Genomic DNA, 72,089 nt, shown 5'->3' with positions numbered 1-72,089 from the left:
CTGCAGGATGTTTGTGTTTACGTAGCACTCATCAAAGAGCAGCCAGTTGCAAATCTCCCTTTCTGACTATCACTTGGACTTCCAAATCGTGGATTGCATCAGTGACATAGACTTATTCTGGGCTGGTGCTGCTTAGATGGGCTGACAGAGTGATGTTGACTCCCTTGTCTAGGGAAGCTGCATATACCTTCCTCTAAGACTGGGGAAACGAAGCAGTGGGGACCAGCAGCAGGGAGAAAAATCCCATAATGAATCAGGTGGACAAGGAGAGAGTCTCTGAGCATAACCCAGGAAAGCAGGAAACAGTTGTAGAATGAAGGGCATAGGGAGGTCTCTGATGTATGGAGTGTGTGCGGTTGCACAGGACCGTACCACAGGCCATGCCTTACTGTCATGCATACCTGATTAGTGGCTGCTTTCCTGTCAAGCTGGCCCTCCCACTAGGTTGTTTTTTTGCAGATCTTCTCATAAATCAGAAGCACTGCTCTGATGAAGGGTTGAGCAGTCCTAACACACCCGCACCAAGGAGCAAAACCCAATGTGGAAAAGTGCAGGGGATGTGTGGGGGAGAGACAAATTATGATTGATGAATCCTTTGGCTGAAAGTCAGTCTGCTCATCTCTCCATAGCCAGAACCAAAGTGAGACAGGCTGTCTGGCACCGACCCCTTAAACAGAGAGGGAGCAACATCCATTTTGCTTTATTTGATGCTCTTCTTGGTATCTCATTAGTCTCTGGAGGAAGGCAAAAAGACAGACATCGCTTTCAAATGGGGAGAAAACTCCCTGACGAGCAGAGTCTGGCGGCACTGTCTGGCCTGCATGTCATTCCTTTCCCTGTCAGAGAATGTCCTTCAAATGCTAAATTATTTCATTGATATAGAAAACTGTGATGAGCTCTGTGATGATGAGCCACTCGGGAAACCAGAGGACAGCCTGTTACTACTTGAAAGGGAGATTATGGGGGGAGCCATAAATTCCCCACTCGCCCCCTGGAGCTCAGTGCTGGCACTGCCTTTGTACGTAGAGTGGAGCTACCTTATTACTTATTCATTTATTTTTCTATTTTCCTTTAACAATCTGATTGATTGTAATTGGTGAACTTCTCTCAGCCCCTGGTGGCTTTTGCTTACTAGCTGCTTCGTCAAAGTAAAGTGCCCCCCCTTGTGATAAAATGAGGGGACACCCATAGGCGCCGACTCTGCACCCACAGGCAGCCAAGGTCCCCATCCCACCCCACCTCATCTCACCTCCTCCTCCACCCCCTTCCCTGAGTGCACCATGTCCCTGCTCCTCCCCCTTCCCTCCCTCCCAGCACTTGCCATCTCCAAACAGCGGTAGCAAGATCCGGGAGGGAGGAGCGGGAACATGGTGCACTCAGGGGAGGAGGCGAGGAAGAGGCAGGGCTGTGGCAGGGATTTGGGGAAGGAGTCAAATAGGGGCAGGGAGGGGGTGGAGTTGGGGTGGGGACTTTGAGGAAAGGGTTGGAATGGGGGCGGGAGGGGGCAGGGCAGGGGTGGAATCAGGGTGGGGCCAGGGGCAGAGGGAGTCAAGCACTCACCGGAGGCCATTAGAAGTCAGCGCCTATGGGAACACCTGTTAATGTGCAGTGGGGCAGGATCTACGTGCTGTGAGCCATTCTATTGTCTATAGATACTCTGCATTCGAGAAAGGTGCCACACAGCTCATGCCAGGTAATGACAGCACCAATTTACTATCCTGCATCACTGTACATGGCCTCTCCAGGGGAAAGTGACAAGTAATGGCAGTAGATGGTAAGCCCTGGGATACATCATTCACATCATGCCAACCCCAAAATCACACCAGGCATTGCCACGGATGTAGGCTTGTTTGCCTTCATGTCCTGGTGAACAGTGTGAAACTGATACTTCTTGCCAATCACAGGACAGGTACAGAGCAATCAGCAGCACTCATGCAAGCTTCCCCAACCCACCTGGTCAATGGTCTCTAGACCTTGATTTGGCAGACCCGCTACAGTTTGGTCTCCATGTCCCATTCAATTCTTGGCCTCTCTTCTGAGCCTTCCAATAAGGGTGCAGATTAATGCCAGTTATCATGATGGTTCTGTGAGCTGTCATCCAAGTGTATGTCTATCAGGGAAGACTTTGGTTCCTTTGCTAACAACTGAACAATTGATGTCTCATCACAGAAGATAGTTTCATGGAATGAAGCCAGTCATCTCACAGACTTAAAAAAGCCACACACCTGGAACGTCACTCAAGCTATCTTTACCATTCAGTGCATTACATCCCCCTTCACAACTTGAGAGAGAAAAGGGAGTGAAAATAGATATGAAAGGGAAAAACCAGTTTCTTAGATTGAAGATGGTGGAGATGAAGAGAGAAAACCAGGAATGAAAAAGGCATGAATACAGAGTTCAATGGGTGATTTAATGAGCTATTAATTGAGGAAGCAGATTGCAAGATGACCCTGTGGCCCAAAGGTCAAATTTCTGAAATAGATGTTGGTTTTTCTCTGGCTCACCAGCAGTGAAGCTACAGAAATGAATAGGATCCATCAGTCTGCTTACTTCTGCCTCAGGTGAACTTCCAAGAGAGTTGGAATAAATTGGGTAATCTGGACGCGTAACACAATGATTCTTTCAAAATCTCATTAAGATGATTGAAAGTTCCTTCAAGAGACAGCCCCTCAGCTAACACAATGGCACTTTATGGTCCGGATTCTCTTTTCACCAGTCACAAGATGCAAAAAGGGTGACGAAACGGGACACCATCACTGGCCCAAGAGAACGTGCTGGTGTAGATGTGCTGTTTGTGTGCTCTCTTAGCATGCAGGCCGAGTGCCAGGGCAGACAGAGAGCAAGGAGCTGGCACACTGAGGGTCTGCTCAGCTACACCCTTCCTCCAATGTCATAAGCCCACTAAAGACGCAAAGCCAGTGTTGGAATTTAAAGCTGCCTGTCGTGTTGTGTCTTTCTTTGAAAATTTGGCTTTGAATGTTTAACTAAACGCAACAAAATGCCAGTTTCCCTCCTTCTCTCTCTGAATAGGCCCACCCCCCATTGTGTCAAGGTATTGCAAGGCTCTCCGAACATGGCTGAGACCACACCGTTTACCCAACATGTGGTTATACATAGTCACAGGGGGCTGAGCAGAAGTAGCACTTTCCGCCTTCCATTCGGCAGCCTAATTTTCAGAAACTGAACTTCACTTTTGCATGCACAGTTGTGTGCACCCATTTTATGCACCTGCATGCTCCATTGACAGAGAACCCATTCACTGAAAGAAAGAGAGAGAAAAAAAACAACGATCAAAAGGAAAGGAAAATGGAGAGCGGGAGAGAGAGTAAAAGGAGGGTAAAAAAGGAGAAGTGAATTGAGTTGCAATTTTCTACTGGCACATTCTGCCTGTTTTGAATGCAATTTTCACACACAGCTTAAATGCAGGCATCAATCACATGAATGATGCCTCTGCCAACTTAACTGCAAGCCCAAGTCAGACGGTTATTTTTGTTCACAATCAATTTTGCTAGAATAAAACCCTTAGTCATTTTGCAGATTGTTCCCAGCAGGAGTCTTTGGAAATTATAGCCCTTGAAAACTCCATTATTTCATGAGCTGTTGGCTGAAGGGCTAGAGGGGAAGCTGTGCAGACACTTGTGGTTTCAGTTCACAGGGGGGCTTGCAAACATTTTCCTTGTTTTTGACCTGTGTGGGATTGTACCTGCTAAGTTTGGCATTGAGTTTTGGCTTTGACAGAATCTGAAATTTACAGCACACCACCATCAGACCTAATTCATTTTTCACCCCTTCCGTGGGAAGGAGAAATCAGTTAATCGGTTCCCTCAAAGCTGGGCCGAAGTCCCCTGGGAAAGTTTGCAAACCTCAGCTGACCTTTCAATGATGCTGCACTATGGTTTACATTTGTAATGAAACCCTAACCCTCCCTGGGCACATTTCACAATGCTCTCCAAATCTAAGCTGTCCCAAGGCAGCTGCTGTCACCACCATCTTAACCCTTGTCTCTGCTCTAACGATGTCTGTGTTACTGCCGTGGAACTCAAATCTGGCCATCTGTCTCGGATTCAGACTGTCTCCCAGCCAGCCAGCACTGCAAGCGGAACATTTTGTGTCTGTCTGTCTGGACCACGGCGCTAGATGGGAGTTGATAGCAGACGCCAGGCTTATGGAGGTGATAAAATACAATTGATTTTGGCATCACAACAGCTTTCCCCTTCCTTAAACAAATGCATTTTCTTTCTTAACCTGAATAAAGCCAAGCTGTACTAGTGTGGGTTGCAGGAAGTAAAACCTGGCTCTGACAAAGGATTTTCCATGGATAAAACGTGTTTCAAACCTTTATTTTAACTTGAATCACAATAATAACATGGGGTATTCAAAAGAATGGGTCAGAACAGTTTTAAATAGCTTAAAATCAAAAACAGCCTGTATGTTTTGTTGCACCTGCATCCTTTCTCCTCCTTCACTCTCTTCCCTCACTCACTACACACCTTCCAGCTTCTGCAAACAAGGCCAGGGTCTTATAGACAAAATCTCCTTCACAAGACCCCCCTGATTCATTCCTGGAGCAGGTCCACCCTCTACACTGAATGAGGTCTGTGCTCTGTGGGAAAAAATAATCTGTAGTCATATAATCAGTGTCATAATGCATACACACAAGCGGGCCAAATTAAAGTTGCACAGGATTTAGTCTAGATTTAGATATTCAATTTCAGCAACATCCAATCTGTCTGTATGTCAGTCTCAGCAGAAGGGTAGATAGAGGGCAATGGAAAATGGGTGCATTTAGTTTATATACTTGTTATCAGCTTGGCCATGCATACAGGATAGGCTGGAGGGTTTGCACACCTGTAGAGACCATTTTGCCTCTAGAGAAGTGCCACTCTTGACAATGCTGTCTCAGAACATCAGGGGCAATGAACAACATGTATTGTCCCTATACCTCTCCATGTCACTATACAGCAAATGACTCGTTAGGAAAGAGAGATCTTGTTTTAATGCAGAAGTCTTCAGTGATGGGGCGGAGAAATGCGGAAGGTAAACAGTAAAAGCATCTGCTTCTAAAGTTCTTCTCCACACTGCCTGCCTGTCTTTACAGAAATGCAATGAGAAAGAACAAGTAACCAGCTCACACAGGAAGATTTAGACAGTCCTTATTTGATAAAACAGCAGGGCGTACTACATTTCAGGTGCCTCTTAGGCAGGCTCTTTTCCTCTAGAATGAACACACCAACACCACAGGACACCAATTCAAAATGGCCATGGACAGCTCACACGTACACATTGCCAGGACCCAGTGAACTGGCTACCTGTCAGCCTCCAAACTCTCCTCTAACTTTCAGAAACAGCTAATTGGGATCTCTTCTGCCTTCACTGACAGGGCAAATGTGCTTGGACAGCAGACAGTGATGTGAGCAAAAGCCAGGCTGGAGACGCTTGAATTATTTTCAGACTTTCATTTTGTGCATAGCACACAGAAAATAAAATATCCCCTTTGTACGAACCAGGTCAGAGGACTAATTGCAAGGGCGTGAAGTAAACTTACGATGAGATAGAGAGTTATGTAATTTCTATGAACATGGATGCAAATTCATCCTTGGTGTATTTCCATTTCTGCTGATGAAGGATAAATATAGTCAAATGGATTAATTTTCTAAGTGTGTGAGTCTAAATTGCTGCTGACAAGTCTGTGTGCAAATCAGTTGCACCCACAATCAGGAAGCTGTATGCACAAGTACTGGTATGCATTACTGTTGTCCATTTGCATTAACAGTTGTCCATTTGCATGTGCAAAATTGGGATTTGGAGGTTTATCTTGGTTAGTCACATTTCGTCACTCCTTAGATATGTTTTCCATATGAGACTGATCCTTTGAACAGTAAATTCACTGGTATGTATCTCTGAAATGTGCCTTATACTCCACATCTGTTTCTTTGCATCAGATCTAGAAAGTAGTTTCCAAACACTGCATTTTCATGAAGCAGTGTAAATCACATAATACATTGCTTGAATCCAGGCCCCTGCCTCTAACTGGATCTTAGGTGCAAGCTCTGTTGCCTAAAATGAACACTATTGCAGGTAGTGAATGCTATAGCTAATAGAAATTATTATAATTGTTTAGCAAGTAACTGTTATACATTTTTGTCTGTACTTTAACTGGGGGAGGGGGCAAGTAAGGGGACATGATATAAATGGAAGAAGAGAAGACAGAAGAAGAGGAACACTGATGAGGTGAATGGAATCACACCAGTGTGAAAAGAGTGTGAGTAAGGTCTTGTCTACACAGGAACATCCAGGAAAGTTAACTGGAATGAACCAAAAGTGGGAATTTGAAGTGGATCAGTAAAACTGCATTAAATCCGTGAGTGAACGCTCTCATTCAGAATTAAAGTGACATTAATTCACTTCACTTCCAAAGTGAATTAAGCTAAACCTAATTAAGGCAACTTTATTTCTGAATAACAAGGTCCACAGAGGGATTTAATGTGATCTAACTAATACACTTCAAATACACACCTTTGGTTAATTCATATTATCTTTCCTGGATATCCCTGTGTAGACAAGCCCTGAAAGGAGAATCAGACCTCAAGGCTCCCTTTCTCTTCCTTTTTCTACCACTTGAAAACCCCAAGAAGGTTCAGTTCCTTGTAGGATTGTCAGCCCTCAAGGATAGGCCTGGAGTCTCCAGGAATTAAAGATTAATCTTTAATTAAAGATTATGTCATGTCATGAAATCTTCAGCAATACAGCCAACCAAAATTGGCAACCCTAGTTCCTTGGGGCAAGGATCAATATTGTAGTCTATGTTTGTACCATGCCTAGCACAATGGGGTCCTGGACATGCTATCATAAAAAGTAAATAACCATCTTCTTCTTGCCCACTTCTCAGCTCTTCTCCTCTTCCTCAGGGCTGGGATGGTCAATTTCTTATTATGAAGTTTTTCCAGGGAATTCTGATGATCCTCCTAACGCCAGGAAATTATTTTCTAGGAAGTTTAACTGCCCACTGAATACTCAACCTTGTGACTTATACAGGGCACTCATTTGCTTGTAAACATTTTATGTGGCACCTCCATGCTTGTCTATGCGATGCACTTTTGCACCACTGTAGATAAATCAGTTTAGCCCCATTGGCATAAGCCCCAAATTTCCAAATTAAAGTAACATTGTAAATCTTTGTATCAGGCTAGAGCATCTATATTAGGGGATGGAGAGGTGTAAGAACAGCAAGCAATAGTTACACCAGAGTGTATTTTTAACATAGGCAAAGCCCTTGTTAGTTTTAGTTTTCAGAGATGATGTGGTTCATAAAGCCAGAAGCAAGTGTTGTGAGCCTCTAGTCTGAGTTCCTGCATAACAAAGGCCAAAAGCCTTCCCCAAATTAATTCCTGTTGAACCAGAGCAAATTTTTTAGGGAAAAAAAATTCAACTGACATTCAAAAATTGTGAGTAACGGAGAATCTATTACAGCTCTTGATGAATTGTTCCAATGGTTAATTACACTTACTATTAAAAATTTGTGCTTTTTTTTTTTTCTAGTCTAAAGTTATCTAGCTTCAACTTCCAGCCACTGGATCTTTTTATACTTTTGTTTCCTAGACTGAAGAGCTCTCTGTTATCAAATTTCTGTTCCCCACATAGGCTCTTATAGACTGTGATCCACGCATCCCTTAGCCTTCTCTTCGACAAGCTAAATAGATTGACTTCCTTGAGTCTTTTCCTTGCAGGCCTGTTTTCCAGTCTGTTAATCATTCTTGTGACTCTTCTCTGAACCCTCTCCAATTTAAGTTCAATTTAGTTCCGTCTCAATGGCTGCCTAGATTGCTGCCATGAATGAATCTTCTTTTCCCCCCTGTATACTCTTTATTTGTTTCTTCATGACCTTGATCTTCTGTGTTCAGCAGAGAAATAAAAAGTTACCTTCAGCATTTCTACATGGTGCATGGAACTTCAATATCAGACACAAAGACAATTACTCCAGATGGCCTTAAGGCATTACCTTCGTGTCTACAATATAACAAACATTGCAATGCACATTCGTGACTCCATTCGTGCTCAGTTACTGGAATGAACTTGAACTTTGTCACATCAGAAAAGTACAAATATAAGAAACATGCACAAAAACAGCTGCCCTACTGGGGTTAAACCTGCTCTCTGATATGCGGGGGCAATTCCTGGCTCATGTAAACATGCAAGACATTGGTCTGAGCCCAAGTCTGCAAGAAGTGGTGGCATCATCCCACTGCCCGCAGGTGTTAGCAGACACCTTGCCCTAGAGAATCAAATGATATTTTGATGGGTTGTTAAAATACTTTTTTTACTGGCATCAGACAAAAGAGCAAGCAATTTGGGTCTGGCTGGTCCATTTTTAGTAGACTAGAGACCTTTTTCCCTCACAATGGTGTAAATCAGAGGCAATGCCATGCACATCAATGGTGTTACACCAGAATAAAATCAATTGAAGGAGAATGAGTTATTGCTTTTACACAGACATTTGCAAGTAAAGGGAACGAATATTTTTACATTAAGGGGCAATTATGATGCATTCTACACCCCAGAAGGGATCCTTCTTCCTTTTGCATTGGCTTGCATCTCTCTCTGACGAAGGCTTTTGCTGTGTTTCCATGCTAGGGCCAGATCTCTAGGTGGTGCAAATCAGCTGAGATCCACTGAAGTCAATTTATAGCAGCTGAACATCGGGCAGAGCATCTCACTGAAAGATCTGTAATGTGTCTATTGCCCTCACATCTGGACCCCTTACACCAGTGAGAACCACCGAGTGATTGCTTCTGAGTGAGACAGTTAAAATCTCCCACATTCTAATAGTCAGCCGACAGTTCTGGTGCAGCTTGTGCATTTCAACATCCCCTTCATTCCTAAAAAGAAGTGCCCTGTTGTATCATCTGTTGGGGCTTTCTTGTTTGTTTGTTTGTTTGTTTGTTTGTTTGTTTGTTTGTTTGTTTGTTTGCAGCATCAAGGTTGCTTGTCCTTTAAATAGCCCAGTGTGGATATAACCATTTTTTTCCCAATGTGATAAATTTTATTGATCAAACACTACCGCCAAATAGATCTGATTGCAAGGACTGGTAACGTCAGCATAGCTTAGAGACCCTCCTCCAACTCAGATTAAAGAGAGAAGAGACTCAACAGAGGAAGGTAGCAAGCGCTGGAGAAAATGGCAAAATCCCATGTCTTATGCAGGTAAGAGGAACATTCAGCTTTAGCTTTGTACGTTAAAGATTCTAGCCTGGGCATGCCTTTTATTATGTTTTTGAACTGGCAAAATACAGCTGGTGTCTGACACTTTTTTTGTGTGCAAAGCCTGCAGACTAGTTGGTGAACCTTTGCTCTTAGTGGATTTGTTTCTCGGAAGAGGAATTTTTGAAAGTGCCTAGAACAAATCCTAGCAACGGAGAAAGCACCAGATAGAAAGATGTAAATAGAAGGGACTGTTCCTGCTATGACTATAAACTGTTCATTTGTTGCAGGTGCTTCTTTTTCTTTTTTCTGTATAAATATTGAACTTTTGGGATCAGAAGTTTCATGCAGCTCTGTGTGTGCTGAGTCTCACATATTGTAATCCTGCTATTTTTCATAGGGATGTTCTTGCTATTGAATAAGGTCCTAAATGACTATGGGGCTAAAATTAGCTGCACTTGAGTTCTTTTCCTTTTCAGAAATGCCCATTCAATCACATTGTTTGTTTTTTTCCTTTTTGCAGGGGCTTTAGGAAGTGACGGGGATGCATGCGATGGCGAGACTGCAGCTGGACTGGGCTAGAAAGCAGACTTATTATCAGTGAATTTGCTGGGGGTGAAAAGATTCTGGAAGCCCCTTGACCTGGAAGAACATATTAACTAAAAACTAAAATGCCTCCGCTCTCTGGTGTGGAAAAGTAAGCGGCTGCCTGTGTAAGTAAAGACAGCAGAACTTCCCATGAATCCTCAGCCTGTTGTAAATAGTTTGCTGGGCACGAAGCTTGCCCCATCTGCAGTGTTTTGCTTCCATCTAACCTAAGAGGGATCTTTGCTTCAGCCAATCCATCTGGAGCTGCCTGACTTTTCTAGCACCGCACAGCTCCTACTCAGACTGATGTGCATAAAATTGAAGAGCTCTTGTGTGTTTTATTTCCCTCTCTCATTTGGTTGAGGAACCCCAGGTTTCACCAGCAGCGGGGTGGTTTAATGGCATTTTTTTTTCCACTGCTGAGTTAAAAATTTCAGCTTTTACAAGGGAACTAGACATCCAATTCCTGCCACAGTTCGCATCTCGCTTCGGAAAATAACCAGTGTCCAGCTGAAATGTGAGCCTCTTTTCACCATCGATGTGGTGCTCTCCCTGTAAAGCTGTGAAGATCTGCAATGAAATCTGAATACAGTTCTTTATCCCTGAAAGCAGGCATGGAAAATAATTTCAGGGTAAGCAATCTGAATACCACCTGCAATGATACAAGCTATGGCAGGTACTTGGACAATGGCACAAGGTCCAACCTCACCTTCCATGAACAGTCTCCTGACTTCTACGTGGTCCTCCCAGTGATTTACTCTGTGATCTGTGCAGTGGGGCTTACAGGCAATACCGCTGTCATCTACGTGATCCTCAAGGCTCCTAAGATGAAGACAGTGACCAACATGTTCATCCTGAACCTAGCTATAGCTGATGACTTGTTCACTTTGGTTCTGCCCATTAACATTGCTGAGCATCTCTTGCACTACTGGCCCTTTGGAGCAATCCTCTGCAAGATCATCCTATCTATAGACCACTACAACATCTTCTCTAGCATCTATTTCCTCACGGTGATGAGCATAGACAGGTACCTGGTTGTCCTGGCCACTGTCCGGTCCAAAAGGATGCCCCATCGTACCTATCGAGCAGCCAGAATTGTCAGTCTGTGCATCTGGGCCCTGGTCACCATCATAGTTCTCCCTTTCACCATCTTTGCCAATGTCTATGTAGATGGCCTGGAGATCAAAAGCTGTGGTCTAAATTTCCCCAAACCTGAGAGGTTTTGGTTCAAGGCCAGCAGGATCTATACCCTAATCCTTGGCTTTGCCATTCCTGTATCCACCATCTGCATTCTCTACACCATGATGCTGTATAAACTGAGGAACATGCACTTGAATTCAAATGCTAAAGCCCTGGACAAAGCCAAGAAGAAGGTCACCATTATGGTCTTCATTGTTCTGACTGTGTGCCTCTTCTGCTGGACCCCCTTCCACCTGGCCACCATCGTGGCTTTGACCACTGACTTAGCGCAGACCTCCTTGGTCATAGGTATCTCCTACTTCATCACCAGTTTGAGCTATGCCAATTCATGCCTGAATCCTTTTTTGTATGCTTTCTTGGATGACAGTTTTCGGAAAAGTTTCAGAAAGATGTTGGAATGCAGAGCTGCTTAAAAGATGGACCATGCCTCTCTGTTCCCTTCCCTCTCATGGCTTTGCAGAGACAACCTTACAAACTCTTCAGTGTATGACTGAGGAACAGATGAGTTTATGCTTTCTATTTAACTAGGCTTTTTGTTTAGTTAATTATATATATGTATGTGTGTATGTATGTATGTGTTTGTTTCTTTTGCATTTTTCACAATTCTAATCACAAATCTTTCATTTTCCTTGTATGAATCTCACAATCACTTAAAGTTGCGGGGTTGGTTTGTTGTTTTTGCTTGATTGTGTCTTACTTAGGGGGAAAATCCTGAAACATTAAAGAATGACAACCTTTTTATAAAGTGTATTCTTGTCATCTCATGGTCTTGCATTGCCACCTGCTGTACAATTACAGAACTGGGTCTCTTAAAGGGTTGAAGCTATAATGCTACTGGAAAAGACCAGCCTTTTAAAGATGGATGTAACTTTAAGTTATTAATCTATATGTTGTGTGCAGAATTGTTATAATGGAGCAGGTTGAGCTACCAGATTCAGCTGTGCATTGTAAAAATGGATTTTAATAATGAGATAAAAAGTTGCATTTGAGAAAAAAAATTGCATCCCGGTCTGTGTGAGTATGTGTCTTGGATATAGTTTGATTTCTGAGGGGAGTCTGTTTTCCCCCATATCCAAACAAGACAATATACAAATATTGTGGTGACTGTAGAAAAAGTAATTTGTGTATTATTAATGCCAAGACTTTTCTTTTCATTTTCTAATGTTTAAAAAGACATAGACTTTAAAGCATTTGATGAAATAAATCACATTGAAAAGTGTCTGGCTTTTCTACCAAAAGCAAATTTTATAAGAAACTCTGTGCTATCCTACTCATCCCAATATCACTGCCCTGTAAATTTCATGTCACCTGATCTATAACTCTGAATCATTGCTTATAATATAGCAAAGATGTGCTGCCAACCACAAGAAAAGCCCTAGAAAAGGTGGCACATAGAGACCTTCATTCAGCCCAGCAAATGCTTAACTTGAAACTGGTGAGTAGTCCTATTAATGGGTGATGGTCACATGAAGTACATGCCTAAGCTGGCCCATGTAAGCTGATTGGGCTTGCAGAGCTTGGGCTGTGGGGCTATAAAACTACAGTGTCTATGGGATCTGGTGAGGGTCCCAGAGCTCAGGCTCCAGCCTGAGTCCAAACATCTATACTGCTATTTTATAGCCCTGCAGCTCGAGTCAGCCAACACAGGCCAGCCACAGGTGTTTAAGTGCAGTGCTGACACGTCCTATGTGTCTTCCTGAAGCAGGACCAGAAAGAGAGATTCAGAAGATCTGGAATCTCATGCTGTGTTGAAGAACTACAGTAACTATGGGTAATTGTGCTGACAAGCTGTCCTGAGACCAACACAGCCCTATTACTCACACCTTCTTGTCAACTGTCTGCAATGGGCCACTCCCTTACCACTTCAAAAGTTATTTTCCCTCCCTTGGTATCCTGCTGTTAATTGATTTATCTCATTAAATTGACCTAACACTTGGTAAAGCAACCCCCCTCCTTTCATGTATTTATAACTATTCCTGTATTTTTCACTTCATGCATCTGCTGACGTGGGTTTTAGCCCACAAAAGCTTATGCCCAAATAAATTTGTTAGTCTCTAAGATGCCACAAGGACTCCTCGTTGTTTTGGCTGATACAGACTAACGTGGCTACCCCTCTGAAACATTCAGCAGCGAGTGCTTTATTGTTAGCTCTGGAGAAACTCAAAAGATTCAGAGGTCAAGTTAGGGGCAATATTAAAGAGTTCGCATGCTTTTCTGAATTTCAGTTTCTTTGGGCTGTGCCCAGGGGACAACTCTTGGTGGTAACAAGGACTCCTCTTCTCTCTGTCCTCTCCCTTTTTCTGACAGGTGGGAATAAGGAGCACAAGTCCCATTGACTTTCATGGCTTTGGAAAAATCTCACCTGGATCAGATAACGTTATTGCTCCACATCATTCCAGCCTTAATGCAAAGTTCCAAAGAAGATTTACAACTCAGAGAGAAAGTGAATGATAACTCCACTGTTAAAGAGTCTTTCTTGGGCTTCAGATAAGTTGCTGGACAATTCTCTTTCCTCTAACCAGTGAGTATTTTTATACCAGTTCAGTGCACCTAAGCAATTGCGTGTGTGATTAATTTGTCCACCCAAGTACCAATATAGCACATGCAAATCAGGTACATTTGCACAAAAACAGGTAATCAGATCCATTTTCATACCCAGTTCCCATATTTGTGCAAAAGTTCATGGTGACTATATGGGCAAATTAATAATAGTAATTCCTAGCTCCTACCTAGGACTTTTCATTGGTAGATCTCATGGCACTTTACAAAAGGAGGTCAGTATCATGATCTTTAATTTTAGAGATGAGGAAACTGAGGCAGAGAGAAATGAAAGTGACTTGACCAACATGACCCAGCAGGCCTGTGTCAGAGTTAGGAATAAACTCTGATCTCTAGAATTCCAGTCCAGTGCATTCTACACTAGAAAACACTGCTTCTTATCAGCCACTGACCGATGCCCAAATGAGGCCCTGACCTAATTCTAAGTGGCAGCACTGGGTGGAGATAAGGTTACTATGGCATCATTGCATTTACTTTGAGGATTGGTTGCAGTGCCCAGGTTTGCATGGACATGAAACTTAGAGAGGGGGAATCCCCCCCGAGCAGATCTGCTGACTTTGGCTTGTGGCGGCCATGAGCTGCATGCAGGAAACCGAGTTCCATTATTTATCATCACTTTGTGTCCCCAGACCACATCACTGAACCATAATTGTCAAACTTTGCTAGAATGACCAGATCACAAGTGTGAAAACTCGGGATGGGGTAGGGGGTGTAATAGGTGCCTATGTAAGAAAAAGCGCCAAATATCAGGACTGTCCCTATAAAATTGGGACTTCTGGTCACCAGGGGCGGCTCCAGGCCCCAGCATGCCAAGGGGCGGCAAGCCGCGGGGGCGCTCTGCCAGTGCCGCAAGGGCGGCAGGTCTGCCGAAGCCGAGGGAGCAGCAGACCCTCTGCAGGCAAACCGCCAGAGGCAGCCTGCCTGCCGTGCTTGGGGTAGCAAAATCCCTATAGCTGGCCCTGCTGGTCACTCTACACTTTGCTCAAGACACACCAAGGACTCAACGAGCTGTGGGGCAGGCGTTGCAGGACAGACAGAGGGGCAGGCGTTGCAGCTGCACAGGCAGAGGGGACGTTTGCTCAAGAGTGCTCGACATTATACAGTCTGAGAGCTGCAGTCTTGTACACAAAGAACCCCAGGGTTACTCACCCCTCTCCCAACTGGTGATGAATAATAGTTCCTGTCTTCACTTTTCCTCTAGTCATCGCTTTCTCTCCTTCCCCTTGGTCTCCTTTCTTTCCTTCATCCTGTCTAACAAGCTATTTGCTGAAACTCATCACTTACACATTCTTGTGCCAGGAACTGCATTTCCTGAGAGGCTGAAGCCCCAGCCTGGGATCATAAATAGCCACAATCCAAAGGAAAGTGCCTGGCAGAAAAACACGATCCAAATCCAAGTAAAACAAAATTGTATCTCAAGTGCAAAGGGCCATGAGCCCAGGGTTCAGATAGGTTAAATACACGGGAACTTAGGACTTTCTCTAATGCAATAAACTAATTGTCCCTTAATCCTGGCAGCCCATATTCAACTGTTCTCAGCACCTGCTGCTTCAGAAGAGAGTTGGCGGGGGGGAATGGGGGAGTCCCTAACATATGCTTAGCATATTGTGCAATGGTGCAGATGGGAGGAAATCCATCCAGACCTTGACTGGTGCTGCCCTGAAACAAAACGACTGAGAGCCTGTTAACTGTATTCCACAAGTAGTGCAACAGCAGATGTTCAAGGGATTTGCAGAGGGTGTAAGTCAGGGCAGAATCTGGCCCACTGTTCTCACTGTATTTAGCGTTAGATTCCCGAAATGCACCCAATGCAATGACTTTGGGCAACTGTGTTATTCTCAGCAAAGCTATAACTGTCAGCAAAGTCAAAGTCAAAAGTCTCATGCTCAAAAATTCCCTCAAGCGCTTCCCTGTTCCTTGGGGCTTGGCTACATTTGTGAGTTAGAGCGCATTAAAGCAGCCCCGGGCACCCTAGCACACTACCCATCCACACTGGCAAGGCATGTAGAGCGCTCCGACTCCGTGGTTACAGCACTCCTGGCACTCCACCTTGGCGAGAGGATTAACGCTTGGTGCACATTGGCTGAAATGCCCAGGCGTCACTGTGAACAAAGTGTTGCATTACTGCGCTCTGATCAGCCTCTGGAAACGTCCCATAATCCCCTTAAGTCAAGTGGCCACTCTTGTCATTGTTTTGTAATAGCTGCAGGAATGCGGATATGCCCTTTGAAAGCTCCATTTCTGACAGCTGGTTGCTTATCTGCTGCAAGACAAAGCAACCATTGCTGTGGAATGCTGTGTGTGAGAGAGGTGTGGGGGGACGGAGGTCTGAACTTACAAGACAGCATGCTGACATGCTCTCAGCCCCCCCAAAACCCACTCTCTTCACCCCCACATACACACAACACTCTCCCTGTCACACTCCACCCCACCCACCCCATTTGAAAAGCACATTGCAGTCACTTGCATGCTAGGATAGCTACCACAATGCCCTGCTCTCTGTGGCCATTGCAAGAGCTGTTAATGTGGCCACATCAGTGGGCTTGCAGCTGTCAGTGTGGACAGATTGCAGCGCTTTCCCTGCTGTGCTCTATGAAGGCTGGTTTAACCCAAAGAGCTCTACATCTGCAAGTGTAGTCAAGCCCTTGGACAAAGTCTTGAGAAAAGAGATGGGCCTTGACTGTGCCCTAAACTTCAACAGACTCATTCTATCACTCCAGAGAAGGCACATTCCAGAGTCTATGGCATTACTTTGAGAACACCCAGACATTTCAGTCTGATCCGAAGCCTATTACAGTCAATGGAAAGGTTCCCACTGCTTAAATGGATTGTGTATCAGGTGCTAAATGTCTCAGATGACTGCAGCTGTTCTGGTAGTATATAAGAAGTGAGGCAGTCCCCCAGAGAGCCACAACACTAGCAACAAAGGGCCAAATATATGGATGGATTCTTCTTTTGTATCTCATCAATATATTTCCTGCTACAATATCCTGCAGCAGGAAGTTCTGAAGGTTAACAAAACATTTGTGTAGCCTTGAGTCTCCAGATATTTTTTTTAATCCTTTCTATTAAAGAAACTTTAACTATTGTTATTATTTAAACTATTGTAGCAGTTACCTCTGCTGTGGCAGGCTCTGTGTCATAACTGTCCCATAGACAGGGGAAAACAGACTTCCAGTAATAAAAGAGCTACCAGTTTCCCCAGCTCTACAATCAGGATGATGACATTTAAACCGCCTGCGTAAAGTGCTCTGAGCTCTAGGGATAAATTATTGTTATTATTAGCGCAGGGGAGAAAGATGGCAACCTTGACGTTGTCCTCCCCCTTAAGTGCATGGACACAATCAATGTGGCAACCAAATTCCATTTGACAGCCTCACAGTCTAAAAAGCAACTCAGATGCCAGGATTCAAGGTAGGTGTGACGAGGTGCACGGTGCACCCCTGTGTGCTCAGCCCCTTGGCCCTGCTCCTCACAGCCTCAAGGACACTCCCAGCTGGTCCAACACCCATGCTCTTTATTTGTGTCCCTTTCCCACCACTTGTTTCCTCCTATTTACAGTGGCTTGGCCTAGCGCAGGCCTGGTCAGCAACAGAATAACAGGCTCCTACCTCTCCCTGAGCCTCCCTTCCCTCCTGGTCTCCACCCCCTCTCTCACTTCCTCCCTCCCTTCCAGCCTTATAGCTCCTCCTAATGAGGCTGGCAGGTGCAGCCAGTGATTAGGCAAACCTAGGCTATTTACCCAGCCCCAATCCATTCCCCCTGATTGGCACTGGATTGCCAGGAGCTGACTGAGGCTTCCCCAGCAGTGCCCTGCCACACTAGGCCTATACGTACATTGGCATGTAGAGTGCACACACTGCATGACCAGCTAAGGCGGGTATAAGCAGCAGTGTAGACAGCGAGGCATTGCTTAGACAAGCAGAGTAGAGTGCCCAACATGCCTGACCCTGGTGTATATGCCCTACACACGTCCAAGCAGTGCCTCCCATAAAACAAACTCCAACGAGAGACTGCTGAATTGGAATTAATTGGCAAAGTGGACACCATTAAAATAGTCTGGAGTAAAGACTGGGAGTGGATGGGTCATTACACAAAGTAAAACTATTTCCCCATGTTTATTTCCCTTCCTCCCCCCCCCCCCCGCCCTGTTTCCTCACAACTTCTTGTCAACTGCTGCAAATGGACCATTTTGATTATCACTACAAAGTTTTTTTCTCTCCTGGTGGTAATAGCTCACCTTAACTGATCACTCTCATTAGAGTGTGTATGGTAACACCCATTGTTTCATGTTCTCTGTGAATATATATATCTTCCTACTGTATTTTCCACTTCATGCATCCAATGAAGTGGGCTGTAGCCCATGAAAGCTTATGCTCAAATAAATTTGTTAGTCTCTAAGGTGCCACAAGTACTCCTGTTCTTTTTGCAGATACAGACTAACATGGCTGCTACTCTGAAACCTGCCATAGCTAAACTGCAATTTTTAGCAGTGGTGTCCTGCTGCCAGAGTCTTTTCCCACTGCCTCCCCCTTCCCAGAGCCTGTCCTCGCTACAGTGTAAGCATAAATATAGCTTAAGAAAGCCTAATGAGAAAAATCTGTTGCCATTCAGTTTCACAGAGTTTTCCTTGGCTCAATCGGGATACCTGTTCATTTTCTGTACCTTTCATTATACATCTGTATCATACCTCCCATGGGGAGAAGGCACTATTTCAGTGCAGAGTAGCCGTGGTTACTGTTTGGTGCATGGAAATGCTGAAGTGCACAGCGTGGCTTACTATCACACTCTGCCCCAGCTCTGTCATCAACAGAGGTGGTCAAAAAATGGAATTTTTCTTTTGTGGGAAATTTCCACATTCCAAAATTACATCCCATTTTGAATGGGAATGAGAAGTCGAAATGCTTTAATGCTTTTTTTTTCACACTGCAAAATTCTAAAAAGTTTCAAATCAGAGATACTGAAACAGAAAATGCAGAGATTTCCAGTCAAAACAAAATGATTTGATGTGTCACAATGACAATTGTCATTTCAGTTCTCCCAGCCAGGAAACTGAAAAACAGTGTCAAAACCAACATTTTCCAGGGCCAAATGAAAATTTCAACACTTTTCCAGTGGGAAAATTTTCACTAGCTCTAATTATTAACCTTCACAAAACAAGTGCTGAATCCTCATGCAGAGTTAATTGTGGAAACAGGCCTGAACCTTAATCCCAGATGATTAACTCCCTGAATTTCAGTGTGTAAACTCCAGACCCAATTTTCATGGCTTGGTTCTATTCCTAGTTAGCTGTGATGTGTGACTGGACAAGGAGCTGTCTTGTGTTCCATTTGGACAGAATGCTCTTTATTAGAAACCGAAGGAATCTGTCAAAGCAGAGTTTGCTGAGGTCTTGAGTTAGGTAATTTGTATAGGCATCCCACATTAACTCAGGTGACCCTCAAAGCACCTGCAGGAGTGGGGGAAGATTTGGCAGATGAGAGACTAAGAGTTGCTTTTCAGGAAGTGAATGCCAGAAGTGTTGTGCTAGGAACAAAGAATTAGATAATTAGATAGATAGGTAGATTAGATTAGATGAACATTTGCTAGGAAAGTGAGGAGAGGCTGAGGGAACTGGGGTTATTTAGTCTGCAGAAGAGAAGAGTGAGGGGGGATTTGATAGCAGCCTTCAACTACCTGAAGGGAGGTTCCAAAGAGGATGGAGCTGGGCTGTTCTCAGTGGTGGCAGATGACAGAACAAGGAGCAATGGTCTCAAGTTGCAGAGAGGGAAGTCTAGGTTGGATATTAGGAAACACTATTTCACTAGGAGGGTGATGTAGCACTGGAATGTGTTACCTGGGGAGGTGGTGGAATCTCATTCCTTAGAGGTTTTTAAGGACCAGCTTGACAAAGCCCTGGCTGGGATGATTTAGTTGGAGTTGGTCCTGCTTTCAGCAGGGAGTTGGACTAGATGACCTCCTGAGGTCTCTTCCAACCCTAATCTTCTATGATTCTATGATAACACTGCTTACTTTAGAGGCTGGAAAGGAAGTTTGTCGCTGGAAGTTTGGGGGTCTGTTGACCCCCCAAGGTTAATCTTCCAAGGCGGCAGACATGGGAGCTAAGAGTATTAGCAGCTGTTTGAGGAAGATGCAGGAGCCTTGTGCAAGGAAAGTGCAGGCCCTTGGGTGACTATGATCATTTAGGCCCAGATCTAAATGTCTCAGTTGAAAGGAGATGGCATTTTGGAGGGTTTCCTATTCTTTTGCAAGTATGCCCTCTGGCGGGAACTATATAAATATATTCTGTATGTTCCCACATGAAAAGGATCTTCAGTAAGGAAAAGAAACCTAAACAAAATTTAGCTTCACATGAAGCTGCCATCCTTCAAAAGCTGTTCACATGGGATGTTGGCCTTTCACCTGCGTTAGCCAAATGTACAAGCACTACGGTATTACTGATCCTAGAAGGACATCAGCCTTCAAGAAGTAGGAGCCAAAGTCAATTACAATCAGCGGGTCTAGCCCAAAGAGTTAGCTTTACACATTTGGTAACCTACTGGGTTTTAGCTATTATTGTTGAAAAAAAAATATCGGCAAGTATTTTCAATGTGTGTGTGACACACCATTTATAATGACTTTTCAAATAGATAGAGAAAAAATATTGCAGCTGGGAGCTCTCTCAGTATAACAATGTCCATTTAAGAGGAGAGTGATCAGAAACCATTTAGACTAAGCAAGAAGCTCCAATCTGGGATTCTTGGGCCTGACACAGCTAGAAGATGTTTGCTTGGGATACCTGACTTCATGTCAGATGCAGAAAGGTCTCCTACATGCTGTTCATCCCCTTAGAGCCATTCATAAGTAACAGTACTTCACCTGGGGTAGTCACGGCTAAATCCCATCCTGGGCTTTCTTGACATATCAGGATTCTCCTTAATTCCGTTGTCCTTTAAACATAACTAGAAAGAGCCTGCTCCAGCACTGATCTATTCTATTTTTATGCCAGGGCTGATTTCTCCAGTCAGAATGGCATAAAAACGGAGAAATTTCATGGACAATTGGGCCCACAATATATATAAGTAGAATGAATAAAGGCAATATATTTCCCACTTTAATCAGCACAGACATAGAATAAGCGCCTTTACTTTCAGCTCTTACATAAAACTCAGGTTTACTTCTGCTATTGCACTGACTCTCTGGAATTCCAGAGTGTGTCACTATTAGTCAGGGATTCTGAAAGCCTCATACTCAGTTTCTGCTTTTGGGTTCCAGAAAATGAAGCTCTCTCTGAGCATGTGAGGCCCTTGGTGGCATATTCTATCCCTGTCAAGTGTCATGGGCGATGCAAGGATGCAGAATACTCCTTTTTGTCACTGATTTCACATCTGATCATTTTGCTACCACGCTAGTTTGTTGCACAAGATTGATGCCTTTGCACATCTTTACTGATTTAACCTAGTTTGACTTATGCTACTGCTTTAAAAACCTTTGCACAGATTAGCATCCAGAATCTTTCATTAATGTCTTCATCCACTCATGAATATTATATATCATGAGCTGGATCTTACAAACACTTTTTCTATCCATTGGCTCACTGCAGCTCCACTTCTGTCAAGGTCCCTTCTCTGAAAACATCTTGCCTCCATCTTTATTCTTTTTAAACCTGGGAGGTCCACCTTGGCAGACTAACATAGTTGTTGTGTCACAACTGCAGGCCTAAACAGCATACAGTTACGGTGAGTGCACATTCAAACTGATCAGCTGTGCACACAAATTTAATTACAAAGCAATTACATGATTTGCTTGCACATGCTTTTTGCACAGAATTCTAGTGTGAGCATGTGTGTGACTCCTTTTTTGAAAACCTCTCCCTACATCTTTTTTTCCCCTAAGCCTATCATAATGCAGCAGGTCGCATGTGGCCCAGTAAACATATTCCACTCTAAATCAGTCTTTTGGAAACCACCATAACAGAACATTGTCACAGACTGAGATTCCCATTTCAAATTAAATGGCTCTTTGCTGTCCCATTGTCCTTACCACTGTGCAGTGGTCAACACAGACACAGAATATAATAATCTAAAGGAATGCCTCTGAACTAAGCATGAAATGCCATTGATTAAGCAAAACCCAGACCTACTACTGCTTTAAAATTAATTGCTGAAAAATGATATCAAGAATGCCAGCGCATATCTCTGAAAACAAGCAGTTAATGATATATATATTCAAATGAGCTTCTAATCTGAATAACATGGTCACAGCATCGCCAGCCCCATGTTCAAAAATTACAAGTCAGGACCCCTAAAATCAGCAGATTGCTTTAAAAATCATGACATCTTTAAAAGAGTAACAACTTTGGGGTTCTTTTTATTTGATTTCATTGTTTCCGCACCTTTAGAATACACCTGATTCACATTTCCATGTGTTTCTCTGCAGCCACGAGGCCTGGAATCTGACATTTTTTTAAAAATGGAAGCTGAAATTCTTAATTTAAGGAGCTACTGTCTTAAGAAAAACTATAAATTTTGCAAGACTTAACAGAATTGACAACAGTGTGCTCATTAAAATTCTGAATTTGTGAGGTAATGATCACTATTGTACATTTTTCTAAATATCAGAAAAAATACAAAAACAGACTTTGTTGTCAGTTAGTTTGTTTGTTTATTCTCTGGGTATCACTATGTTCATAGATTCATATATCTTAAGGTCAGAAGGGACCTTTATGATTATATCATCTGACTTCCTGCGTGACAGAAGCCAGAAAATTTCACCCAGTGATTCCTGCATCCTGCCTGCAACTTCTGCTTGAGCTAAGGCATGTAGAAATTACCTGCATTTCACTTTTCATTCCACTAAGGGGCACACTCCTTTTTTTTTTTTGAGCCCTTAAGGCAGTGGCTCTCAACTTTTCCAGACTCCTGTACCCATGTCAGGAGTCTGATTTGTCTTATGTACCCCTAAGTTTCACCTCACTTCAAAACTATTTGCTTCCAAAAACAGACATAAAAATACAAGTCACAACATACTAGTACTCCACAATTGCCTACTTTCTCATTTTTACCATATAATTATAAAATAAATCAACTAGACTAAAAATATTGCACTTACATTTCAGTGTATAGTCTATAGTCTGTATGAAATTTTAGTTGGTACTGACTTCACTAGTTCTTTTTATGTAGTCTGTTGTAAAAGTAGGCAAATGTCTAGATGAGTTGGTGTACCCCCGGAGAGACCTCTGTGTACCCCCAAAGGCACATGTACCTTGGTTGAGAACCACTGCTTTAAGGTTTCGTGTTTCCAAGCTTTTCTCCACAACTGTTAAGGTTTGATACTTACTTTTGAAACATATGAATGCTGTGCATCTCAAATAATCACATGACTGCAGGAGCTCATAGGGGCTGCCATGTAATACTTTGGGCCCTACCAAATTCAAGAGGGTTTTAAAATTGGTCAGTTCATGATTTCAGTTGTTTATCTCTGAAATTACCTGTGTCCCAACCCAAAAGGTACCCAAAAGTGTGTCTGATCTCCCTCCCTGCCCCCTGCCTCAGAGCTGCCGTGCACGAGAAGGACAAGTCCTGTCTCTCTGAAGCCCAGCAGGGACTCACAGCTAGGGGCATTTCCAGGAACACACTTCCAGGAGCAGGGGGATATCGGACCCACCTTCACAAGTCTCTTCCAGCTGCAGGAACCTCCAGGGCTGGAGCTCCCTGCAGCAGGGGAAGACACTCCAAGGTGAGTGTGATATTCCCTGAGAGCGAGAGGGGCCCTGCAGGGGAAGGACAAGTCCTCTCCCTCTCCAGGCCAGCTGGGACTAGGAGCCCCATGCTGGAGTTCTCCCAGCAGCAAGGAGGAGATCAGATTTCACGGGGAAGAGCTTATTTCACAGTCTGTGACACATTTTTTATGGTTGTGAAATTGGTAGGTTGGGGCCCTAGTAATACCGATCTGCAATCATTTCCTGAGTATTTTGTGTGACCTGGGACTCAATGACCAGGATGCATAGTGAGATAATCACTGTATAGTTATATTGGGTTGCTGAGCTATGAATCTATTGATCTACTTAATAGGGAGGCTATTGGAAAAACAATCAGGAAGGCAACACAGTGACTCTACAGAAGCAACCTCTGAAAAAACATTTGGGGGAAAGTATGAGACAATAGCTGAGCTATAAGTCAGGAAGAGGCAACTTCCATAGTTGTTTTGCCAAGGCTAGCAAAGTAGAGATTAAAAGGACTAAATGGTTCCAGAGCCTCTCTAGAGAGAGGGAGGTGGGAATTGTCAAGGAGCTATTCTTTGTGAGAATGAACAGGTAAGATGGGACTGTCTGAAGGAGCTAGGGCCTTTCCCAACTTCTGGAGAATAGAAAGCCTTAAGGAAAGACAGGTATGTGAACGGGCTGCTTATTGTTTTAAGAGCTTTTTCTCTGAAACAATTCTAGATCAGTACTACTTTCCTCTAAAAGGCTGTGTGGGCTCTGGATACCTCTGGTCACTGCTCCTAGAGGGAAATGACTTTGCACCTAAATCGGATGGCCTGAGGTAATCGCAGCTGGTACATGGGGACTACAGCCCAAGGCCCAGGCTGAGAGTATCATGTGATTCCATGCCAGAAAAGGTGACAGCCCAAGACCTGAGAGGAGGTGCACTCAAGGAGAGCAGGAAGAGTCAGAGATGCAGTTCCTCTGGTAACTATGACATTCACAAGATTTGGCATGCATGATAGTCTACAACACTTTACTCGCATCTATACCAGAGTCAGAATCACAGTCTGTTAGCAATTCAATAGTCATTAGCATTTACAGTCTACAAATTTAGGTCTCTGAAACCAGTGAAGCGCGAGAAGATTTTTTTTCTCTATTCAGGAAAAGTTTTCATTCATTTTTCTTTTGTTATATACATTTTAAGCTTGCAAAACCAGTCAAAGTATTTATATCTAATATACACTTGTGTTTTGTTACTGTCAGTTATTCTACTTATTTGAGCATGGCCTTCGTTTTATTTTTAAAAAGAGTGAGAGAGTGAAAATTTAAATAAATGCAATGCCAGAAACATAACAGTGCCGCAATTAAAAAGCCTTAATCCTTGAACCAAACTATCTTTTCATGCAGAGGCAAAACCTTATTATCTGCTTTAACATTGGTTAACACTTGGTTAACACAGAAGGCGATGGCTTTATATTGGTATAAAACCAACACAACAGAATGCAGTTCCAGTCCAAGGAAGCTGACTATGTATTTCAGCAGAAAATATCATTTGCCTTTCACTAATTTATTAACACATGCACAAACTTAGGTGGTGCAAAAGCAGCCATTGTGTGCATAGAGTCAGGAGCAAGCTAACTTTAACCTGCCAGCAAGTTAAAGAAGTATGGGCTGGATGAATGGACTATAAGGTGGATAGAAAGCTGGCTAGATTGTCGGGCTCAATGGGTAGTGATCAATGGCTCCATGTCTAGTTGGTAGCTGGTATCGAGTGGAGTGCCCCAAGGGTCAGTCCTGGGGCCAGTTTTGTTCAATATCTTGATTAATGATCTGGAGGATGGCATGGACTGCACTCTCAGCAAGTTTGCAGATTACACTAACTGGGAGAAGTGGTAGATATGCTGGAGGGTAAGGATGGATACAGAAGGACCTAGACAAATTAGAGGATTGGGCCAAAAGAAACCTGATGAGTTTCAGCAAGGACAAGTGCAAAGTCCTGAACTTAGGACAGAAGAAGCTCATGCACTGCTACAGACAAGGCACCGAATGGCTAGGCAGCAGTTCCACAGAAAAGAACCTAGGGGTTACAGTGGACGAGAAGCTGGATATGAGTCAACGGTGTGCCCTTGTTGCCTAAAAGGCTAATGGCATTTTGGGCTGTATAAGTAGGGGCATTGCCAGCAGATTGAGGGACAAGATCATTCCCTTCTATTCAACATTGGTGAGGCCTCATCTGGAGTACTGTGTCCAGTTTTGGCCCCATACTACAAGAAGGATGTGGAAAAATTGGAAATAGTCCAGTAGAGGGCAATAAAAATGATTAGGTGGCTGGAACACATGACTTATGAGGAGAGGCTGAGGGAACTGGGATTGGTTAGTCTGCAGAAGAGAGGAATGAGGGGGCACTTGATAGCTGCTTTCAACTACCTGAAAGGGGGTTCTGAAGAGGATGGATCAAGGCTGTTCTCAGTGGTAGCAGATGACAGAACAAGGAGTAATGGTCTCAAGTTGCAGCGGGGGAGGTTTCGGCTGGAATTAGGAAAAACTTTTTCACTAGGAGGGTGATGTAGCACTGGAATGTGTTACCTGGGGAGGTGGTGGAATCTCCTTCCTTAGAGGTTTTTAAGGTCAGGCTTGACAAAGCCCTGGCTGGGATGATTTAGTTGGGGATTGGTCCTGCTTCGAGCAGGGGGTTAGACTAGATGACCTCCTGAGGTCCCTTCCAACCCTGATAGTCTATGAGGTTTGAACCAGGGCTCCTACCAGAGAAGACAGCATGGCCCAGTTGATTAGGCTCTGAGAAAACATTGGTGCACTTCCTAACTCTGCCACTTACCTCCTATGCATACATGGTTGGGCAACTTCCCCTCCCTATGCCTCTGTGTCCCTTCCCACTGTTTCTCTGTCTCATTTATTTAAAATGTAAGTTCTTCAGGGCAGGGATTGTCTCCCAATATGTGTGTTAACTCAGTGAGGCTCAGAACCTGACTGGGGATTTTAGCCATCACTGTAACATACAAATACTACAAATGATCACTAATAAGTAACTTTTTACTGCAGCTCCAAAAATGTCCATAACATCTGATGTCCTCCTGGGTTCCTGACAGGGACTTTGAACCAATCAACAAAGACATCACCTACAGCAGATTCAGCCCACATTTGACAATGGGCCAGAGACACTTTGGGACAGGATTCTGGAAGTTAATCAATGTTGTCTGAAGACTCAGGCAGTGCAGATACGATCAGTCTCACTCATAGCTATGCATCAACTCTCAGTGCTATTGTAAGAAGGCGACAGTCTGCATTTCCCAAAGGGTTTGTAAACAAAACTCTCCAAGGAATACATTGAGCAAATCTAATAACTAAAACACAGAAATGGGGATTCAACTGTAGGGCACTTCTTTTTATATATTTTTTTGTGTAATTACCTCTGAAGAGATCAGAGATTGATCATTAATAAAGTCAGATTTCAGTGTAATGAAAATGGTCTCCAAACCTCAGCCCTCTGCTGCTTTATATTTATGTAAATGATTTGGGAAATTAATTATATTTCACTTCTTATCAGTGTAATTCAGACAATACTCTCCTTCTGGCTTCTCTCTGACTGAGCTGCAGATTGTTCTCCCATCTGATTCCATTCAATCTGAACTAGAATTGTGAAAAGAAATTAATACAAAACAGGTGTGGCCAGATAGTACAATGGGTCAGACCTAGAGAGAGAGATTTGTGGGGCTGAAATGATGTGAGCTTTGATCTCATGGTAAGTAAAAAATTCTGGGAGGAGACTGTGGTGTATTGAAAACTGTTAAAATTATATGCTATTACTTTAAATTTCTGTGTTTTTTCTAGTCCAACTTGCAGGGTAGGAGGCTCCGTTGAGAAGCCTGAGATCTGGGCCTACCAGCCGTCAGTCAGCAGCCAGCCAGCCTTGAGTAATGTGGGGTGAGTTGTGCCTCTCAGTTTTTAGGGAGCAGCCTGCTTTGTCTCTCTCTGTTTGGGGGTTTTGGTGTGTCATCATTATGGATTCTAAGAAATAAAGTCATGTTACTTTGCAACCTTCCAGCAAGAGTATTTATGGTTTTATCTAAGTTCATTGTTTGTATACCATGTTTCATATTATTTTGTCCTCATGAATGACTCCAAGAGGCAAAATAATACTTACAAAAATCAAACAAAGATGAAAGCAAAGACATTTTGGACACCAAAGGTTCCTGATTGGATGATTGTATCCCGCTCAAGATTTGCCAGAATAAGCATCCGGAGCATGGAACAAATATCATTTTTATCACTGGCCTCATCCCAAAGCACAGAACAGACAGGACTGGGTCCCCCACCGCCCACAGAAGCAAAAGGTAGCAGAGACACTACCAGCCAGCACATAGCAGGAATCCTGAGGTGGGATGGGACAACTTGCTGTAAAACAAATGCACTTTGCTGCTTATCTGAGCTGGAGTCACATGTTCATCATCCACCCCCTGCCAGCCAATGTTTGCTACTGATGGCAGCATATGTGTTCGCCCTGCATCTCTAATTATCTCATATACTCCTGTGGACTCGGAAGTGTGGATAGCCCTCAGTTCCGACTGATTTCATATAATTTTTTTGACTTCTCTCAGAGACTTCTGTGCACTGTGGGGTGACTACAGTCCCTCCAGGGAAACCTGGCTCCGTGCCGCTCTTGTGCACCAAACAGCAGAAGGTCTTACTATTATTTATTCTTTGTATTAACACATAGCCCCTAGAAGCCCAGACCCAGATCAGGACCACATTGAAGTAGGCACTGGATAAACACAGAACAAGACGACAGTCCCTATTACGGGAGCTTACAAATTAAGCAGCCATTTCATCAGGGTGTATCATGACTCTGCATCCCACCAGACTCTGACTGTCAATCTCAGAGTCAAATCAATGGAGTTGTGCTGCAGATGAAAGCAAGCCTGTCGCCAGTAGAAATCACTGGCCATCACTGGCATGCACCACCCATTAGGGGTCATCTTTTCTTGGAAAAAAAGATGTGTTCTTAACTTGTGTTGCTCACATGAGGTAACTAACCTGAGATAAAATCCAGTCGAGTTCAGGGCTGCCCAGGGAGGGGGCAAGTGGGGCAATTTGCCCCAGGACCCAGGCCCCGCAAGGGCCCTGAGAGCCCTGGCCTGGTGACAGTGGGGGGCCCTTCAGTGCTGCCAAAGATGCGGAGTGCCCCCTGCCACTGAAATGCCCCAGGAGCCCTGGCCTTGCAGCGGTCCGGGTCTTCGGCAGCATTTCGGCGGGGGGGAGGAGGAGGGCTTCAGTCGCTCTGGGTCTTTGGTGGCATTTCAGCGGCAGGGGGCCCTTCAGTGCTGCCGAAGACACAGAGCGACTGAAGGGCCCCCCGCCATCGAAATGCCGCTGAAAACCCAGATCGCCGCTGGGTGAGTACAAGTGCCACAGCTCCCCTACTTTGCCCTAGGCCCCTTGAATCCTCTGGGCGTCCCTGGTCGAGATGAGGCAGTTTGTAGTTTTTACACATATTAGCAGGTCAAGTTTAAAATGATGGGAGAACCTAGGGTTTGCCTTGACCAGCTAAATGATGTGAAAACTAGAACCAGCCTTGTCTTCTGAAGGAGTTTACTTCATGTTAGCTAACACGAGTTAAGAACACGCCTTTTTTCCTCATCAAGAGAAGGCCTTAGAATCCTTGTACAGGGCTTTGTAGTGCATCCATTTCATTCACTCCTGTGAGCCTGAAGTATCAGTTGAGAGCCAGCCCCACCCCACTAGTGCATGCCAGCTTTCTTATTTGCATGCAACCCTTTGAACTGAGGTAAAGCATAGGTGGCATTTATATCGATTCGGCCTCTGTATCCTTAATGTGGGGCTATGAGGAGGGTGTGAGGTGGCCCTGGTTAGATTGCAATGATCGTAGGGAATGAAGGGTTTGATTCTGATCCGAATAATGATACTACAATCACCACAAACCAACCTTGCCAACCACTACAAGCCAAAAGGTCTCAGTTATTTCCCTGATACATTCTAATAAAAATCTAGTGGTGGTTTTGCAGCAAAACACATTCAAGCTAAGCCATACTCTGGCAGCTGATGCAAAATATGGAGGGTATCTCATCGTTACAATTTCCATTCCCAGCTTTCCATCTTCTCCAGGAAGAAATGGGGCACAAAAACAATCTCTCTCTGGGTCAGGCTCATTTTCTGCTTTCTTATGCTCATTCCTTGGAGGAGGGTGATTATCTCTCAGAATCCTCTCAGTGGTGAAACAAAGCCAATACATTGAAACAGCAAGATTAGAACAAATCCAAAATATCATACAAAGGCATGATATTAAAATGCAGTGGGGCATTTTTAATGCTTCATGTAAAACAAACATTCAACAGCAAAATCTGCCAGCTGAGTCACCACCCAGGACTGAGTTTTCACAGGGACGAAAATAAGCCGAAAAGCCACTAAGCATGATTACATATTGACAGCATTGTTCTGCAGAGTTGAGCTAATCAATGCATCTGGTGCAGTTTGGTGCAGTCTCTCCTCAAAACTCTTTGCAGAGGACGGAAAATAGAGCCCCTGGAAAGGAAAATGGTCAAAAGCATGGCATTATAACCTGGGGAGAGTGGGGCAAATTTTTTTGACAGAACAGTTTTTTGGTGGAAAAATGCTGTTTTGATAGATTCACAACATTCCGTGAGCACAGGTCAATTCCATCCCATCCCAGGCTTCCTGGCTTATGGATTGTTGGGATGCCCTGCGGCCACACTCACCAGCTTGTGGCTTGTCTGGCCACCTGGCTTGCAGAACCGATATGCTTTCAGCTGGAAGTTTGGGGGGATTCCATTTATTTTTTTTAATGAAAACACAGAACATTTAAAAGAACAATTGTAATGAAACACAAACTTTTTCAGTTTGCTACAATTTTTTCCAGGAATGAAAAAAAACAATGGGTTCCAGCTCTCATCTGCAGGTGAGCCTTGCAGCGAAGGTTCTCCAGGCTGCTGACTTGTAAGCTCCCTGCTGAGCTTTCGGACTGTGTGCTCTTATCCCCATTGCACAGAGGGGGAACGAAGGCACAGGGAGGCTAAGACTTGCCAAAGGTCACACAAGAAGCCCATGTGGAGCAGGGAATTGGACCCAGCTCCTCAGCCAGAATCCTAATCACTGGACCATCCTTCCCCCAGCAAGGGCTGGAGCATTGTCCAGTACTGACAGGGAGGGCTTATTGCTTATCGGCAGGCTCCCAGTGGGTGTAAACAATCTTCCTCCTGTCTCTAACTGTCTTTAGCTATATTCTTTATAAGGCACATACTGCTGCTTCCTCTACTCTCAGGGAAGGCCCTGCTGCGGTTGTGTGAATAGCCCAAGTACTTTGTGGAATCCAGCTTTAGGAGGGGACTTGAGAGGTGAGGCAAGGGAGAGGGCAGGACCGGGGAGATCATTGGCTACTCAGAGATGCAGCTGTTGGCCCCCCTCACTGTGCAAATGGAGCAGAGGCCCCCGCAGTCCTGTGGCAGTCATGGCTGTGGGTATCTCCTCTCCTTCTCTAAGGCCTGGGAAGGCCCCTGCTGATTCCCACACCAAGTCCTTGTGTTCTTGCTTGTCACAAAGGACAGGATTTCCCCCTATATGCAAGAGATGGTTCTCTGACTGTGGCTTGCAGAGTGATAGCTCCTTTTCCCAGGACACATTAAAAAGCATGTAGCCATGTTGGTCCCGGGATATTAGAGACACAAGGCACGGGAGGTAATATCTTTCAAGCACCACAGAGTTCTTCAGACACCTTCTTCAGCTTGTCTCTCTCACCAGCTGAAGTTGATCCATTAAAAGATATCACCCTTCCACGCCCCGTTCCATGTTGTTGCATTAAAAAGCAAGCAGACTTCAGCAGCCCACTTACCCAGCAGGGCTGTGGGGCAGTCATTACACCAAGGTGTATTGTTCCTGTCAGGGGAAAAACAATCCCTTCCATCCTGAAGTTGCGATTGTAACATCTGCAGAAAGCTATTTGCATCAGGTAGCAATTCCCAGCAGGCCTGTTACTCAAGCCTAGCAAATTGTGGTCGGAGTGGAATTGCGAGCCAGCTCAGAGAGTAATGAAGTCTGCCGGAACGCGTGGGCGGGTGTCTGATGCAGAGGCCTGCAAGAGCTACAGCAAGGTAACTCTCCTGACACTGTGAATATGAAGAACCAATAAGCAAGAAGCAGAATATGAGCGAGGTGAATACGATCTCGGTTTGTTTCTGATATTATGGTGTGCTTGCTACTCCAGGGTGTGTTTAGAGTTTCCATGGTGCTGAAGCAGGAAGCTCAATGTTTTGCCATCAGAGAGAGAATAATTGCTCTGCAGAAGAGCCTGTGAAAAGGCCATTTGCATTCCCCTGCAGGTAGAGACTCACTGCCAGGTTTTAACACGCCAGTATCCAGGAGCTACTATTTTTTAGGTTAAAGATGTGTCACAGCGGATTTATACAATTAATTAATTAATGTTGTTGCCAAGATTTGTAACACTTCTTGATGCTATTTCTGTATTAACTATTTCAGGTATATTATGCAACCTACCCAGGAATCAGGATATTACAAAAAATGACATGGCAACTGTATACCCAATATTAGCCATCATTGATTTCTTTAGCCTCAGAATTGTGCACACCACTGAAAGCTTTTTGGCACATCCCATTTGTATTTGCAATTACTACCCTTGTGTGTACAAGGACCTAACTAGACATCTAACTGCTCATTTGCCTGCCCCCTGCCCACCATCTCTCATGCCATCACAGGAATGTTGAGTGCCAGTTAGGGACACAAATGTGCACACATTGTTATATACACAAGTATGCACATGCAAGTCTGACTGCCTGGCCCTTCAAACGTCAGTGTGAATAGCAACCTTTACATGAAGGGAACCCTTAGAATACATTTTAACAGAGTACATCTATGGTGCACGTTTATAGGAATTTCTTTCTTTGTTTTGCTGGTTCTCATAAATACGTGGTTTGGGATAAGGGTTTCCTCTCTAACAGTTCACCACCTCCCCTTATCATGACACTGACTAGCCTCCCATACCTGTGCATCCTCCTATTATTGACTGATTAGGACAAGTCCTCTAATCTCCCACTGAAGTCCACATCCATGACTTTATCTCCTGTCACTTTGCGCATTCTAGCTCCCTTCTCCAAGGTTTCCCCAGCTTCCAGACTTCACTGTGAGCAGATTGCCACTGCCCCAGTTCTCATGTGCACAGAAGCAGGATCGGATCACTCCAGTCTCCACACCACACCACTGGCTTCTCAGTCATTTCAGGAGCTTGCTTTCTTGATGAAGCTCTCCAGAGACTCACTTCTGCCTATCTCATGGACCTCCACCTGTCACCCCCTTTTCTCCTTTTCTAGCATTTATAATAATACCCAGCTCTTACATAGCACTTTTCAACAGTAGGCTTCAAGGCATTTCCAAATCTTCAATGTATTTATCCTCACAACAGCCCTGTGAGGTAGGAAAGTGCTATTGTCCTCATTTTAGAGATAGGTCACAGAGGAATAGAGAAGCTAAGTGACTTGCACAAGGGCTCACAAGAAGTGTGTGGCAGGGCAAGGAAATAAACGCAGGTCTCCTAACTGCTAGGTTAATGCCCTAACAGCTGAACTTTCATTTCCCTCTCAAACATTCTTCCAGCTGTTGGTGTGAGAACTTTCCCCTCTGCTGCTTTCACCATCTGGAACAAACCTCCATTTCCTATCTTTTCAATGCTACAGACAGCTACATTGTCCTTGCTGAGCACAGTATTCATGCAGTGGTACATAAATAGGGGTAGTGTTTCATGTAGCCTCCAGACAGGGTTTTGAGAATGAGGACTATAATCTTAAATTGCACGTAAGGAATGAGAAATTAATGCAACGTGCAGAATGTGAAAGTTGTGCTGAATCCTGAAAAGTCATAATGATGAATCTATGCAGTCATCAGCACATGCACAGTAACACTGCATGAAGTCGGGAATACACAGTTTGAGTTTCAATTCAAGATGTAGCAAAAGTGAAAGCTTCTTTTTGAAGAACAAGGATCTTTTTTAAACAAATATCTTCAGAAGTATAAGAAGGTGTAAATTTAGAAGATGTATACAGCAGGAACAGGGCAGATGTGGGAACAGACCATGCAGACTAGTGGTAGCTCAATTGGGAATTAAAAAAAGAACAAAGAACAGATGTGAACAACAGAAATGGCCACAATATAATACCACGAAGCCAAAACAGATGACAACACAGCAGGAGTAAATAAGCAAATAAGAACCGAAGAATGGTCATACTGGGCCAGACCAATGGACCATCTAGCCTAATATCCTGTCTTCTGACAGTGGCCAGTGCCAGATGCTTCAAAAGGAATGAATGGAACAGGGCATCATCAAGTGATCGATCTCCTGTCATCTAGTCCCAGCATCTTGAGAATCAACACACAACAAGAAGTGTCTGTAATGCCTTTTTGGAACTGACATAGAAGAAGTCTGATATTTCACATATCTTGGCAGCATTTTAAGCACAACACTCAAAACAAATTAAAGACATTAAAGCCAGAATAGTGACAGCCAGACATGTCGATGTAATTCTAAAGCTGACATGGAGAAACAGAAATCTTTCCTCCAAACTAAACTTTTAAATATTTAACACCATTGTTAAGTCAGTTTTAATATATAATGCTGAAACTTGGAGACTTATTAAGACCTTACTATCTAAACTCCAAATTTTCATAAACAAATCCTCAATATCAGATGGCCAGGAAAAAAATCACAAAGAACTCTGGAGGAGGGCAAAACAGAAACTGATAGGACAGGAGATTACAGAACAAAAATTGAGATGGGTTAGGGCATACATGGAAGAAAGATTTGATTAACATAACAAGACCGACGTTGGACTGAAACTCCTCAGGCAAAAGGTGACATGGAAGACCAAGGATAACATGGAAACGCAGAACAGAAACAGAACTGAAAGCTATCAAAAAATATGGGTAGATAGCTAAGATTGCAGCAAAGAGGGAAGGTCCTATGCTCTGCATAGAATAGAGAGGCATAAATGTGAGAAAGTTCTTCAGAAATCTATAGGGAAATACCGAAAATTAGTGGGAAAGTTAATGGCTTTTGTGATAGCTGAGCTCGCTTTTGTTCCTTTAAAAAAAATCCCTTTCTGTTTAATGTGAAATAAAAGGGATTGTAGCCCTAATCATCTTCTGGAGAAGTCTGTTTCATTAAAATATACAAACAGTAGTGATCAACAGCATTCACTTTAAATGTGCAGCTATAAAGCAGCAGTCGGTGAGAAGACTCACAGAGTCTCTATGCACATATTATCATGTCTAGCAATAATGTATCAGAGACTGGAATGCAGAGGCGGAGGTGCAGTTCTTTGGGGATTTAACAAATCTTCACCAGGAAATCTGAGACATTAATGAGTATTTCTGCATTAACATGAAGATCTTAATAGACTTTGTGCTTTGTCTGCATAAGAGGATGTTTTTACTAAGGGCACATCTTGGGTAGAAATATAAATAATAAGCATTCTTCCAAAGATAAGCTGCAGCTGTAGGTTTTCACAATCAGGTTTTCTTCAAGGTACTATTCCTGTGTCTTTACCTTGGGATTTTGGTTCACTGGAATACTGAGAATTCAGTATAGGGGAGAGGTGATTGTTACCTTTTTCATAGATTCATAGATTTTTAAGACCAGAAGGACCTATTGGGACTATCTAGTTTGACCTCCTGAATAATACAGGCCAGAGAAGCTTACCCAGGAATTTCTTCATCAAGCCCATACATTTCTGGTGGATTTAGAGCATATCTTTTAAAAAGATAACCCATCCTGCTTTAAAGACTTCAAGTAATGGAGAACCTATCAACTTCCCCAGGCAAGTTGTTCCAGTGATTAATTACCCTCACTGTTAAAAATTTCCACCGTATTTCTAGTTTTTAAATTGTGAGTCTAGTGCTAGTGAGAGGTGACAGACTGACAACTTTGTGGGGAAAAATATTCCATTATCCACAGAGCAGAGACCCCCTAAGAAGTGGAAGCTCCCCACCAGCATATCATCTAACCATGCCTTGACCCTGACCTAACGGGAGGGCTATGAGGAATGAAAGTTCAGTATAAGCCTGATTATTCCTTGTCCTTCCCACTCGGATTGCTAGTAAGTGGTCTAATTTGTGCCATCTCTGGCAGGAAGAACTCTTAGAATCCATAGTATCAAATAAGGCAGTTGTCTTTTACGGAAAAGCCAGGAGATCAGATACCTGAGTGCTTAAAATTAAATACATTATAGAGAGAAATACAAGCTTAATTTTTTTATTTTTTTTCACACTGTCTTTCATTCTTCTTTTAGGAAAAAAACCAATCCTGACATTTCCTTGGCTTGAGAAGAACATTGAACAGAGTGATGATAGCAGACACTTTTCTTTATTGCGTGTCTTACCAAATGATCCATCTTTCCCAGTTCCAAAGTATAACATTCTTTCCTACAGCTAAACCTATTATAAATGGCTAATTTTAATGGCACAAGAGCCAGAAGTGGTTGAGTATGACTAAATTTTAGTAGCTGGGATTATCTTGCTTATGGAATGGCCATCTGGTTTTTTCTCTAACGGACAATCAGCAGTTGTGGGCTCTTTCCCCAATTGTACTCTATGGGCCAAATCCTAGTCCATGAGATTCTTTCCATTGGCTTCAACAGGTTTTGGATCAGTCCTGTACTGATTAATTTAATGAACAGATACAGTTGAACTTGGGCTATTAGCATCTAGCTGCACATTTTCTATCATTTCTATTTTAGATGTTTCTAAGTTGCCTTGCTTCAAGTGAGGTCAATATTATAAAACTCCCATTGACTTCAGTGGGTGTTGGGATCAACCCCACCAATCTTATTGATTGGGACTGACCCATAAATGGCTACTCCCCTATAAATCAGCCTATATATTAAAGAGCAAATATTCCAGTAGATCCACTGTGGCAACAACCAGGCAGTTCATAGAATTAAGCCATAACATTCCACATCATTCAAAGTGCAGGAGTTTATTTTCCTTTATTAAAGCACAAGTAACCATGTAGGAAATTGCCATTTACACTGCAATAGTCATAAGCTCAATCATACCATCACCACAATTTCAGAAGATAATTAAAGGGCTTGCATTTCAGCCAGCCATGATTCTTTACTTCCAGAGCCACAGTACAATAAAGCTTCTATTGTTGTTGTAGTTGCTCTTCTTATAACAAATTCCATTGAGCATAAATCAGAATGTATAAACACACTCACAGCAAAGGCCACGAATTATCCAGAAGCTGAGTAGGCAGACACTTACTGAGTACATTGTTTCTGTAGGATTGTTGAGCATGGATTAAGATAAGAAAATCATCTCTGTTTAAAAAAGTCACCCAACATTAATATATATATGTGTGTGTGTGTCATCTTAAATGATCGAAGAAACCCCAGAGTTTTTCTTAGGACAAAAAAGTATTTAACAATCCAACCAAGAACTAAAAAGGGTCTCATTGAGGTTCTTTGATCAGTCATTAACTGAATCTCTCCTGTCAAAAACCTCATTTGCGTCAGTCCCCTAACAGCACTTCAGAAAGTGATTGTGCATCTTTTTCAACTTCTTCACAGTTTGTGTACAACATGTAAACGACCCTATCAAAAGAGGTGACGGCTAATGGTTAAGAAAAATCAAGATTCTTCATTGAATAGTAGTGTTGTCATTACAAGCATTAAAAATGAAAAAAAAAAAAAAAAAAAAAAAAGGAAACATTTTTATCTTCCGAGGATATGGATGCAATTGCCAGCAATGGCTTTAAAATATGTTGTTTTCAGGTGTTACCTCTCTGCATGCTTGATATTTTATTATCGGTAATCATATCAGTCCTCATTGCTGGTGCAATTGTTTGGGGGTAACTATCCATTGCAAAGTACTTACTGGGCTTGTCTCCGCCCCCCCTCAATTCTTAATAGAAAATATTAATTACAAAGTTTTCTACTGAAGAATCCATTTAAATTCCATGACAAATGCTTGAGACTCCTTCTGGTTCCCAGAGCATGTACCATTTAGCATAGTTTGCGAGTAGTCCAGTTCCTAGATGTGTGACTTAGGAATTTTAATTGTTCTCTAAGCCTTTCCAAAAGAGAAAAAACTTTACATAGAAATATAACACTGTGTTCTCATCCAGCATATATATATATAAAGAACAGTGCAGCATTAAAATGTCAGCATATCAACACATTAAAAATACATTATTTTGCAGAACAGAGCACAAGAAAATCTGTACAATTGGTATGAAGTGGAAGAGTTGTTCTTCCTTCATTCTGGAGCCTACCACCCCCAGCTCAAACTGTTTTAAAAAGTCCTGTTGCTTTCAGCCAGTCAGGAAACTTTTTTTCCACTCTCTGCCACCCACAATAGTCTCCTGGTCTCTTGTGCTACAGAAAGAAAAGGTTCCATTTTCAGAGGCAGCCTGTGGAGGGAGGGTTGAGTGGTTTATTCTTCATAAACACTTTCATTTTTTAATGACACAACAGGGTAGATGATTTCACTTGAGGTGACAAGTCTGCTGCATCATAAAAGCGATGCACAACTGAGTGGGGGTGCCCACTAGCTGATTGGAGCAGTATGCCCAAAGCACTTTAGGGGGGGGAAAGGCTCCCTCTTCCAGCATTCTGTCTGCAGCACCACTCCGTCGATCTGTTTGTCCATCTTACAGGGAGCAGAAGGCAGGATAGCAGAGGAACTTGGAGTGCTTTCGGATGCCTTGCTGTCAAATATCAGTACTTTCTTCAGGACATCATAACTAACTTGAACTGTCTTTCCAGATTAAGCCACTCCATTGATTTAACCTGTCATCTTGACTCCATTGGGAAATGCCTCCGAGAAATGTCTGGCAAGTTGAAATATTAATTATATATCTATATAGACGTGTGTGTATATATACATACACAAACACACACAACACACACACACGCAAAGTACAATCCATTGTTATAATGAAAATATAGAAAAAGCAATTCCAGCTCTTTCCTCTGAATTGACATTTGTTTCATTTGTCTTGCCTTCTACCTCTTCCAAGCAGCTGTTTGTCATTTTTTACAATCCCTTCACACCTTTCCCGCCCTGCCCCCACCTCTGCGGCACACGGTTTGATTTTAGTATGTTCCTTCACTGGAAGTTGTCTACTTCTCTTTAAGTGGCTTTGAGCTGAGATATCCAGCCATGCAGTGACACTGTCTAGTCTTCTTTCTTTCCTGGCTGGAGTGTCTGAATCCCCCCAAACACACACGCATGCACGCACACGCAGGCGCGCACACACACACACTCCCCAGTCATAAGTAATTCTGGAAATGATCTTTGTTTTGTTTCACTGCTGTTCCATGCTTTGGAGTCAATGAAGCCACATTTCAGAGAGCCGCGGCTGCCCTAAAATTCCCACACAAGCACACGGCAATCCATATTATTTGATGAGCCACCGAAATAACTCAGGCAAGAAAAGTTATTAGCATTTTGTCTGCTTTCCAGCAGCAATGGCAAAATAAACCTCAGGAGCAAAGTCTGAGTTTGACTCTTCAATTCCTGAATTCTTTACAACCGTATGCAAAGTGCATGACCTTAGTGGCTCATAGGACTTAATGGTGACTGAATTAAAATCTAGTGCTTAATGGGGAGAGCAGTGTAATAAGAAAGGTGTTAAAATGGCTCACTTTTCTGCATGCTCTTGCAGTTCTTTTATTTGCCCTGCCCCCAGGTTGCTGCCTAGGTTTCCAGTTTCCCTTTCTGGGTTAGAAAGCTTCTGTTAAAGAGCTGTTATCTGAGTTAGCTCTGAAGTGGGGGTCGTTGGGCTCTGCTGGCTGACAGCCACCATGGGAATTTCCATGCCTAGTCATGCTGGATTGTTAGTCCCCTCTGAGTTCTTGCAGGCATAAACCACATCTTTTGCGATGCTGCACATCCTGTTGGACATCTGGAGCTCTGTTCTGAAGGCGGTGGGGAAGCAGAACTTCCTGAAGCACGTCTTGAAGTTCTCATCCAAGAAGGCATAGAGGACAGGGTTTAAGCTGCTGTTGGCATATCCGAGTGCAGTACAGAAGCATGAGATGGCTAACTCGAGCTCGCTTTCGGCCTTTGCACCCAGGCACTGGACCAGCACAAAAATCTGAATGGGAGTCCAACAAATAATGAAGACAGCAACCACCACCAGGACCATTCGAGTGATGCGCCGCAGATTCCGATCCTTCTCCTTGGAGCCTGAGAGGACACGGACATTCTTAAGACGCCGGATCATGAGGCTGTAGCAAATGGTGATGATCAATACAGGGATCATGAAGGAGAAGAGAAAGACACAAATCCCAAATACTGGATCCCAGTAATCCACAGGTTTAGGGAGCTTAATTAGACAATCAATCTCTGCAAAGAAAAGAAAAAGACAACAACTTGTATTGAGAACAACATTGGTAACATCTGTAAATCCAGTAATTCTCTGGCAGTCACTTTTGTTGCTAATTTCATTTATTTTATTAATGCTCAGCAGACCTCAGGGCCTCGTTGCGCTAGGCTCTGTACAAACACAGAGCAGAAATCAGCCCTGCCCCTGAGTTTTCAATTTAAGCAGACAAAAGGTGTGAGGGAAAACAGAGGCACTCCTTTGCCCAAGGAGACACAGCAGATCAGTTTCAGAGCTGGAATAAAAACCAGGTCTCTGGAATCCCTGCTGAGTGACCTACCCATTAAAGCCCGGTACTTTCCCTGGGTGACTAGAGACAGAGAGATTGATAAGCAACTTGCCCAAGGTCAAAGAGCAAGTTTTAATTCCTTCTCTCTCCCGGCACCCTTCTCTCTCCCGGTAAGTATCTTTACACAGGAAATATCCTTATTCCAAGAGAATGTAAAGGCACACAGAAGGGAATTCATTAACAAAGCCATGTCTAAAGGATGACACCCTTCGGGCTAAAACTTTCCACGTAACACTGAGCATAAATGCACACGCAGGTGATGCAACTGCTCCTGTCCCCCAGGAGCTTTAAAAAAAAGAGAGATGTCATGTTAAGGACCCTTCCACTAAATTTCTGAAAGCATAAGGACAGCTAACAGCTCTAGGTATCTTGCCTTAGTGTTCAGCTTCCCATGTAGCCACAAATTAGGACAAGTGCTTAGGAAGAATTTTAGAAAGTCTGTTGATGAAATGTAGAGAGACAACTTGGGGGGAGGTAATATGTTTTATTGGCCCAATGTGGGCTGGTGCGAGGGACAAGCTTTGGAGCTACACAGAGCTCTTCTTCAGATCTGGGAAAGGTAGTGAGAGTGTCACAGCTAAATAAAAGATTGAACCAATAGTATAGCATAATAATGAACACATATTCTAAAGGGACCATTCAAGGTCATGAAATGTGTCAGGCTTAATCCACCAGAAGGTCATGAACTATGATCCACAGTGCTTTATAGCCCCACAGATGTAGTCTCTTCCTTCTTCTTAATTCCAAAAATTGTGCTGATCATTTGAGTTGCAGGCTAAGGATGGCATTAAAGTGAAAGTTAAAACCCTGGAAGCCCAAGATTACCCCATCTCATTTCAAGCTGGGTAAGCAGTCAGGAAAACTCACTGGTCGCTTGTGGGCAAGTGGAGAGCACAGGCGGAAGATCATGGTCCTTTCATCATTCTCAGCCAAGTGAAATGAGAATCGGTAAGGGCTGGACCAATGCATTTATTTTATTTTTTTATTTAATTATTTCTTTGTTTAGAAAAAATACTCTGGGTGCCAAGATAAGTATTAACTTCCCTGGCTTGGTAATTGTTATGGCTTCAACAGTGTGGACATGGCAACTGCTGGCTGCAGAGATTTTAAAGAGTTATAGTGTTACTCACACACCTTCTGGATGTGGTGCTCTGAGACCACTTAGAGAGAGAGATAAAATGAGTCTGCTCTACAGACTTAGCTAACAACAACTTGGTTTTTAGCTCGTACTGTGGAGGCTCATGCACCAAGCTCCAGAGGTCCCATGTTCGATCCCGCCCACTGATGACCAGGGTCTGTCAGTATTACAATAGCTGTGAATACTGACTATCAATGTTGATGGCCCTCTTCAACTAGAAAAGTAGTGGCCGTGATAGAAAGCCTTGCAGGGAAAGAGGGGTTAAGATGGGGGAAACCAAGAGGATTTTCAGAATTTCCAAAAAAGGAAAGATTCTAAGGAAATGGGCTAGGAAGATAGAGAGAAAGGCACTACATTTCTGACTCTCATCTAGCAGCAATTGCTTTGAGATTGTCATTACATTTTTTGATTGGTCAGAATCCAACAGCTGAGCTGCCAGAGAATTAATTCCACAGTGGTGTATCTGTACACACTATAGGATCACAATTAACACTCTTTTTTAAAGGACTCACTGTAAGATTGTAAGAGAGACTCTTGCATGCAGGACGATAGATAACAGATGCATATGAACTGATTAACAGACATTAGGGAAATCAAGTCTCATGCTTCAGATTGCAAACTGAGTGCTGGGGTAGGAAAGGATTATTTTCCCAAACCACGTGCAACATTGTTCTTGTCACCACAGGATAAAAGCTTACTACAACTACCAGCTAATGGAACTATTACTTTATCTCAAGTAACATTTTATATTGTGGAGATGAAGATTGTGGTTTAAAACATGCTTATAACCCATGAGGGAAGGGGTGTTACAGTAGTAGACTTAGAGAGCTAGTGATATTGGAACCCTGTGAACCTCTCACATGGATGCAGAGTCTAGTTTGGAGAATATCCCATTAGTTCATTTTTACTGACCATTATTTTCATTCTCTGCTGACCCCATCACCATAGCTGGGATACCGAAGACTGAAGCCAGGGCCCAGATGCAGATGTTGACCACTTTGGCCTTGTGGGGGGTACGGATATCCAGTGCCTTGATTGGGTGACAGATGGCGATGTAACGATCCACGCTCATCATAGTCAGGGTGAAAGTGCTGGTGAACATGTTGTAGTAGTCAATGGAGATGGCGATCTTGCAGAGGATGTTTCCAAAGGGCCAGAACCCGAGGAACGTGTCTGTACCCTGGAAGGGTAAGGTTATCAGACACAGGGTATCAGCCAGGGCGAGATTGAAGATGTAAATGTTGGTGGCCGTCTTCATCTTGGTGAATCTAAAACAAAGGAGAGATTGATATACAAATTTCCACTTGATTTCCAGCCCCACGGCTTGTGATAGGACTAGCATCGGCAATGAGTTACACTTATGTGGCACCTTTCTTCCAGAGGAACACAAGACCATTTACAAATCGTGACCCAGATCCTGCAATCAAATCCACACAGGCAGAGCCCTGTGCCTGTGTGGATTCCCGCTGGCGTCAATGGGACTGCTCACCCAGATCCATTCCAGGATCAAGACTTATATCTAAAATCTCCTTCCAAATGCCCAGCCCAAATAACCCAGCAGGAGACTCCTCTCTTCCTCCCAAAGGTCCACTGGCTTCTCCCAAGGACTGTGTTGATTAACACACTTCTAGATTTTTAAATTCCAATGCAACACCAGATCTGAAGAAGAGGACTTAAGCCCCTACCATATTTGCAAGCCACAGATGTTAATGTTCTAGTGCAACATTGTCTCCCCAAGCTAATTGTAGTGCAAAATGTAAATGGCATAAACAGTCAAAAGCAAATAATATTTTTTAAAATCAATTTTTTTAATTATTATTATTAGTAGTAGTATTAAAAGGAGTGAAGAGAAATGTGCTTTCGGGGGGAATGATCCTGTTCCATTGAAGGCAATGCCCAAATCCCCAAATGTATAATTTCTCTGTAAAAATGCACTCAGGATTGAAATAATAGTGAATCACAAAGTAGCTAAGGACTTGGAAAAATTAGTTGTTTAACAGAGAAGGCTTTTTAATGAAGGTGCAGTAAATTGTGCTTAACATGTTTGTGGATACTTTGAGGGCAATCTCTTAAGACAGAACATTGCCCATTAAGTGGCAAACAGGGGATTTTAATTTTTTTAGCAGTTTTAGGCTCATTGCAGGTTTCATTAGAGATCTCCAACACTCCATTCAATGCAAAACAAATATGAATGATAATAGCTCAAAATACTGCTTACTTGTGGACTAATAACCTACAAATACCCAACTTGGCCTAAGTGTGGTCTGTGGACAGTTTGTTACCAAACACAAACGTCAAATTGTCAGATGTTGGCTTTATGTTTGCATTTTCTACTAATCAGCATCTAATCATATTTATGACTATAGAGGATTTTTAAAAGCAGATGACATTCTGGAAATAAATCTCTTTCATCTGTTGGCATTTAAATCTTGACAGAGAGATTAAAAATAAAATAAAAATCTTGGCAACCTCTTCTAGAAAAGGAAGAATATGAATATGTGCAGAATTTTGGAAATCAGCACTGCTAATTCTTCTGAGCATTTTTTTTTGTGCTCAGTATTTACTGCATTTTTTTTTTTTTACAAATGTCGTGGAAACCAGAAATCACCAAGCCTACAGCTGATTATCTGCTCTAACCACTAGGAACTAGGGGAGCCAGAGGTCTCTTAACTGACAAAAGCCAGGACTTTAAAGCAAGGGCACCAGAGTCTTTCTAGAATTGGGGGGAAAGGGCAAGGCCAAAGTGACCCCTCTCTCTCCTCAATTGGCTGCTCTGGTAGTGAGCCAGCTGCCCTCTTTTCTGGTGCCATGGTAGCCCCTGGTGGGCAAAAGGTGTAATTGCAGCACCTCCACAGCAGAATTTGTTAATCTGCGGGGTACATGAATTCTGCGCTTATGTTTGTTTTGTTAAAAAGTGGGGGGATTGCCCCCATGGCTTTTCCAGTTCTGGTGCTTGTGCTTTTAAGGTTCCAGAAAGACTTACAGGATTTCCCAGTATAGCTACCTAAAAAAGGAGACAATCCTGGGAAAACTGGAACAGGTAACAGCCCTAATAGAAATTGATTTGTTCTTTTTGTTTTGGCACATGTTTAGATCTGACTCTCACACCGATTGTGTGTATGAAAAGTTTAGCAGTTCTTCAAACTAGAGGCAGTGCAAAGCAGCTGAAAGTAAATAGTGGTAACAGTGGTAAGGCTCAAGAGTGTTTAGACTTTTCACAAATTGCAGCAGTAGCCAGTGAGTGAACCAAGATCTAATCGGCTCAGTTGTGAACTACAAGTTCCCATTGGACCAGTAATGTTTCCTTAAGCCTGGAAATCATCTATATGTGATTCAGAAATATGAAAGGGCTTGGGAACCACGAACCAACACCGGCTAGTTAGCTGTCTCATTTTGCTCCCTTGAAAGGTAAGTGTAGATAGCACTTTTAATCATTGTTTTCTAAAGCCGATTGAAAAAAAAACCATAAAAATGTCTTGAAGTGGTTTTGAAAAGTGAAACATTGCCCCCAGCTCTATTCATGTTTAGTGCTGGTGATAGGTGCTGGAATATCAGCTGTATGTATGGAGATCTATTAAAGAGTAAGTGCTGTAATTTTGGGGGAGGATAAGCTGTGTTTTTCACATATAACTACAGGTAGACTCCCTTTGCATAGCAAAAAATTTAATCTTAACTATGGGGCTGCAACTGGAGCCTCCATAATGAGCTACGGTGGCAGTGAAAGCATTTTCCTGTAGAATGTCAGCTGCAGGGCTGGGAACACAGCCATTAAAGCCTTGACTGCCCAGAGAGGTATGAATTAATGTCACCTACAATGCGAAGTGCTGGCTGCAGCTTGGAGACCACACATCCATTTTAGAAAGGCAATCAGTGTTCGGTCAGGTGGTAACCATTTTTAGTTACTATTGACCTGGGCTGATTTGGGCCTAAAGCTCCAAGATGAGGATGGTGGTTGACACCTTGAGTTCTAGAGCACAATGGAACTTTCTTCCACAAAGATGAATCTCATCTGTGCAGGAAACAGAGCTTTCTTGGAGGCTTGTCTGAGACTATGGAACAAACTCCAACAGGAACCAAGGACCATCACAAACCTCACAATGCCACTCACAAGGCAAGGCATACTTCTGTGACCGGCCTTCTCTCATGCAGACATGGCACATGTGAAGCATGGACATATGAAGAAAAAACCAAATAGCCCACTATAACACTACGCTACTCTCATGATTCTCTCCCTGGGGAGAAAATGAACCATGCATGACAGATGTTAGTCATGTCACTTATGCACTACTAGAAAGCTATCAGACGCTGTGTTAATGAGGGTGCTAAAAGAATGCATGTAGAACAGAATTTGAAGCTAGAAGCCAAATACTTTGCCTGGTATTTTCATTCATTCTTCATTGTATTCAGCCATTCATCCCCCAGCATACTTCAATGTACGTAAAGTATATGTACAATACTGCACAACCTTCATCATCCTGAAGGCTCAGAAAATACAGAAAACATTGGACAATAAGGGGTTTGGCTGGATCTGCAGACCCCTGAGGTCTATATTTCAAGCTCTCTAATTGATCATAGCCTTGAAGACTGAAAATTGACGGCCTTTGCCTACACAGCTAAATGTCCTATTTTAGATAAATCTCCTGTCTATATCTTCATGCATGCAGTTAGCGCATGACCATGCCTCCCTCAGACTGTTTTACGATTGCTCACTGATGGATTTCTTCATGGGATATTTAATTTGGAGGTGCATCTTACTCCACAATCAGGAGCCAACAAGCTTCTTGGTCTGACTGATTTTGCATTAAAAAGTAGAATTTTGAGTTCTTTTGTGGATGGTAATGAGATCAGCAAATTCATGGACACGTAACATCCACCCCAGTGAAGGTTACATAAAAAAAAGCCACAACTGTATGTCTTTCACCGTTGTTGCAGACCACTATAGACAGAATTAAATGTTTTAAACAATAACAAGGGACATGAAGAAATAATTTGTGTGACTTTTTTTTCTGGTTGTAAAAATTAACTGGAAAATACTGGGGGAGGTACAGCCCATTATCAACCTCAAATATGACTTCATTTTCTCTTCAAGCTCAACTGCTCCCTGATCAACCCCCAATTATTTAGTGGTTTATTTAATAAGAACCTGTGTATGCATCTAAATTATTAAAGTGGTTCCAGAACACTGCAAAGAGGTTATATGAATTCTTTTTATTTAAAAAAAATGCAATTGTGGGATGCAATGAGATAACTAAAGTGTTTTAAAGGTGGGAACATGTTCCAGTAATTTATAGTAACAAACAGATTTCCATGGAGAGGAATGTTGTTTATAGATTCTCAAGCATCAGAAAAAGCAAAACAACAACAGAGTTTTGGTATTTATTTCTGCTTCAAAATTCTTTCAGCTCATTCCTGTGGGACTAATTTTACTGTTTGACAGCTAAGAAAAATTGAAACGCCCCCAAAGGCTCTGACTTTTTCATTTTTGACTGAATATTCTAAAAGCAACAATAATAATTAAGACAAAATATTAAATCGTTTTTTTAACTCCAGTGAGATGAGCCTGGAATTAATATTCTCCCATAATAGAAGCAGTTTTAGATGGAACCTCATCAGCTTTTCTAGCTTATGCCAACCAGTGACAGAGAGGGAAACCCACACTAATACCATCAACTAAATAAGTCATTCTTCCCCTAACAGACAGGTGGAATAAACTTTCTCAGTGTTAGGAAGGGGTTGATGGTAAGATTCAGTTACAGGGGAATTTCAGATCATTTGTAGGGTTTGATTTGGGTAAGAACCCCTTATTCAGATCTCATCTGAACTATCCAAAACCTCCTGAGTTTGCAGAAATGGGCTGGAAATATTGAGAGAGCCATCTCATGGGGTGCCATATATCTCACAGCTGCCGCAGGCATTCTTTTGCTTTGGAGTTCATCATCAGGAATCCCAGAAAATAATTTGCCCCTGGGATTTGCATTTTTACAGAGAATCTTTAGTTTTTATATTTTGTGAAAAAATAAAAATATATACAGTGGAACCCCCTGCCACTGGCGCACGCACAGGAATATGGGAAATTGACCCAGTCGGTAGGTCTTGGGCTGATGTCTCTGGGGCCTGGGGCAGTGGGGCCCCTCCAGCTGCTGGCCCCGGGTGGGGGCTCCAGATGTCAGATTTCATTTTAATTGTGGAAAAACCTGGATTTTTATGTTTTTTTATTGGAGAGTTTTTTGGGGAGGTTATCATGGAAAACTAGGACCCTGATCATCATGCTCATATATTTATGGTGGGTATCCCCGATATCCCAATGGGTAATGTATGCATTGTTATGGTGTAAGGGTGACAACCATCTGACTTTACCCCCCAACTTTCTAATAAGTAGGACGGAAGGGTGAAGCAGCTTTGGAGACAGACTTGTTCTCCCTAATACATGAGCCAGTTACGTACTGTGAGATGCACTCCACAAACAACACACACACAAACATGAGCCTGCCTTAAGTCTCCCTCAGTCCTACCAAATGTATTCACTGCCAGCATGCCACAATATACTGATTCAGCAAGCATGTCCCAGCCAATGGTAAACTGGGTTATTACCAGTTGAGAAGGCTCAGATGACTTCTTTTGAAAAATGACTAAGGGCATCTCTACACTTGCCATTTAAAGCGGAAAAAGCCCCTTTTTGGTGCAAAAACCATGGGAGCGTCTACACTTGCCAATGACTTTTTGCGGTGAAACTTCCACAAAAAGAAAACCACCTCCACGAGAGGCCAACGGCTCTTACTGTTGATGCTTTTGTGGTGATATGCAAGTGAAGACTCATTCTTCCTGTTTACACAGCTCTTAACCTCCGCAGGACATCCCACCATGCCTGGGTGATCACTCTGACCGGCAGCTCTGCTGCTCTGAAGCCAGGTAAACAGACACTCACTCCTCCCCCTGTAAAGCCCTGGGAACTCTGAAACTTTCCTTCCTGTTTTCTTGGCAAGTGCTCACTTATCGTCTAGCCAGGTGACAATGCCTGCTCAATGAAGCAAAAGATCCTCTGCTTGGAGCAATGCTGAGCTACAGGAGCTGATTGGGGAGGGATAGCTCCGTGGTTTGAGCATTGGCCTGTTAAACCCAGGGCTGTGAGTTCCATCCGTGAGGGGGCCATTTAGGGACCTGGGACAAAAATCTGTCAGGGTATTGGACTAGATGACCTGCTGAAGTCCCTTCCAAGCTGGATATTCTATTATCAGTGTTTGGGGAGAGGTGGCTGTGCAGGGACCCAAGATGCCCTGCCATCACCTCCTTCCCCTTCCTACAGCAATGGAAGTGCTGCAAATGTGAATACGCTCTGACACCTGTGGAAGTAAGCAAGAACACAAACCAGTGCTTTTCTTTGACCGGTTCACTATCACGGCTGAAACTGACAATGCAAAAACTCTGCAGGTGTAGACATAGCCTCAGTAAGGCTTAAGCCAGGAGTTTATCACATATCACCCAGGTAGGCTGACGCTGCTCTGAATTTTCCCTGATAAGCTATCTGCAAGGCAGCAAATGGCTCAGAAGTCGGCAGCTTGGCCACTAGCTGAGTTGAAATAGCTAAACAAAGCCTATTATTATTTCTAGCGCAACTTCGTTAGCTCACTGGTAAATAAACGGCAGGCTCTAATCATTTATCACAAAGGCAGGGCAGCACTCCCCTGCAGCCATCCTTTCTGCCGACTTAGATTCGGTTGAATGGCATTCTCAGTAGTGCTGTCCCTAGGTTGCGTTTCCAAGAATGATCTGACAACATTCAGCAAGGCTGAATGACCAGTCCTGTCTCCTATGCATGAGGAGTGACATTTGAAATAGGGGTGGCGAGCGGTTTGAAATACGTCTTCCTTTGGTTCCACTCGTTTTAATAGGCATTGTTCTAGATAACTTCTTCAGGGATTCTTGTATATTAGGGGCTTGATTCAAAGCATGTAGAATTCAGTGACAATCTTCCCATTGATCTTAATAGCCTTCGGATCAGGCCCTTGGTCAATAGTGAAATGATTAACACAAGAATTTAGTTGATCTAAAGATTACAGGTGTTAAATTCAAATTTTGGGATGAACAAAACCTCAAATTTTGGAGGAACTGATCCTAAACTAAAGATTGCAAGTTGGATCTATATGCATGTACTGCCTGCCCCCCCTTACCAATTCTCAGCTTGGGTTATATTTACGTGTTAAAGGTTCATAAACTGCTTTACTTTAAAAGAAGAGAGGCCAGTATCATGCCATGGAACAAACATCTCCTGAGTGCAGCACCCTGACCACAAAACCAACTTAGAACATAAGAACAGCCGTACCAGGTCAGACCAAAGGTCCATCTAGCCCAGTATCTGTCTACCGACAGTGGCCAATGCCAGGTGCCCCAGAGGGAGTGAATCTAACAGGCAATGATCAAGTGATCTCTCTCCTGCCATCCATCTCCATCCTTTGACGAACAGAGGCTAGGGACACCATTCTTTACCCATTCTGGCTAATAGCCATTTATGGACTTCACCACCATGAATTTATCCAGTTCTCTTTTAAACGCTCTTATAGTCCTAGCCTTCACAACCTCCTCAGGCAAGGAGTTCCACAAGTTGACTGTGCGCTGCGTGAAGAAGAACTTCCTTTTATTTGTTTTAAACCTGCTGCCCATTAATTTCATTTGGTGACCAGTAGTTCTTGTATTATGGGAATAAGTAAATAACTTTTCCTTATCCACTTTCTCAACATCACTCATGATTTCATATACCTCTATCATATCCCCCCTTAGCCTCCTATTTTCCAGACTGAAGAGTCCTAGCCTCTTTAATCTTTCCTCATATGGGACTCTCTCCAAACCCCCAAATTTCTCCTTTGCACAATGACAATCCTAATGTAAAGGTTTTTGGTTTTTTTTTAATCCTACCAATCTAAAAAGAGTCCTGTCCTGTCCGGCCATCTGCCACACTAATGGGTGTTTGCTGCATCATTGCTTGTTGGTAACAGACGGAACAATGTGGGTTATTAACCAGCACGTGCTCCTTTTCCCATTTTGTTGATACTGATTAGCACCTCAGACCAATCTCTAGCTTCATACAGGAAAGGAATGTCCAATGGCAAAGTAATAATATCACGAGAAGGGTGCCAGAGATGAGAGTGAATCTGTGTTCCCTTGCGCTCAAGAGGCTTCAAGTGATCGGAAGAAGCTACAGTGATTTACACTTGTCTCTTTTGCTACAACCGGACCAATGTAAATCTGGATTTCCAACAGGCTCTCTAGTCTTGTTTTCAGTTACAAATGCATAGCTTGCCTCCCCGTGTTTGCACAAAGGAAGAAAGCTCTTCGTTACACATGAGTTTGATACATAGAGTGCGCTCTGCTAAGTGGCTGTTTGGAAGCTCTTTGACGAACTGGAAAGCTTTTCACCTGCTCAATATCCTACAGAAGGGAAAAGCGTCCAGCTATCTCAGCATCAATTGCATTTGGAGCCCTGACTCCGAAGTGTACTCCCGTCAGTCCTGAATCCCATTTGGGAAGATATATACCGACTTTGATTAATGATACTTTTAAAAGGGACTGTGTGTGTTTGCTGGGGTGGGGGAACAGAGGGTGTAACAGAGTGGTATGCCCATTTAAAGGCCAAGAAGCCTGGGGCTGGCCAACCCTGGTTAATTCGTCCAACTCTGCCACACCTGTTCTGGGTACAGGACTCTAAAAAGAGAGAAGCCCAGCAGTTTGGGGCTACTGCGGAAAGCAACCAAGCCACTGGAGTGAAGCTATCTCCAAGCTCCAGGCTCCAGGGTGGCAGTCCTGTGGCTGGTGTTCTTCAAGAGGGACAGGGACCTGAGGAGAAGCCCTGCAGGAGTGGAAGACTGTGGTGGTTTTGGCTGTACTTGGACACCCAGTGGGGGAAAGCCCTGGGAGTCAGCATTCTGATGAGAGTGAGAAGAACTGTGAGCTGAGCCCAGAATGGGAAAAGAACTTTTGTTCATGTGAATTTGAGACTCTTGTTGAATGTAGTGTTTATTTGGGGACTTTGAGTGCCTCAAAAGGGGAATCCAGCTGAGGCATCAACTACATGAACCCCGAGAGAGAGAGAAAACCTTGGGGAGGAGGAAACTGAGGCAGATAGCGCCTGCAGTGCCACATGTAGCCAGAAGGGGGTGCTCTGTGGCAGCCACACTACATGAGGGGGCTAATGCATGTTGAGGGTGGGACATCCCCCAGCCACATCACTTGTCAGGGGAAGGGAGCAGGAGATATTCCTATATGCCAACAAATGGAAGGGAGGATATAGTTAAATATTCCCAGGGACATTAACACTTGGGAAGGGAAGGATCAGGGCTATTTCCCCACCCCAAAATGGACACCTGTTCTAGGGACATACTCAGACCAGGAAGAGGACGTGGCTGTTATGGTGTCACACATGAAAACAGACTCAGGTTTTTAGATCTGTTATTCAATAGACGGCAATGAAAGGAAGTCCTGGAATGGGTGGTAATTCTAGAGTGATATTATAAAAAAGCCTCATTGGGGGAGCAAAGAATAGTACCACTCACCCTGAGATAGCCCTGTGATATATGTAAGATACATTTCTGAAACACATTTTCCTTTCACGTGCCTGTTTGTAATGCCCATTGAGATTTTCAGTCTTCAGTCGGAGTTGGACTCAACTGGCAGCAACAGAGATGCCGATTGAATGATCTACTTTTAAAATCTAACCAGAAAGAGCGTGTGAACATGTGTGCAGGGGGGAGGAGAGGAGCACATGGCATATACAAAGCACCATGCATGTGGTGCATGCCATACTCAGAATGTGAGCCCTTTCAGGAAGGGATCTTTTTGTTCTATATTTGTATAGCATCTAGTTGAGGACAGTTGTTCCAGCTCATTATAGATCTCATCTAAAGCTAAGTTTCTTGCCTTTCTGTCTGCTTGCTTTCCTGTTCCTATAGGCAGCAAACTAAAACTATGGCATCAAAATTAGTAAAGAAAAGACTGAAGTCCTGTGGGTGACTCATGCAGAACCAAGGCAGATAAATGTCAACACTGAGGGCCAGCATCTAAATTAGGTTTCTGCTTTTAAATACCATGGGCACTGGTTAGCAGCAAATGGAGAAAGCAGCAAAACTGCAAGCAAGTCTGCTGAGCATGGGGGAAGTCTGGTGCAAGATAAGTGGAGTGATTTGTGATAAACAGGTGCCCAAACAGTCTAAGGTACCACTATACAAAACCATGGTAAGATCAGCTCTTCTCTACTGATCAGAGACATGGCGGACCAAAGAAAGGCACTTGTGAAGACTTGAAGTCAGTGCAAGGAGATGTTTGAGGGCAGTGAGAAGAGGAAAGGAATGACATTGCTGAATGCTTGTGGAGTGATGTCGTCGAGAGTGAGACTGGGGTCAGGGGTATGAGAGAGAAGCGGCAAGAGAAGAAGCTGAGATGGCATGGGCATGTACGAAGCATAGATTAAGGGAGTCCTGCTAGAGCACCTTCTGAAACGAGCGTTCGCAGGCTGAGAACAAGAGGTTGGCCAAGAAAACAATGGGTAGACTGTTTAGAGAAGGACAGAGTAGCTATGAAGTGAGCACTGGACTTGCAAGACTGGCAAAGACTGTTCCAGTGACCTGACCCCAGGTAGCTGGGACAAGGGGAAGAAGTGGTCCTGGTACAGAACTACAGGTGCCAACAATTATCATTATTAAGTAGGGAACTATCTGGTTAGTTATTAGATTTTCCCATCAGAAAATGCAGTTTCTACAAAATGAATATTTTCTATGGGATATTGTCTATGCGGGGGACTGGAATAGATGATCTCTCGTGGTCCCTTCCAGTTCTATGATTATATGAAAACAGAACTTGAAAGGTCAGAATTTCCTGCGGGACAGAAATTCCAGATTTCACTCAGCTTTATTAGTTACAGTTGAATGCTGATGGAAATCAAGGAGCTGACAATGCAGCCTGCAGAAGAATTTTACCCCAAAAAGCTCTGCTAACGCTTCTTAATCTTGACCTGCAACAATCCACTGGTATTCTAGTCCTGGGGAGATATTGCCAGGTATCTGGCTACAAGAGATGGAACTGACACCACTACATTCATTTTCCCTTGTGATCTGAATATGCTTTACAACCACGTGGCCAGAGGGGGAAAGTTGGTGTATTAACCTACTGAGCTCATTTTAATTAGTGATAGCTCTATTGCCCAGGGAAATTTCCGTTCCTTAAATGTTCCTGCATCCTCCTCCTGTCCTGGGGCTCTCACCAGCCTATAGCTGTCTCTATGGTTTCTTGTCTACAGAAATTCAGTGAGCCTCCAAGGCTGTATGACTGCAGGGACTGCCTCCTTAAGGAATGTGACAAAGAGTCCTGTAGCACCTTATAGACTAACAGAAATATTGGAGCATAAGCCTTCATGGGTGAATACCCACTTGTGCCTGATGAAGTGGGTATTCCCCCCCCAAAAGCTTATGCTCCAATATTTCTGTTAGTCTATAAGGTGCCACAGGACTCTTTGTCGCTTTTTACAGATCCAGACTAACATGGCTACCCCTCTGATCCTTACGGAATGTGGCTGTATTATATTGGTCTCAACAATGCAGTCAGCCAATGTTTGCACACTCCAAAAAATCAAGTCTATTTTTTTTTTGAGAGGGCCCTTAGCTGAGTACGTATTAGATGTCAGAGCTTCAGAGACAGCAGATGCTTGAAAATTACATTTATGTGACTGTTCCCCCAACATAAATGTAATTGAATATGGAAAAAATATCTTTGGCTTTAAAAAGCAAAAAGCTATCAGCTTTAATGCTTGACTGTGATTATCAAAGGAATCTGCCAGGGAGAAGCAGCAAAGAATCCTGTGGCACCTTATAGACTAACAGACGTTTTGGAGCATGAGCTTTCGTGGGTGAATACCCACTTCCTCAGATGCATGTAATGGAAATATCCAGGGGCAGGTATATATATGTGTGCTAGCAAGCAAGCTAGAGATAACGAGGTCAGTTCAATCAGGGAGGATGAGGCCCTGTTCTAGCAGTTGAAGCAGCAAAGAATCCTGTGGCACCTTATAGACTAACAGATGTTTTGGAGCATGAGCTTTCGTGGGTGAATACCCACGTCCTCAGATGCATGTAATGGAAATATCCAGGGCTTCATGAGAGGCACTGGACCATGTTTAGTAATCACAAAACCCCCCTTGGTCCGGAAACAGAAACACCAAGCGAGAAGGTGGATTTTCAAGACTCCAGCTCACTTCAGATAGATCAGTATTACTCAAATCTCTTGGGGAAACAGATTGGTTTCTTTGCTATCTTGACAGGGAAACAAATAAAGCTGTTACCCCAACATACCTGGGAGGCTGGATGACCCTGTGCAATTTGGAGCTTGATTGGTTTCAGTGCAAGTCTATTTAAAGAAGAATCTAAGAATGGCATCCAATATGGGGACAATCAGATCTATGTGTAGGTGTAATATTTTTTTTAAGTTGACGTGAATTTTGAAACTAATCACATTTGGGAACCGGGTTAAATTGGAAAATGGCTATAAAGATCAATGGTTCAGAGCAGGCCTAGTTCAGCATTAACAGAAAATGAGTATCATCCGTTGAGCAGCTATGTTGTCCACATGAAGTAAATTAGCAATCTCAACCTGGGATACAGGAATTTATTTCAATTCTTGATGGCAGTCCCAGCAAAAACGGTAAGTCTAGCTGCCTGGATTTTTTTTATCCGGCCCTGGAAAGTCCAATAACTTTCAGACAGGTAGATCCAAAGGTCAACCTTGTTCAGATCCAGAGGTTTAGTTCAGGCCCCTCTCTACTCAAAGAAAAAAAATTTAAGCACCCATCAAACTCTTGATGCCCCCAAAATGGCACTCCAGCTGACCTGTTAGACAAAGCTTCCAGAAATTGATGTGGCAAACAAATACTTAGCTTAAGATTAACCTTAACCTTGGTATTTAACAGTCAAAAGTCTCTAATTTCTACTTTGAAATCACTTGACAGATTTGTTGTGCATCACAAAGCACTTTGCAAAAAATCCATGTTCTCTTGTACAATTTGGACATGATTTTAATCATCCCTGTACCACTCCATACAGCAGAGTCACTGTCCTACAGTAGATCTTCTGTCTGTTCCACTAGACTATAACAATGCCCCTTAGGGTACATCCAGACTACCAGCCGGATCGTCGGGTAGTGATCGATTTTTCAGGGATCGATATATCGCGTCTCATCTAGACATGATATATCGATCCCCAAACGCACTCCCGTCAACTCCGGAACTCCACCAGGGCGATGGGGGGAGCCGCAGACAATCGAACCCGCACTGTGAAGACGGGAGGGAAGTCAAAATAAGATACGTCGACTTCAGCTATGCTATTCCCGTAGCTGAAGTTGCGTATCTTACATCGACCTGCCCCCCCAGTGTAGACCAGGCTTTGGTCACCCATCCATTGACTGACCCAAGGCCTGGAAAAGGCTGATGTAGATTTCTTACATGGACAGACCATGATTCACTATCCCTAGACACCATAAGCATTCTCAGGGCGAGGAAAGCTCTTGTGTTCGGCTCAGCAGTTTTGACATCTGGAGGATGTATTAGGAAATAGTCTTGCTGAGTGATAAACCATGAAAGCTCATCCATGTGATCTTTTCAGGGGAGTTTGTATTTGAGGCAATTTGTCAATAGCTTAACCCCTCCCTCCCCCAAATCCTTGACCTATTTTGCAAATGTTACCACTTGAAGGAATATTGTTCAGATTCATAACACTTGTATGTTACAACAAAGAAAAACCACTACATCACTGACGGGCGGGTGTGGGGGGAAGCCATTGTTTTTCTGAGTGCACAGAACAATAATGCACCTCCCCATACTACTAGCTAGACTAGGTCAAAAATCTAGCAGAGGTGGGGTTTGTGTCCCCATGGACTGAGCAAAGAACATAGCCCCCCAACTCCACCCCTGTCCTAAGACCCACTGAGAAATCCTGTGAGTATCAAAGTATCCCTGGAGGACTGGTGCTTCTATACAGACAGACAACCCCTCCTTTCTACTCTCTGGTTCCCTTTCCACCTTGCCCAGAATGTTTCCTTCTGCACTTGTGTTGCCAAAGCTGTTCCATCTGCCGCTGGCTCTTGCCCCAGTTCTTCTTAGGGATTGTGCCAGCACAGATCAGAGAGGGGAACAATCAGCGTTCATTCCTATGGGCATTTTCCAAAGGGGAGTCTATGGAGAACTGCTTTTCCCCAGTGTGCCCTTGTCCTGCCCAGCCATGTCTCAGTAATCCTGCACAGACCCACACACACGGAGGTGCAGTCAGAAAGGGATGATACCATGTGGGTTCTCTGCCACCAATCGAAAGTTGGGGTTCCTTTAACAGGTTTCCCATACTTTCACCCCTCTGTAACAACGCACAGAGGAGATGGGATGAGGAGAATGAATGATCATCTGGCCCAGCACTTAAAGATGAGTTGGGGAAGCCAAGTGGTTTCTGAAAGAGAAGATTGCATTGGCTGTGCTCTTACAAGGTGATCAAAAAATAGAATGAATTAATCCCCACTTAGTTGTAACCCTAGCTCACTCTCTTTGCTTCCTGACAGCATCCAAGGAAGCAAACATCACCCCAGCCGACCAATGTTCGCAAACACTTCCAGAATATTCAGCGCAAACAAAATCAATTAATCTTTTGTGGATTATTTTTTGCCAGGAACTCAGACCAAGAGATCCTTAAATCAGTCCCAACAAAGGCAGAAATTAAATGTAAGATTTAAGAGATGGAGACAGTTTCCCTTATTACCACAGTCCCTATGCAAATAAGCATATGAACACAGCAAGGGAATGAGCAATCAGCCAGAGCTGCTGCTTTTGCATGAGATTGAACAGGAAATGTATTGTAGGAAGCAGTGTATCCATTGGTCAGAGAGAGATACTGGAAATTCCCAGCTCTGCTACTGATTTGCAGGGTTGTTCTGAGCCAGTCATTTACCCCTCCCTGGACCCCATCTTTAAAATGGATGTGATAATCAGGGGATGGTTGAACTTCCTAGTCTACAAGCTCTCAAAGTCCACAAATTGCTGTGAGGTGTTTTGGGGTGCTTTGGATTTGGAGTGGGGTGGGGCAAGGGAAATGTTAATTAAACCAAGCATATTCAGCCACTTGAGAATTCTTCTTATGCAAGGGCATTCTCTGGTAGTATATAGCTACCATAGCAACTCCAACACCACTCTCCTAGTTGCCTGCATAGAGGGCATGGCCAGGGTATCCTTACAGTCTTGCAATCTCCAGCTTCTGGAATTAGAATGGCCCCTTGGCTCAATTCCCTAAGAGGTACAGAGGGACCAACTTTGCCCCATTGGCTCCCAGATTGGTGGAGTACAAAGTTAGCTCAAAACCACACCCCTCCTAAGCCAGACTTTGTTGTCTCCAGGCTTGAAGAACCACCACAAACCCCACTATGGCAACCTGCATGGGACCTGGATGGAGGAACTCAGGTTCCAGGAAGGAAGGGTTTGGAACAGGCACTAGGAAGTCGGTCTGAGTGTTCATGGCTGGAATGCTAGCTGCTGTTGCAGCAGCTCAGTAAATCATTCTCTTAATAAAGAGCCAGTCTAGTTTCACAAGTATGAAGTCTTCTGAGGCTATTATCCAATACAACACCCACCACCCTTTTTTCCAAGCGCACTTCAACCTTTTCTTCAACAACACACAGCACCGCATGCATCTGCTACACAACACTGCAATTTATCCCTAGAGAGAGAGGGACAAAGCAGGAATCATGCCTGGCAGATGCTGGATGTGTCAGTTAATGCACTGCTGGAAGGCGCTACGGTGCTACATGAGGAGGTTGGGATAAGGACCCAAAAAAAGATTCAATCAGGAGCTGGATCTGAGTTTGCCAACCTTGTCTTCCTGCAATTTTGTTTTTGGCAAGGTCATTCAATTACTAATGAGAGGAAAGCTGTGCTCTAGGTAAGAGCCCTCATGAGCACAACCTGATTTGAGGGCAGCCCAGGATGCAGTGCATCAACTCTCCCTTTCGCCCTTCGATTTTTTCTTGTCTCGGCTCCTTGCTTGCTCTCTTTCTCGTTATTTTTTGCCACGTTCCCTGTCCCTTTTCAGCCTATTTTTGCCTTTATTTTTTCCCCTTTTGTACTGTTCACCCAACACTCAGCCCTAAGCTTTCATTTCCCACTGGGGAGGAAATTAAGATCAGGCTCCTGTATTGTTCTTGCCGCTATTGAAATCTAAGCTCTCCGAAGTAAAACCCAGGTGAGACAGCTCTGCTTCAACAGCTCTGCTTCAACCCCCCTCCACCAAGCAAGCCCTGAACAATGTTAGATCGAAGCATGGCTACTGGGTAGAGCCAGGAACGTGCAGCTCGCAAACCGGCAGGCAGTGAGAAAAGATAGAAATGTCTCTTCCTGCACCTGTACTTTGAGTCTTACCACCTTTCACAGAGAGGCATAATGTTTCCTATGGTGCTTTTTAGCCCATCCCCACAGCATGTTGCAAAGCTTCCAATCTGACGGCATAGCTACATTTCCCCATAATTACCAGACTCGGGGCTTGTGGGCTTAGCAATCAGATCCATAAAGCCCTGTCACTGAACTAACAGCCAGGCTGCAAAAATGAGACTCCTGAACAGATTGTTCACTGACATCACAGTCACAAACTGAACACAAATGTCTGGGGTGAGAAGAGAGGGGGAAGGGACAGACTGAAACCTCTCGCCCTGGGGAGCCATTAGCGTTACCATTTGGCTCTGGATCCTGATTCTCTTGATTAGGTTATTCATAATACCATCTAACTGAGACACAGCCGGTGCCATCCCTCTGCATTCAGCTTGGACGCATTCCTTCCCCCACTAGACCTCTAGCTCCAATGACACGCTTCCTCTTCCCCTCCCTCGGCAGACAGCCGTGTTCTGTGAGGGCTGCAGTGTCTGGAATGACCAGGGATATGAAACAGGCAAAAGAGGCCACTGCTCTTTCACATCTATCAACTCCATTGGCACAAGTCAGCATAGCCTTGTTGAAGTCAGTACTCCCCTTTAAACCAGCCAAGGAACTGGCCCGTATATTTTAGATCAGATCTTGGAAACCCTATCAGATGCCATCAGCATTCTCATTGTCCCAGGTCACTAACACGGTTTCACCCCTGCTGTTACTATATGGAAGCTGCCTGTCTCAGAAGACAATGGTTTAAATGCCAAAGCCGTTCAGCTACTAAATGTCATGCTGCAGTAAAACATACATGGGTAAAACGTTCAATTCCTGAGCAACAGATAATGTAGGCACAAGGCACAGGGCTAGTGGATGAAGCCAGTGCACTAATAGTGCTTGAAGCCTACTGCTCTTTCCTCTTCACTGACTTTGCTTCCCTCTCTCTCAACCACTTTGGTGCAGCGCAGCCCTCCAGCATAGCCTGTTGCTAGCTACATCTGTCCAGCTTGGCATGTCAGTGTTGAAAATTTTCAACAAGTCCTTCTGGCAAATGCCTTGAACTTGAGCCTAGGCTGCCCCAGTGGCCTTAGAGCATCCACAATACAGGGGATCCTTTAGAATGTACCCATCATGTATCCATTGCAAATGATCAAGCCAATGGAGATGTCTTTGAGAACAGTAATCAGACATGGCAATTTTTCTTTCTCAAGTATTTTGGTGTCAGGAACTTTGGTTTCTTACTTGATATTTAGAATATGGCAAAGACAGTGGGTGTGGAAGGTGTTCAGCCATCCTTTGTACCTGCCATAGGCAGTCCAGGCTTCACCACTATACCGCGGCACACTAAGAACACACATATGGTAGACCAGTATCTTCATGTTCAATGTTAGTTTCCTGTTCTCTCCCATGTGTTTGGTCAGTTGACCGAATGTGGTGGCTGCCTTTCTGATGCAAGAATTAAGTTTATCATCTAGAGATAAATCATCCAATACAATTGATCCCACATAGCATTACTTTTGCACAATTTCTAGCACCATCAACACACCTTGTGCCATCACCATTGTCTTCTTTAAAGTGCTGGTTGGTCCAAATTCATCACAAGCTAGCGCGGAGCGATTGCAAAGTTGCTGGTGGCCCTCTTCACTGTATGTCATGAGCACTGCGCAAAACGAAAAAACCTGATGGAGCAGCAGAGAGAAGAAGGTACCAAAACACCTCCCTGTTTGACACCACTGTGGATTTTTAAGCTGTCACCATCATACCAGACTATAGCCTTCATGCCACCATGGAAGAATTAAATCAGACTGAGGGTGATTGGATGGTGACCAATTCTAACAATTGGAAAAGGTTCTTTCTGCTGAACAGCTCAAAAGCTGTACTAAGATCCATGAAAGCCATGTAGAGAGATTTTCCTTGTTCTTGACACTTTTCTTGCAGTTGTCTTAGTGTGAAGAGCATGGGAATAGTTGATTTACCAGCACTGACTCTCTGGATATACATGTTCAGCAAGAAATTGCACTCTTTCGGGAATAACTCATGCAAATACCTGGCCAGCAACAGTAAGGAGAGAGGTTCCTCTGTAGGTATTACAGTCACTCCAGTATCCTTTGTCTTATCCTGGCTACTACTATTGCATGACTATCCTGTCCCCTAGATTTCCACCCTATTCAGGCCTGCATGGCAGTTCAACAGCATTCTGTTCCCAATGGGTATATGGATCCCACACAGGGCATTAACCATCCTGGACTAAGCAGACAGATGTCCCAACAGAAACTGCCAACTTTATAGTCAAAAAAAGCCCAATTCATTACCCAGCTGCTTGCAATCTGCTAATGAGGGTTAATGAGCCAGCAGACTCTCCACAGAAGAATGCAAACAAGCACCACTCCTGCACAAGTGTCTTCTTTACTATTAACTTCGGAAGAGAGGTAAAGGACTGAATGTGCCGTGAAGACCTGGCAGTTGACTCTTCCCTCTCTCCATCTCTTGGGGACAGGATAGAAATACGTTAATAGACCAGTGCACAGGAAAATTTCATTGCTCTGACCTATGCCATGCCTGTTCTGTGGATGAACACAGCACTTTAATCTACAGGCCTGGCAATCAGGCACTTTCAGAAGCATAGACATATTCATAACCAGCCATGTGGCAGATTATGAGCGATGCTGCTTTGGTTTAAGGAGTATGGATGTTTGAAAATATTCTATAGCAATCTATTTTCCTCCTGATAAACTTGTCAGAATTCCACTTCCATCTTGAACTTGACTCCTCTGCCTCTGGAACTTCTTGCCACTTGACCTGAAAAGTGCTGTGGACTTAGTCCCAGTTAAACAGGACTTAAAAACCTCATCAAAGTTTGTCATTTCAGTGCTTTTAGTCTGGATTTTTAACCGTATTTGGGTTTTGATGTGAGATTGCTAGTCCTTCAGTGCTTTTCAGACTCCTACTCAACCTGTAGTATTATTGACACTGAAAGCAGCTGCTGGAGTGCATTAGGCACAGATTTTTAACAGAGCGCATGCACTTGTGTGCAACTGGCTTGTGCTCACGCACATCCCAAAGCCAGTGTATGGCCAGGATTTGCATGTGTGACAACCCACCAAATATGCGATACCTCATAACCCTTCATCTCCAAAAGCACAGGCCTCTACCACTTGAGCTAAAGAAGTAAATCCATCAGCTGGTAGCAGTGGTGGGTTATTATACTCTCCATGGGCCAGCCATTAGAGGGGAATGTTAGTCATATAGGTATGTGCACATGCAAGCTGTGAGTTGCAAGCATGCATATTTCAGCCTTGATCGTGGAAAAATCAAGTTTCCTTTGCCATTGTACCACAGTAATAACCAAAAGACTTCATTTTCCATCCGCATGTATTTCTTGCTCTTCTGCACTCTTTATGGTATAATAACTTTTGATTACTCCAAGCAGTACAGACCACTCAATATTAATTTCATTTCTATCCAATCTGCACCAATTGCCTCTTGCAAAGAGAAAAGAAAAGCAAAGGACACAGAGAGACACAAGGTCTCAAAGGGTTCATTTATGTCCACTGGATTTGTGTTATTTTATACTCCAGCTCTGTTTCATCACTAAGAAGTACAGTTTGTTAAACCATTCCCATTAAGGAGCCTTCCCGTAAGACGTCATGTAATTGAAATGTTATCATTTCTCACAATGGGCCTCTGATCCTGATTCGTGCCCTAAGGACTGAGGGCCAGATTTTTAAAGATGTTTAGATATCTGAAGCTGTAGATAAAAGTCAATGCCTACATGTATTTTTAGAAGCCTAAATACTTTTTAAAATCTGCCCTTGAGGCAACATTAATAAGTAGAATTGAAAGACCATGAACCCGTTATTGAGTTGACTGGCTGCAAAGGAGTCCAATTCACCATAGAAAACAGTGCACTAGAGACCGGTTAGCAGACTTGACGGCTGGGGAAGAACAAATATGAGCAAACTGGTGGAAGAATTCAAGGAGTTCAGTCCAATGCCTTAACTCATAGGGTGTGTATGAAACAGGAGCTGCATGGAAAGAAAAGAGCCCTGGAAGGAGATCAATGTCCTAACCCATCTGAATATTGCTGGAGTTGTGGGAGTAAAAAATGGCACAGGTACTTGTGCCTAAAGCCCCATGACTAAATATGCACAAGTGATGGTCGCCCTCTTGGCCAAAACATGGGGGCCTGACCTGGGGACCTTCAGACCTAAAACAGTTACAACTCATAGCCTCTGGCCCAGCACAGAGCGGGATTCATAACATGCACTCACCAGTGGGTTGCACACACAACTGGGTGTCTGGGAGTAACAGGCGATCGCAGAGGCTGGATGTTGTTTCTGAATCTTCTTGATTTGGAGGCATCATTGGGAACAGGGTTTAGTATTTTTTCCCTTTAATCAAACTACTGGGAAACAGAAGAATTCAGGAGCATTTAATGTGCCAACTTTTCCCTTCTCAAATAACCCTTTCCCTCTGCTGCTGCCCAACCACTGCTTCAAACTCATTGAAAACTGTAGGGGAAACACATGCATAAGTAACACCTTAAAGGTACCAAGTGGATGGAGAGGTTGGAGGGAGAGCAATTATCTGAATTTGCAGGAAACTCAAACAATGGTCAGTAATATGAAGCAGCAAGAGGCAGCCAACTTAAACCGATAGCCCTTTGCTGTCAAGGAAATAGAACTCCTACGGAAAGCCCTTTTCAGTCTTCTCCAATTAGTACTGCTCAGCAATAGAAGTGAATGTGACAGTCACATGATTACAGGACCAACAAATTAATCACTTCAACTTTTCAGTCTAGGCTGGGTCATACGACGGATAGTAAAGCCTAGAGGAAGCTTTGAGTGTTTTTTTAAATGGCTCCAGGTGATTTTGGAAACACCAAGTAGTTTTAGAATCTTCCTTCTGTATATCAGGAAATGCATCCTTGCCTCCCCTAAAGCAATAAACAGCAAACCTCCCTGTAGCCTTAACATTGCTGAAATGTGAGCATTAAAGTCTCTGTGTTCCACTAATAACTGAAAACTGGGCAAGGAGTATGCTCTGGCTTGTGGTACAGTGGATCTGGATTCCTTTTATGGGAGATGTGGAGTGGCAGGGGGGTTGTGGCTAACCCCCGGTATATAATATTTCTCAGGTACCACATGATTTACAAAAATCTACTGTACATCTTTAAGGATGACCCCTTGGATCATACACGCCAACTTCTAATGGCACCAGTGGGTGCCCGACCCCCCTCTGCCCCCAGAGCACCCACGGAGTCGGCACCTATGCCTTAGATCCAGTAGCACAATTATCAAACTGAGAGGCAGGATGCCTGGATTCTATTCCCAGCTCTGCCACAGACTTCCTGTATGATCTTGGGCAAGTCACTTCACCTGCCGGTGCCTCAGTTTCCCCTATATGGAACTAATATTTATTCCTCTTCTTGTAAAGCACTTTCGTATACAGGAGTGAAAAGTGCTACATTAAGGGCTAAGCATTGCACTGAAAATGGACATTGGTGTGTGACACAGTCTGGGTCATTGTGAGTGTACAACCCCCCCGCTTCTTATCCCACGTGATCCCCACACACCTCAAGATAAGGTGATCACATTTCAAGCAGTCAGTGGTTTGACAGCATCTGCATATCAGTGTTATTCACCAGATTTGAGGTAACACCCAGGCCCCCCCAGTGGCAAAAGAGCTCACTGTGGGCAGACCCCTTACTGAGCCCTGGATGATAAGGGGTGCCTAGAAGCACTAAGAGCGGATGTACAGAAAGTGTGAGTGGCTGCTCCTATTACTTTCCTGGGGTGCTTCTCCACAGGGATAGCTATTGGGTGGACTGTGACCAGAAAAGGGTGGCCAAGTAGAAACAGGTTTTCTCATCACTTAGGCTACACATTTCACTTCTTATCTGCCTTAGTGCTCTTTCCCGTGGCCTTACGTGAGGGACATCAGTAAGCAGAGCCCAAGAGTCAGGTCATGCCTTTTCATGCATGAGCTCTTGCCAACTAGGCCATCACTGGTTCTCAATGGCCTTGTTTAGACATTGCTGGATGATTCTGCTGTCCCCGTGCAGCTCAACTTTCCTTCCCTGTTTATGTCATCCACAATATTCATACCGGGAAACACTTGTATGTGTTACAAGATAGAGCAGAGAAGCCTCAGACACCTGAAATTGCAAGGAGAAATGCAAGCAGAATAATCTTATAAAACTTGGCTGTGCCCACTTGAACGTAAGCACTGGAACAAAGAGCTTGATTTTGCAAACGTGATTGGGCATAATATATTGTTATAACTGACTGGGCTCTTATCTGCCTTTCTGTTCTCCATAAACAGAAAGACTGTGACTGGGGGCTCATGCAAAGGTTATCAATAGCTGAATCCCGGGTCCACAAGCAAGCACCTGAATTTCAACCTATTAAAGACGAGAGTCGAGTCCTGAAGCTAATAAGCATTGACATTCTCTTCTGTCCCAAGGTGAATCCTTTTCTTGTGTCATCACAGCCATTAGCTACCTTAGGAAATGGTACAGAGCCAAACCTCTGCTTGCCAGGGCTGCCAAATCAGAGGCTTCCTTCCTTTTGCTGTAGGCTAATTTGTCACCATAACTCTTCATAGACAAATGGCCAGCGTCCAGAGTTTGTAAAAGCTAAGCCGAGTTCATCCCTGGTGTTGACTTTGGTGGCCTTCTTTGTCTGACCAGCTGAGCAAGCGAACATTGTGCAAAACATTCCTTCTGTCTAACTGGTGCAGGTGCTTGTTGAAAAACTAAAGAGACATGATAAGGTCTGAGAAACTAGGATAAGATTCGTGACCAGACATGATGGAAGCAGTTTTATTTACCCACTGGACAAGGAAGCATTCTTCAACTGGACACTATCCACCATTATTAGTTTATAAACAGGATGCTGGAATACGAGTAGATGTCAAATGAAAAGGATAAATTGGAGACAGCAGCACTGCAGGCAAATGTGCAGACTGATTTGTGGTTTTCCCCAACACACACGCTACTTGAGAAACCTTGTCAGGGTCATTCCTTGGAAAACCAGGTTTTGGAAATACAGGCAAATCTCAAGAAAGCATGGCCAAGTTTGCATCTGTCTAGGTGGGAAAGTAGAAGAAACTTTCAAAGGAAGAGGGAAGAATGTTGCTTAAAAGATACAGCAGAAAACTTCCTAGAAGTGAGATATCCATAATGCTGTGGGAAAATCTCATGAGGGAAGAGCTAGAAACTCCATCTCTTGGAACATTTAAAACTAAACCAAGGAAAACATTAGATTGTACAGAACAATCCTGGACGAGCAAGGAGATGGACTCATTAATGTGGTAGGTATTGCTCATTTCTGTGTCCTGTGAGTCTTTGTTATGATTCATGGCTAAGACCTTGTGAAATAGACAGGTTACATAGCCACAAATCATGATCACATTTAAATGTCACTTTCCTAACATAAGAAAAATCTCTGCAACTTTGGATGAGATGTTCCTTGCAGATCTCAGTAAGGAACAATGTTTGTGCACAAAGTTGTTATTGGTCTTGCTGGACATTAAGTGTCGGCAGATCATGAAGCAATCTTGCATGGCTGCTGTATCTAGAAAGAGCGAGTGCTAAGGAGTTAACGATATGTTCCATTTGAAAGCTCTTGTCAGAAGTGACAAAAGGTGCCTAAGCTGGAGGGATCTATGTATAAAAGCTTCTCATGTACTTTTTTCTTGGGAGCACATGACATGTGCCCCTTCGCCAGCCAGTTTAGCCAGTTCACTCCTCCTGTCCCCTGTACACAGACCCTCCGCACCCCATATTGGACCTCAGGTTTCCCTGAAGGACCCCACAGGATTTCATGAGAGCTGGACCAAAATGCTGCATCTGGATTCTGCACCTTTAAACTGCGGGGTGTTAAGATGTAGGGTTTGGGGTTGGCCATTTATCAAAACCGGGGCTTTGGGGATGTGGATTTTGAAACTCCTTCTCCAGCTCCCTCGAATTCAGGGCTGTTCAGATCCAGGGCTGGGGTTCAGGAATACCTGGTGTCACAAAACATTCCTACACATATTTTTTACTGGGAGAAGTGTTAGAACTTCCTGGGCAGTTCTTAGGCAGGGGTGGGGGAAAGGGTTCCATTTCAGCAGGGGAGGAATACATCTTCCAGGGGCCTAAAAAACCAAATCACAAATAAATCGCCTGTGCAACCATTTCAACCCAGCACTTAGCTTGGCCGAGGCAGTAAGTGCCTTGTAGAGTTAGCCAAGGCATGGCACCAGAACCTGAGTGGGACCCCTCTCCAGCCTGTTACTCAGCAGTGCAGGTGAAATGTGGCCAGCTGTACAATATCACAGCCACAGCGCAGTAAACAAGCATCAAATTGCATACTTCCATTCGTTCCTGCTGTTAGCCCAGAGTGCGGAGTTCTGTGAAATGACTGTAGCCATTTGCACACCATGCAATTCTGTAGGCGCTTCTCCTGAATGTTACCGAGACCAAATTTCATCAACAGTCTGACTTTGTGTGGGGAACTCCATGGGGCAGAAACCACTCCCCACAACCTGCAGGCTGCCGTCAGTCACTGCTTATAGAATATTGGAATATTGGCTGCAGCCCTGAGTACATTAGGACACATCCAATGACCCTGGCTTCCCCCACCCCCATGCTCCTCTTCTGAGCCAAACCACTTGGGGCATTTGAAACCCACAACTGTACTACATGCAGGCAATCTGCAGGGGCAACAGATGAGTGTAGGGAAGGGGGGAAGAATATCCTTGTGCCCCATTTGACATGACGGTCCCGGAGTTACAGCGTTCTCTTCCTTCAAACTTCAGAAGCTCGCCCAACACTTGTCCCCATTCCCATTTCTGTCACCCAACACTTCCTCTCCCGGCACCCTCTGCTCAGTCATGCTCGGTGTTTAATATGTCAGTGGATATAGGTCTTTGTTTGCAGACAGGTCATGCAATGAAGGCCCCAGTCTGCATTGGATGATGTGCGCAGCCGAACGACCCCCGGGGAAGCCCCAGGAGGCACAGCCCTTCCCAGCACAGGGACTGCTCTTGGCATGCTACGGTCTATGCCCCTCTCCGCACTCGCTCAGGGTGCAAGGGGGAAGGGAACACAGCTCTAGCCCTAACTCCTCCCTGGACCCTCTGGAGTGGATTAGGCCCAGGAAGGGCACAGCAGGACCAATCCCTATGCTCTGCAAATGCAGACATGTCTTGAGCCTGGGGCTTGCACGAGGCGAGTGGGGAAGGATGCAGAAGGCCCTGCCTGATTGGCTATCTTTAAGCATCATGCTCAACTCTGGTGCTAAACAGATGGTCCTGAATAATAATACTAAAACCAACATAAATGGATCAGAAAGGCAAAGATTAGCTGAACACTGATCCCCTTGCAACACGGTACAGCAGCTGCAGCATGGCCCCCATGTCTCCACACTCTCCAGGGTCAGCCCTTCCCTGTCCAGGGGGTTTTGTCATGGTCTCCTCCTTCCATCCACCAACTTCTCTGCTGTAAGAGTGCTGAAAGTCTGCCTGCTCAAAACAGCAAGTCTTGGCCTTTTTCTCAAAGATCCAAACTCACCTGAATGGCTGTGATATTCAGGGCCAGGTTCTGCAACCCTTCCTTCTGCTGAGCAGCACGTACTCACAGGAGTCCCACTGGGATTACTCACAAGAGTAAGGACTTCTCAGCAGGAATGAGAGATGCAGAATCAGGCCCAGAATAATGAAAATATAATCCTGCAATCCTTTATTTTACTTCAATAAACGTTTCCCATCTTCATGTGCTCAGACCAGTATAAAATAACACCAGCATTTTCGAGCTTCAAATTCAAGGCCAGACTGTGAACCCCGTCACATTACTGAGCAGTTACTCACCTGAGTGACTCCATTCCCAGTAGAAAGGGGGTCACAATCCAGCCCTAAATAAGCAGTGACCTGAGTCAAAAGTGACACATTGGTTCTATCAACAGAGGGTGATGTCCCCTCGCGATGCAAATTTTTATTTTACTTTACAGGACATGATTTGCTCTGGATTCATGGGGAGAGGTGGTTTAAATCATGGAAGAAAATTAGAGTTTTTACTTCTTTGAGTTTTTCTATGTACAGAATCATCTAAACCGTTGATACATTAAATATTAAAGACCAGAAACATGTCACTAAGCCCCAGGAGATGGACCCCGGTGGGGACAACTTCTGCTCATTGCTCTACCTCCCCCCCCCGCACAAAAGTCTTTCTGCTATAGAAAATCCATTCAATGTATCGAGAGCAGGACGTTCATCTGCAGTTAGAGATGCTGCCCTCCTCTCTGGAACATTGTGTTGCATTCTATTTTTATGCTGTTTTTAAAAATAGTGGCGCTCGTAACTTTTAAGATTTGTATCCTGCAGAGATATGAGGCCGCCAAGCACTTCATTTCCCTTTTGCATAGAACCAAAGGAAGGGATTAGACTCCCTCTCCAGTCTAAATCCAAACCCTAACATGGCACAGGAGCTGCGGGGTGACATGGGGGTGTCCGTAGTACCCCAGAGACCTTGACAGACTGCCAGCTCATTATTTCCAAATTCTTGCTCTTCCTACTGACAGCCAGTGCAGCACCTTACACAATTTGCAGAGTCCACCTTTTGAAATATATTTTACCCTTCTGTTCTGTTCTCTGGGTTAACTCTGCTTCCTTTAGGAGGCACCAGAGGGTTGTTTAATATGAACTGTGGCTGAAACCCTTCATCATCCCTGAGGAACCATGGGAGGGGGTGGGAGGGGGTGGACTCCTTAGCTAAAATGCAAAGGAAATAACTTGGAGAAGTGCAAGAGTTTCAGACATGGTCTCTATCACCCAGGGCATCAGTTCACTTCCACTTGCAGTCTAAGGTTACACCCCCACCCTCTGCTCACTCCCCACTGTCAGGAAGAATAGCGAGGGGAGGGGGGTTGGTGAGATGTGTGCATTGCCTACCTGACAATAACATACATGACCGAGCAGTTGCCCACCAGCCCCACTATGCACACGATGGAGTAGACGACCACAATGGTGATCTTGATGCTCAGTGGCAGGAAGCTGTCCTCTGTGCCGTTGTTAAACCAGTTACTGGGAAAACTCAGGTTCAGCATTGAGGAGTCGTTCAGCAGTTTCCTCAGATCAGGGTCTTCCAAAATATGAGCAGGGAAGAGAGGATCCATCCCGAACCTAGCCAGCCTGTGGCAAAGACCTGGGGCACCAAACAGCAATAACCAAAATGGGATTAATAACAATCAATAGTTGTCTGGACCAGCAATCATCATACACTGGGGGCAAACCCTTAGGGAAAAAGATTTTGTCAAGCAAGCAGAGCCCTACCTCTGCAACGTAGGCACAGTAATCTTATTCGTGTTTCTGTGTCACACACACAAATATAGAGATACAACACACAAACACATTGCACTCATTTGGGGTACTGTATGTCCTTATCTACTGTAGCATCAGTCCCTTTGCGCGCGCGCACACACACACACACACACACACACACACACACACACACACACACACACACACACACACACACACACACACACACACAGCATCTGTATTGCCCTGCCTGGTTTTTTGCTGCAGAACTGATTAGATGAACACCTCTGTATTCTGGCAAGTGAGATGACATACAGAAAATATATCATTGTTGTTTGCAATGCCCATTTTCAGCTGCTGTCTTTCATCTCCGTTCATTGCTATGGGAGCCCCAAGCTGCCCTTGCATGCAGTCATATCGTAACAGAAATAATTCAGCTGAAATCTTGGACTAGGTAAAGTTAAATAAGCATGCTCGCGCCTTACCTCTATGCACACACTTCCTTTCCCTTCTGTTAGGAAACTAGATCTTCCCCCCCTTTTGGCTTCAGCAATGCTGTGGTCCATCAATTAAATCCAGATGACAAAAGAGAAACAAAGCAAATGCAGGAGAGCTCTGCCAGCCTTCTGTCTCTCTGACTGTGAGATGCTGCTGCTGCTTTAGCAAGCATTTGAACGTGGGGCTCACAGAGAAGGAAGGTATTTCTACAGGGTGAACATCTCACACCCATGCACACGTTTCTAAGCTCAGGGAGGTAAGGAAAGGTGTGAGCTGAGCAGAGCGGATCTGCTAAACAAAGCTGCTCCAGGGCTGTCTGCAGTTCTAGGTTTCCCGGTGCAGAGGGACTGGCTTGCAGTTCCAGTCTAGTTCAGTTGGACTATGATTTCTCCCAATGTGTAAAACATCTGAGGGTTTTTTTTCCTCCCGCTTCATTCCCATGTATAACTGTCCACCCCAGTCTGAAAGCCTTCTAGTGGGTCCAGCTAGGCTCTGCTTACATCACCTCTCTACCAGTTGCAGAGCAAAGCGAACTTGAGGGAAGCAGTCTCCTGTTGGCCAGTCAAGCTGCCACTGCTCTGCAGTCCACCCTTCTTACCCCTCCCTTTGCAGAGTGTCAATGCATCTCTCCACCAGCGAACCACAGACCAGAGCTGGAGCTCAGCGCCAGACAAAGCCACACAACGTACTCGTATGGGGACAGTCACCTTAAAGAAATACAGCCAGACACCGAGGGAGAGCGGGAGACCAAAGTGGGCCCAAAATGAAGATTTTGCCAAGAGAAAAGCTTATACAACATATCAGACCAATGGAAATGTCCCCATACTTCTTTCTTTTAAATTAAAATGGAACCTGGGTTATTTTTTCTTTTTAAAAAATTAACATTCCCCTGCAGTATTTCCTTGTAATTCAAACATTATGCCCTGTGCTCGTGCCCAAGAACCAGAAGCAGCATAACAAGGGGGAAGTACAGTGTACTGGGGTTTTTTTCTGGTTTTTTTTTTTTTTTGCGGGGGGAGGAGGGGGTGGGTATTATTTTTATTCCGGTTCAGGTTTTTGTAACACAGCCCAGGACATTTGGGACCAGATTGACAATAGCACTTGTTTGCACATGACTGACCAGCTGGGGTTGCCTCAGGCAATCCCCAAAATGCGCAGAAGTACCCTCTAAAAAATCTGGCCCTAGCATGACACTGTCCTTTTGAAAACAACCAAAGCATAGGCGCAAGTGGTCAGCTGATGCTTGTAAATTTGGCATTTCGATGCTGCACAACAACTGAGAACACCATCTTACCACCTGACTTCAGTGGGAGATACTGCAGCTGGAATTGGGCAAGCTGCAGGGGCTTGCCACTCAGATCTATGGGCAGGATTGGGATCTTGGGGGTGGGCAGGGTGGTATGGGCCCTCACCTAGGAAGCATGAGGAACAGAAGAGCAGGAGTCTGCTACTGACCTTGGTCAGTTACAGTCCTCTCCCCTCGTTTGTTTGTCTTCTGCATAATGTTTGGCGTAGGTGCTGTCTCTCACAATGCACTTGCAGTCCCTGCCCTATGGGGCTCTGATCTCCTGGGGCCCCAAAGGACATTAGAATATAAATAAAAATGATTTAGGGCTTAATAGCAACTCCTAGACTCACTTGTCTCTGGACTCAAAAGCAGACATCAAAAGGGGTGGTTCAAACCAGAGTGGAACACAACTGGGCGTGTTTTCAGCATATTTTTTTTTGTCAGTGCATTAAAAGATGCGTGAGATAAATAATGGGCTAGCC

General features: G+C 43.9%; 2 protein-coding genes across 2 annotated transcripts; one reads left to right on the top strand and one right to left on the bottom strand.

Moving 5' to 3' along the window:
- The first annotated feature begins 9,048 nt into the window (after window positions 1-9,048).
- NPBWR2 (neuropeptides B and W receptor 2) lies at window positions 9,049-12,121 on the top strand. The gene is made up of 2 exons (XM_030533327.1): window positions 9,049-9,201; window positions 9,722-12,121. The coding sequence occupies exon 2, from the start codon at window positions 10,362-10,364 to the stop codon at window positions 11,397-11,399; it is 1,038 nt and encodes a 345-aa protein (XP_030389187.1). The 5' UTR covers window positions 9,049-9,201; window positions 9,722-10,361; the 3' UTR covers window positions 11,400-12,121.
- A 24,123-nt stretch (window positions 12,122-36,244) lies between these two features.
- Window positions 36,245-70,897, bottom strand: OPRL1 (opioid related nociceptin receptor 1). Its single transcript, XM_030533699.1, has 4 exons — window positions 70,307-70,897; window positions 69,453-69,705; window positions 42,011-42,366; window positions 36,245-39,634 (listed from the first exon to the last, which is right to left on the bottom strand). The coding sequence occupies exons 2-4, from the start codon at window positions 69,674-69,676 to the stop codon at window positions 39,111-39,113; spliced, it is 1,104 nt and encodes a 367-aa protein (XP_030389559.1). The 5' UTR covers window positions 69,677-69,705; window positions 70,307-70,897; the 3' UTR covers window positions 36,245-39,110.
- Between the last annotated feature and the right edge of the window lie 1,192 nt (window positions 70,898-72,089).

The sequence above is a fragment of the Gopherus evgoodei genome, chromosome 14, assembly GCF_007399415.2.
Source record: "Gopherus evgoodei ecotype Sinaloan lineage chromosome 14, rGopEvg1_v1.p, whole genome shotgun sequence".
Taxonomy (NCBI): Eukaryota; Metazoa; Chordata; order Testudines; family Testudinidae; genus Gopherus; species Gopherus evgoodei.
This window is presented reverse-complemented; position numbering and strand designations above follow the sequence as displayed.

Bases quoted from the DNA above. Each gene is read 5' to 3' on its own strand.
- NPBWR2 (XM_030533327.1), top strand. From the start codon at position 10,362: ATGAAATCTGAATACAGTTCTTTATCCCTGAAAGCAGGCATGGAAAAT.
- OPRL1 (XM_030533699.1), bottom strand. From the start codon at position 69,676: ATGGATCCTCTCTTCCCTGCTCATATTTTGGAAGACCCTGATCTGAGG. The intron at 42,367-69,452 runs GTAGGCAATGCA...CCTTTGTTTTAG, and splicing joins GTCATGTATGTTATTGTCAG to ATTCACCAAGATGAAGACGG. The intron at 39,635-42,010 runs GTCAGTAAAAAT...TTTTCTTTGCAG, and splicing joins AGCAGAGAATGAAAATAATG to AGATTGATTGTCTAATTAAG.